The following is a 60,948-nucleotide window of genomic DNA, read 5'->3' as shown; positions in this document are numbered from 1 at the left end:
CTCTGAATTGACGATGCCAGATATGTCCTCTATGAAGTTTGCAGCTTTAATGTACATACTTGACTTCATGCAGACTGACAGAGTGAAACTATAAAATAAAGACAAAATAAATCAATTAGTTATGTCCATTAATGATATGCATATTCACAGAGAATGCATAGATGTAATTATTATGAACTTAAATTGACTGCTAATAGAACAATCACATCATAAATAAGTAAAGGTTAGTTCAAAGGCTGGTATATTAAACACAACCAATGAATTTACATAAACTTAACATGAACCTGCATAAAGAATTAGCAACCCATCTGCAACTGCTAGCATAAACGAATTAGCTTAAACATGTTAATAACACATTGTAATAAACACATCCAAAATAACGTCATAAACATGTTTCTAACGGCACGTTTGCATGTGAAATTATTTAGCAAACGACAGAATGATTGATACATACAGGCGTAGCTTCTGCAGGAGTTAAACAAAGTTTGATTCAGCATTACTCGGAAAGTTCGCTCACTTTTCTCCTCTCAGCTACACCAGCACCGGCGCTCGGTGCGTATGGAGCACCAAAATGAAGGCATGAGTTTCAAAATAAAAGTCCATATGTATAAATGAACTAAGACTTGCCTGAAAGGCAGAATGGCATTAACGGGAGATTTAAAAAATTGTAGGCGTTATTTAATGAATGCGTTAACGCGATAACGCGTTGACTTGCCCAGCCCTAATCACAATACATAAAAGACATGACAAACTCTGAAGCTGAAACTGAAGCACTGTGGTTCTGTTTGTCTGTCAAATGTTCATTTTGGTCAGTTTCAGATGCTGCAGCTATTTCATAATTCAAAGTTTGAGTTCTTGTTTGTTCAGTATTACTATGCAGCTTTTGGACTGACTGTACATATCCTGACCAAGGAAAAAAAAAAGTTCTCCCTTTGAGCAGTAATCTACACCTGGCTTTTCTGCCTCCGTTCATAATAATATACATTATATAGACTAAATGTCATCTAAAATTAATGTTTATTTGCAACATAATATAGCAAAATATTACATGATCAAAAACAAATTAATTTTAGCAACAAAAAAAAAAGTCTCTGTTTTGAATGTCTGGAGTCACCAGAAATTTGTGATGTTAAAATGGGGTCACAAGCCAAAAAAGGCTGGGAACCACTGAACTAAACTCAAAAAGAAACAAACAATAATAATGTGGTTCAGTCCGTCCATCCTGGTGGAGTGGTGCATTGTGGGTGTTAGTAGCAGTAGATGAGTTCCTTCAACCACTATGTTTCCATTCACACTCACATGTGACTAGAACTCAACATTAGACAGTTTGATTTTTAAATTTAAACCTTTTTGTAAATGATTGAATCATTCTGTCCAGAAAACAGCGGTTGGATCAACAGTGGAATATTCCTGTCCAAATATGTGAAGGCATGTGACGCAGAAGCCCAACCACAGCAGAGGAGATAAGAATGGGGAGGAGCTTATCAAAGACAGAGACAGTGAAGAAGACGACTGAGAGAAGAGACAAGCATGAGACTGGACATGGACATCACACTGCTGATCATCTCTATGTCCTTCTGGATGCAAGGTATGAGGAATGGTGGACACCAGGGGCATTTTTAGCCCATTTTTGGGGGCGCTGAAGCACCCCTAAATTTATTCCCAGCACCCCTAAAATATTTTAAGGTTGCTGAAATTATTCTTTTTTCTTGTTTACTTTATGTCCATTCTTAACATGCTAGAAAAATGTCAAAACCATATACAGTACATGGTTGAAACGTAATATTTTAACAACAAAAATACAGCACCCCACATCCCATCTTGTCTCGAAAATGGTTTAATCCACTCCACACTGAGAGAAGCTGCTGTTGTGTCTGTGATTGTGTTCAGATTAAAGACAAGGAGAGACGGACTTTATCTGACTGAAGAATTAAGTGGATGTCCATTAACTCCTATTGTGTGTGTGTGTGTGTGTGTGTGTGTGTGTGTGTGTGTGTGTGTGTGTGTGTGTGTGTTTGTGTGTGCAGACAGGAACATACGATTGTTTTTTTGTTTTTTTTTTCTAAAAAAAAAACAGAAAAAAACCCCCCAAAGAGCCAGATTCAGGTAAAAGTGTTAGATCAACATGTGTAACCTCATTTTCCACAGCAACCAAATATTCTGTTACAATGATGTTGTCAGTTGAATAAATGTACCAGTTTATATTTCTTATTAGATATAAAACACATTGTTTGGTTATTTGCATTTTGGTTAAAGCACAAAGACAGAGAGGGGAGCAGAGAGACTGAACATATACACTGGTCTATAGTTTATTAGAAATTATCTGCCTCAGATTAAATGTGTTAAATGTTACATACTTTAATCAGATTAATTGGAAAACAAATGACAAAAGTGCTGGTTTGCTGATGTGTTGACGGTGTATATTAAAGTGTTATTCCACATACCGTATATATTGGTTTATCAGATTTTATCAGATTTGATAGTTTAGTCACAGAGTTTCTCATACCCAAAAAATGTTATGCTTTTCTCTCACAAATGTGGGAACGATGGTCTGAAATTGCATTAAAATGTACAAAACAGTGAAATTTCTCTTGTCTGGCTAGCTCTGGGTGCTCAGCCCCCCTAAACCTCTTATCCTAGAATCGCCCCTGGAGGACACACAGGTTACAGACGTGTCATGTGTGTTTGATGTCAATCATAGTGTGTGCTGATGGTCATGTGACTGTCATGATGATAAATGAGGGTCAAACTGAGTTTATTTAGTTTATGTTTTATTCCAGGGACCATGGACAGAAAACATTAAACCCAGAGTAGAGTTGGACCAGAGCAGATTAGAATGTCCATGTTCATGTCCATGTGTCGTCCCTGTAGCAGGAAAGAAGGACATTAAAAAGGGACACAGTAGCAGAGAATTCAAAAGAACAGCAGTCACATCCAGTCAAGGTGTGGAATAAGGGAAGAGTCAGTGCAGGCTTAAATCTGTCGTATGTGTGGTGTCCTTCAGTTCAGTGGGAGTTTGTTGTGTTCTGTTTGGACTTTGGATGAGTAAAGCTGACCGTCCAAAGGCAGTTTAGTGTAAGGGCTGCACCACTGCCATGTAGTAGAAGTCCTGGTTCTGCAGTTGGTTCAGATTCAGGTGAACAAACGCCTTCAGAGGTGGAGGAGCACAACCATGAACCATGAAAAAATCAAACACACATTTGCACATGATCATGTTCCAAAGCTTCAGATCTTCTGCTTAGTGAGGATATGACAGTGGTGAGACTGGTGTGTCTTCACATCCAGGATTTGAACCCTTTCATGCACGAACAGTGAAAAAAAGCATTTAAATTTTTTTTTTTTTTTTTTTAGAATGATGTTATTACTCAAAATTAGGCTAAAGTTGAAATGCTTTTTGATTTTTTTTTTTTGATTTTTTTTTATCTGGTTTTATTAAAACATTTAACCTCCTGAGACCCAGGGAAGTACAAGATTGATCTTTTTTAAATTAAATAATTGCCTATATTGAAAACATCATGATGCAAAAGTTTTTCAGATGCTTTTTTAAATTATTATTTTCATGGAATGTCCTTTGCGGTGCACCGTTTTTTTTTTTTTGTTTGTTTGGGGTTTTTTTGTATTAAGCTGTGAAACTCTTGTCCACAAACATGGACAGTAAACCCACAGCTGGCTCTTAGGAGGTCAACTTTATGAGATCCCAGATCAGTCCAAACTCTAAAACTCAGATGATCCTTTTGTTCATTGTATGTCTGAGGGTCTGTACAGACTGCCTCCATGTGCTTTGGAGAATATTACCTTTAGAACCCTTTGGAAAGTGAGTTCAAGTATGTGTCCACAAATGTGGACGTCAGGCATGAAAGGGTTAACGGCTGCTTTATACCACAGATGGGTCGGTCATGAACGATTCGGCTCCAAGAGTCGACTCTTTTAAGTGAACGAATGGAGCTGTTGATTGGGAGCCAGTTTTTCCCCCACGTCTTTACTTTATTTGAAACAGTTTGTGATTGGTCAAGATGTGTGGTGACGTTTGTGTGTCCACGCTGTGCAGAAGGGGGAGGGGCTACAGACACACAGTAGAGTCAACACACGAACAGGAGTGAAGGAGACGAGTTAGAGCAGGGGTGTCCAAATCCAGTCCTCCAGGTCCAGTGTCCTGCATGTTTTAGATGTGTCCCTCTTCCAGCCAAACCTGCTTCAGTGAATGATCAGCTCATCATCAAACTGTGCAGAAGCCTGAGAACCACAGAATGGCTTACAGGTGTGATGGAAGAAGAAGATGTACTGTAAAAAAAATCTGTAATTTAACAGAATTTTCACTTTTTACGTTATAGATTTTTCCTGTATTTTTAAGATACAGGAAAATATCAATGAAATGACAAAAATAGACTGTGATTTTACATGTCAAATGTAAAATACAACGATAAAACTGTAACTGTGAATAACCAAAAAATTTTAATTTTTTAAAAGAATTTTTTTCTTTTTTCACATAAAAATACAGTTAAAATACATTTGCAAATGTATCATAATTTCACAAATATTTCTTTTCTATTTATGAGATTAAACTGTTAATTTAAAGTTTAATACTGTAAAAACAAATAATAAAATGAGATAAAATTACTGACAATTAACCGTAAAAGAAGTATTTGTTCTGTCAGTTTAACCAGACTTGTTTGTTAATTGACAAATATCTTGTGTAATTAGGAGGTTTCACAACAAAAATGTTGAATAAATGTATTTTTGTGAATGTATAACATGTATAAGCACTGATAAACTGTCCAAATACAGTTTTTATCAGTGGATTGTACAACTGAGTCTCATTAAAAATTATTTATATATACATTTATAAGTAATTTGATTGTTTTAATACATGTAAATATTCTTTATTAAATATTGAATAATAATTAAAAAAAAGCAAAATCTCATGTAAAGTTAGGGCAAAAAAACTGTATTTTGATTATGGAAAATTACTGTATTTTTATCAGATGGTTATTTTCTGTTATTTTACAATATTTTTTCGGCACCCCATACCGTTTTGTTTTGTTTTGGTTTTTTTTATACTGTTTTTTTTTTTTTTTTTACAGTGTATCTAAAACATGCAGGACACTGGCCTTCGAGGACCAGATTTGGACACCCCTGAGTTAGTGACACATTCAGTGGATTCATTTTCATGTAGTATTACCCTGCAGTCATGTTTGGAGATGTTGCTGTTGGAATATTCTGTCTGTCTGTCTGTCTGTCTGTCTGTCTGTGGTGCACTGAGTGTGTGTGGCCATGAGGGGCGGGTGATTGGATGACAGAGGTATGGGGGCGGAGCCAGTGAACTGGTGTGTGTGCATGGTGACACATGAGCGTGGGCTGAGTGAACGGAGCGACAGATAAGTTTTCCATGTTTTGGGCCGACACGAACTGTTTTGTGTTCTATCAATAAAACGATCAGTGCGGAATAACTGTCGTCCGTCCTGTAGACATCCAGGCAGACGCTGCAATATCACAGACAGTTCAAGAGCAGAGTGTAGACTGTGCAAAGATTTTATACCGAGCAGGTTCCACAAACACCCTGCACAGACACATGGGAACTGTTGATCCATCAGTGCAGTTGGAAAATACCAAGTAAGGCTGAATGAAGGTCCCAGTGGGTCTACTGAGACTGGATCTGCTCCTGGTAGTGGATTTCAGGATTTATTTGTGTACTGTGTTTAGAGGGGGATAAATAAAGCCACAGAAATAATAAACATTTGATATAATATATGGTTCTATATTCCATACATTATTTTACACATAATTTGGTAATAAATTAATCTAAGGGATAAAAACATCAGGGGAGCCGAAAGAGCCGACTGTTTTTAGTGAACTGTAAAACAGATTTATTGGTTTATTTTGCACATACATAACATCGATCAAAGACATAATAAAACAGTAAAGGTGCAGTTAGAGATAGAAAGCCTAAGATGGTGCCTCCACCTTATAAATACATAAACATTCTAAAAGTTTCAAGATTTCCATAGTCCATACACGTTATATATACACACACACATACACACACACACACACACACACACACATACATATATATACATATACATACATATATATATATATATATATATATATATATATATATATATATATAATTGATTTCCTTTATATTATTATCATTATTATATCAGTATTAGCATTATAATATTATGATATTTCTTAAAGGATATCTCTGATGTGCTATTTCCAAGAACATGTGAACATTGGCTCCACAGTTGAAACCCTCTGTACCTGATTCACTGCTGGTTGGCTGGTTTATGTATGTTTCTATCTGATTTATTTCTGTTTCTTTGTGGTTTACTGTTGGCTGCTTTGTGCATCTGCTCTCATGCTTCATGTATCTCCTCTTTGTGCCCCCCCGTGTGTGTGTGTTTGTGTGTGTTTTTAAAGGGGGGGGGCAAATTCATATCTCGCCTAAGGCGCCAAAATGGCTAGAACTGGCCCTGTGTGCGAGTGTGCTTGGTAATTAGGATTTGAAGAATGTAAAACAAAAGAAAACTAGACAGAAGACCCTTCTGTAGGAGTCAAAATGTAAGTTAGTTCAAGGGTCTAGAACTGTAGAGGCCTTAACAACACAGATACTGAATGAAAGACACTATTTAATACCAAACAGATACACTTTTTAAAGTTATTTTTACTTATTTTCATATATTTGTATGGAAAACAAAGGAAAATTTGTGGGGAAAATACAACAAAACCTCAGATTCTAGATGCTCATGTGATTTTATCCATATTTTTGGGGAATAAATTACAATAATAATAATAATTGAAAGTAAAAGCCGTTTTTGCTCAGGCAGTAACTGGACCATCAAACTGTATGATCATTGTATTCATAATCTGTTCATATGTCATGCATCAACATATTTATGTCAGGTGACAGAGAGTAGAGAGGAGGAGGAGGTAGAGAAGGAGAAGGAGGAGGTAGAGGAGGAGAGGCTGGAAATTCCCAGGTGAGGTTCAATAATGATGGATATTTTAGTCATGACAATAACTTTGCAGAATGCATTAAATTCTTGTATTGTCTTTAGATATTCAGATATGCATTATAAACATGTCAATTACTGAATTTTTTTTTCTGACTATGATTGTTTGCTTGTTTGATCAGCTCTACATGATGTGAAATTATGATCGCAAATGCAAAAAAACATCAACTTTCAGGAGTACTGCTTTGGAGCACTTTAGTGTCCACACCAATGTCAGAATCAGACCTACTCCCTTGTATACAGAGAGTCCACCAGTTTCAGAGTCATCACAAGCAGGCGCATAATTTCCACAGGGATTACAGGGGTCAGGACCCTTCCCAAAAATCAGATCCAGCCAATACCCCCCCACTCCATAATCCCATCATTGCAATGCATACAAAAAAATTATCTTGCATGAATAAAGTGTTGATTTTTTTTAATTTATCTCATTTGCCAGCAAAATAGTAGCATGTTTAATCATCTGATAATGCCAACACTCTCTGCCGCTCAGTGCTATGTACTGGCATTTACCACTGTACTGGACAGAAGTCTTATCCTATTGAAGTGGAAGCATCTCCTCCCTCCCTCCCTCAATAGCTGGTTGAAAGATGTCCTACTCCACACTAGATTAGAAAAGATTGGATTCACTTTGAGGAATAATAATTGTTTTAGACAACCTTTCTAAAAGTCAAACTACAAACAGTTAAGTTGTATTTAGATCCAATCTGATCATCATCAGTTTCCTGTTTATTTGTGAATGAAAACACGTTTTATTTCTAATCAGAATATTGACGTATTTTCATGGATGTCCTTTGTGTTTTTCCTGCAGGACTCTTGGCTGAAAAGAACAACACTTCAGCAGGTAAGAAGTGCATAAAGGAGGGATCTGAAATGGATTTAGATTCAGATTCAGAAAACTCTATTGATCCCTGAGGGTCATTCATTCACAGCATTTCTCAAGCAGTTCTCACACACATACACATACATACACACACACACACACACACACACACACACACACACACACACACACACACACACACACACACACACATATACAGTGTGTCAGTCCATTACAGTATAAGTAGAACTCATCTAGTTGACCCAGCCGACAAAACAAAACAACATATTTGATACAAATACTTCAGAATACGCCACCAACTGAATTCAACAATTTTACAGCAGAGGGCACAAAAGAATTGGAAAAGCGGTTTGTTTTCCATAAAAATGATGCCCTGAAGGCGTCATGACAAACTCTGGGGTCAGAGGGTGGTGGGACTGACCCTGGACGCTTTAGGTTTTCTTCAGCACCTGCTCCTCCCACAAAGAGTGTAGGTCTGAGTTTGACGCCTGTGAATTTAGAGCAGGTTTGAACAATGCTCTGCAGTTTGTTTTTATCCTTCAAAGACAGGTATGAAACCAGCAAATAAAAGAAGACGTAAGAAGACTTTCAATAAAAGAACAATAAAAGTTGTTAAGGTTTGTTTTGTTTACATTAAAAGAGTTCAATTTCCTCAACGGGTCGATTCTCTGCTGCCCCCGTTTAACAGTGGTGTCACTACTCAGGTCAAACCTCCAGTTATTGTCAATCACAGTGCTGAGATATTTACAACTCTCAACAATTTCCACTTCCTCACCATGAATGACACTAACACCATGTGAAACAGCACGTCTAGAATCAATTGCCTTGTCTTTGGTTTTTAAAATATTTAAATCAAGATAATTGTCCTCACACCACTGAGCAAACTGTGCCAGCGCAGGGCCATGGTTGGCCTCAGATCCTGAAAGCAGCGACACCAGGACCATGTCATGGTAAAATTTAATCAGGAACCTGTTCTCCTCTGAGGATCTGCAGCTGTCCATGTACAGAATAAAACGGAGAGGCAGCAGAACACAACCCTGAGGACATCTGGTGTTCCACATGGAGGGAGGAGACATTCGTCCATGAACAAAAACACGCTGGACACGGTCCAGGGGAGACTTTCATGACCAATTTTTCATCAGATCAGTCAAACCTCGGTCATATCCTCAGTATCATGAATCTGTAAGTCTGTCTGTGATTACTCACCTGAATCTCTTGCATTACGGTGAAAAATTTCTTAGTGCCATCCACCAGAAACAAAATGTGCGTTTACAAACAGAGCCGGGAGGGAACTCGGGCATCTTCAGAATTTTGTTGCGACGTGCATTGTGGGAAAGGGAAGTTCCATATGATATTATATGGATGAAGCAAACACGTGGAAACGTCTGAAATGTGGAAATGGCTGGAGGAATATGCATGGAGGGAGGGGAGCTCCTGCCGATTCTGCGTTGTGTCTTTAGCAGCTGCTGCTGTCAGGTTGCTCCGCGGGCCTGTTTCCCACAATGCACGTCTCGACAAAATTCCAAATATGCCCGAGTTCCCTCCGGCTCTGAATGTAAACACGTGGTTTGTTTATGGTGGATGGAACTAAGAAATTGTTCACCATGATGCAAGAGATTCAGGTGAGTAATCACAGACAGACTTACAGATTCGTGATACTGAGGATATGACTGAGGTTTTACAGATTTGATGAAAAATTGGTCACGAAAGTCTCCCGCACCTTTAAATCAATTAAAGAAGCTGGTCTGGGAGGTTCAAATCAGAAGCCAATCTTTGGCTCAGGATATGAGGCTGCATTTTATTAAAAGCCCAGAAAAAGTCTGCAAATCAAAGTCTCACATGGGCTCCAGTGTTTTCAAGGTGCTTGTAGACCATGTTCAATCAAAAAAGTTTTGCATTTTCCACTCCCAAAAATGAGAGTGGAGGATGCAAGTTTTCCTTCAGTTAAAAACAAAATACGTGTCTCTAAAATTTGTTCAAAGCTCTTCATGACTAGTGGAGTGAGTGCTACCGCTCTGAACTCACTCAATTCCTTTGAGTTATTTGATTTTGGAAGAGGTATCACCATCAATATCTTCCACAGAGAAGGAATGTGACTAAGATCAACACATTTTTGAAACAATCACCCAAAACAACAGTGAGCTGGGTGGCACAGTGGTGCGAGGTGCACTCACAGATAGCATCAGGACCCTTAGTCTTCTCTACCTTTACCTTCTGAAATAAGGCAGTGACCTGATTTTGTAAAGTCACAATTTCATTAGAAGGCTTAAGAGAATTCCTACAGTCAGACACATTTTCCAAAACATCAGACCTTTCAAAACGAGACAAAAAAGAATTCAAAGCACTTGCCAACTCAAAGTCAGACCCCCCATTCACAGTCACAGGTTTTCTGTCCTCTTTTTGGTGGCTACTGGAGCTCATGTTCTGAATATCCCACCAAGCTGCTCTAAGGTCTCCACTGCTGTACTGGGCTTCAACTCTGTCCGTATATTTTCTATTGGTGCCAATTATAAAGCAGCAGATGAGGACTTCTCCCCAATGCTTTATTCTGCTGAACAGAACTTTTTACACCAGGGTTACTGTTTTGGCCCAAACCCACGCCAACATTAACTTTTGCTTTTTGGACAACAACACTCTGAGCACTGTCACAGCTCTCGGTCACATGCCAAACTTCTCTTTTTACTACCTGACGCACACACATAACACGTCATCACTTAAAGCTATACCTACCGATGTGGCATTTCTCACAGCACTTAGTAAAAATTTGAACATGAACAACCCGCCTCCCTCCAAAGCCCCGCCCACTTCCCCCTGCCTGAGCTCTGATGCTCGCCTTCTCTCACCTTATGCGCGCAGAGGAAGCAGAGGTGCAGATCTGGTCCACTTCGGCGTGTCCGCGGACCCCCCCCTCAGTAATCAGATGCATCATCCACCTGCCGCGGGCCCGCGGCCCCTGTTCCATCAGTAGACCCTGTATTTAAGGGTGTGGTCTGTGCGGTACTGGGTCAGTGTCTTCACTGCACCACAGAGATGAGGTGCGACGGGCGCGCGCACTGTGAACGCGCGGCCTCCGCAAATTTTCCGTGGACATATGAGGTTTCATAGTCCATACATTTACCATCCACATAATCCTACGTTGTGTGACACCAAGTACATGTACCTGTATGAGTCCCATGGTCATAAAAGCTGAGCTTTATGCAGACCTGTTCAGTCCAGTACATCCGACTTGCGGACTTTTATCTCCATCCTTCATTCATCAGACTCCCGTTTGTTCCCCTTAGTTGTTTCTGTTCATAAATCCGTTTTTTTCCCTTCCACATGTGCATTTGAGTTCTATCCATACACATCCTAGACAGTAGACTGTGGTCAGTGACAGGAGCAGCGTGAGTGAAGCGTCAGATTCAGAGAGACATATCGGATGCGGAGACAGCGATAATGGATCGGATGCTGGACGGCCGTAATGGATGACTGACAGGAGGCTCAGCCAGGTTCGGCCAATTATTTTATTCGGACCGACTAAAATGATTGGTCAGACTTTTATCAGAAATATATGAGAATTAAACATTTTTGAGTTTCAATACCTGGTGGATTTCTTTTACATTTTAGTTTGACATACGCTTATTAGGAGCATTTTAAGATGACAAAAGAAAAGTGTAAAAATGCCACATCATACGGTATAGCTTTAAAGGAACAGTACAAAACTAAACACTAACAACACCTTAACAATAGTTAGAATATTTAAAGCTGAACATCCTGGTTCAGGTGGTTTTCATCTGAACAAACTGGAGCCAATGCAGAGGATTCAGGAAGGATGGGTTTACAGAAGCTCCACTGAGCACGCTCAGCTCCTGTTCCTGACATTTGGACAAGTGTGGCTTTAAAGATCCACAAGTGAAGGAAACACTGACAAACAGGAGCAGACTGAGCCATTCAATTCACTGACTGAATGAATGAGGGATGAACTGAGTCCGTTTGGACACAAAATCTGTCAGTGGGACTGAAAACACTGTTCACACATGGAAACCATATGTGCTCAATAATCCAGTCTATGTGGTCCAGATGGTGTGTTGTGGTTCTGGACTGGACTCTGACTGGTCTGTCTTATTTCTACAGAGTCTGTCCACTTCAGGTTGGTGGGAGGAGCCAGTCGTTGTCATGGTGACCTGGAGATGAAACAACAGGACGGAAACTGGAAACCAGTGGAAGGGTTATTCTGGTCCAGGAAGTTAGGAAACAGAGTTTGTGCAGAACTGGACTGTGGATCTGCAGTTTCAGTGAGACGCAGACAAACTGGTTCAAGTATAGATAATTGGTGGATCAGATCAGAATGGGATGGATCTGAACTGAGGGACTGTTTTGAATCTAGTCTAATTCTCTTTTCATCCCTGGAGCTGAATTGTTCAGGTAAGAGCATTAACATTGAACTCTAACCCTTCCACTGTCACTGTGGGCTCCAGACTCTGGACTCTCAGATCCTGGTCGGTCCAAGACTTCAAGTCAGATTTAATGTGAACTCACACAAACTGATCAATACAATCAATAATATCCATGTGCACAAACAAACAGCTGATGAACATCATGTCACACAGAAGAAACAAACACTAACACATATGAATGTGAGTCCACTACAGTCCAATAAAATCTACTATATAGTCCAAGCCCCAGACCCTGGTCTACCCCAGTCCACTAGAGTCCCTCTGAGTCCACTTCAGACTCTAGTCCTATTCCAGTCTTCTTCCATCTGTGTCCACAGACTCTGTCAGACTGGTCCATGGGTCCAGTGTGTGTTCAGGCAGACTGGAGGTCCGGTCTAACCAGTCCAGGTCCTGGTCCTCAGTGTGTGAAGGACACTTGGACCTTCATGGTGCCCAGGTGGTCTGTAGGGAGCTGGGCTGTGGGGCTCCTGGGCTCCTCCAGGGGGCGTTCTATGGAGCAGCGGAGGCTCCTGTGGTGCAGACGTTCCAGTGTGAAGGCCATGAGTCTGCTCTGCTGGACTGTGGAAGCTCAGGGTCACAGACCTGCTCATCTGGAACAGCTGTGGACCTTACCTGCACAGGTGGGCGGAGCTTTGACTGACACCAGCTGACATCAGTTCACTCACTTTGAGCTCATTTATCTGTCACTTGTATTTGATCAGATCCTGATGATGTCAGACTGGTGGGAGGAGCCAGTCGCTGTAACGGTACAGTGCAGATCAAACATCATGGAGAATGGAGAGACGTGGAATATAATTTTCTTCTTAATGACACCTGGACCCTGAAGGCAGCAGATGTCATATGTCGTCGACTGGACTGTGGGCCTGATATTTATGCTACAGGATTTTATCTATCTGATCGCATGTGGTCCATCCGCCCCCACTGTCTTCTCTCTACATCTACACTGACCGACTGTGTGAAAATAGATCCTGTCTCCAGTGACTCCGCCCTGACCATCACCTGTTCAGGTAAGTCTTCTGATGATGTTCCTGATTCTGTCAGAGTTCTTCCATGAGTCCATTCAGGTGTGTTTTATCTGAGCTGTGTCAAACCAAACCCAGTCAGACCAGGTCCACACATTGGACAGTTGGACTGAAACATCAAACACATGCAGCTGAATTCAGTTCCAGTCCATGAACGTGGTCACATGACTCTGCTTTCCAACAGGCTGTTGAACAGCTCAGAAGGACTGAGTCCATTTGTTTGAAGTGGACTTTGTGTTGGTCCATGTGCTCTTTTTCCAGCTCTATGTGGGTCTGCTGGACTCTGAGGACACCATGGAAACATGACTGACACTAAACCATCTCCTTAAATGCAGATGTTTGACATGAGCCACATGTTTCCAGTGGTCTGAGATGAACCAGTGCACAGGTCACTGATCAAACACACTGCATTATGGTGCATTCACTGACCACTGGGATTGTGTGTGTGCATCAAACCCACTGCCTTTGAACAGACCCCACTCACACATATTGAATGTTCAGTCTGACTTCAGAATGACTGTGTCTCCACCAGCGCTGACGTTAAACTAACTCTAACCTGTGACTGAGGATCCACACAGTGGACCTGAGGCAGAGCCCTTTGGTGCTTTAGGCCAACTAGGCCAATGCTTAGAGCCCCCAGGCCACCAGGAGGCCCCAAAGCTGCATGTTCAGCCTCATCTGAGGAGAATTCAAATGTCCTGTCTTTATCTGTAGCTGTCTCATGTGTTTATTACATCCCTTATATGTTTAAAAAATAAACGTAGGATATGAATAAAATAAACTGATGATAGGCTGTAGCTGGTGTTTTTGTGGCATTATTAGGTCATATTCGTTGGACCGCACTGTCACACAGTTAGTGACTTGGCGGGCTGCCCACAGGTATGATGGGAATGATTGACAGCTACCCACCTACCATTCCTGTTAGCCAGAGTATTAAACAAAACAAACACCATAATGGCATCAAAAGCCCCTTTTCCACAGCACTTCTGTTGTGGGAATATTTCACCTTTGTTCCAGAACGACGTCTGTGTAAACACAATGTTGGGATCCTTTGGTCCCACCTCTGTCACGGCTCTGTAACGCCTCTGGAGGAAGGAACAGAACCCTGATAAAGGTGGGATCAGGATTGTGGAACGCTGTGGAAGAGGAACACCTCTGGTTCCACAACCAAGGTGTGAAGTTTGGATGACGGCGACCCCCAGCATGGGAGAGACAGCGGTCGCATACGGAGGCACCGGCATGATTCAGCTACGGCACCAGTGTCACGTAGCCGCAGCGGGCAGGACGCCAGGCACGAAGCCATCTGCAGTGGGCCGGCCGCGGTGGCACGGGGCGGCTGCTGCACAATCCATGACAGTTCCTCAGGGATTAAAGCAAAAATTTTTCATCTGACTGAAAATTTTCTTCTGGTCAAAATCATTGGCCACTATTAAAAATGATGCAATACAATACTACTATAGCGTACAAGTTTATATAGTCAAATTTGGCAATACTGTAAAACACACTGAATGGGAGAGTGTACAGGTGTAGAAGATTAGTAACATGGACAGAAAAAATGTCATGAGTGGTATTGGTGGGGGGTCTGGGGGTCCTCCCCCAGAAAATTTTTAAAGCTTCAGGTCAATTTTGGCGCTCTGTGGTTAATTTTAAAGGGTATGAAAACCTTTGAAGCAAGTGAAAAATAATTAGAAGAAAACCTTACTGCAAAAAATGAGTGAAAAACTTTTTATTTAACAATTTAGGAACTCCTAAAACATAACTCCAACTCCTACAGCACATGAATTTTGGGAAAAATGTCTGTGTAAATGTAACCCTAACCAACTCATCTTCAGCTTCTCAGATTGATGGCGGATCAGGACATTTTTTTTTACCATTGGAACCATACAGAATTTTCTTGTGGCAAACTCCGCACATGCACGCACTAGGCTGCTTCATTTTTTTGCACCATGATCTAATTGGAGTTCCATCGTCTCCCTTCTCATCAAGCCACGCCCACCTCCATCTATTTTTCACGCATCTCTCAATAGTTACCACTTCAGCACCTTCCTCTACAAACATGTCCATGATGTCGTATATGCTAGCCAAAATAATCTGTACGTCGTCAAACCTGCGTCCACACCCCCCCCCCCCCCCCCCGCCAATATCATGTTCTCTTTTGATTGGAAGAAATTACATCAACTGAAACAGAAATTATATTCCGTTCCAGATCCTCTCTGAGGGTATTTAAAATACAGTGGCTTTGCAAATACCAAGGGTGTTACTCATTCAATGTTATCTTCGTACTGTACCACACAGATAGAAATAAGATGCTAAACGGGTCAAAATAAAGCACTTATGCAGTCGGGTGTGTAACCGCGTAAGGCTGCGGCGCGCACAGCCGCACGCACGGGAAGGGCACATACACACAAACACAAACACACACACACACACACACACACACACACACACACTAGTCATATACCGGCAAGAGGAGATAAGCTATGAACCCAAACATGAAGGTCCATGTAGATCAGTTCTGTCTTCTTCCCTTTTCGCTGTGGTTCTTTCATAATGAAAGCTACCTGTTAGCACTAAACTAAAGTTAGCGTCTGGAGGCTGAACTTCGGTAAAGCTGAACTTGTCCATGTGTTTCTGAGGCACAGAATGAGCAGCGTTTCCTTCCAAACATAAATAGTCATCAATCTCTCCTCCCGACATAAAAATAAAGAAGTCATCTTATTATCATCACTGTTAAACCTATCAGCCCCCTGTGCGTGTGTTAAACACCTTCAGATTCAGGACAGCAGACCCAGAACAGGATCGCGGTGCCGACTGGACTCCGTGAAACACGTGGGGAAGTTACTTCAATATGACTTTTTCCCCCCTCAATTTTTCCATTTGACGGAAATCCGTCGTGGTGACGGAGAACTTTAATCCCTGCAGTTCCTCCATATGCGTCCACTGTCTCTCCCGTGCCGGGGGTGTTTAAAAATGAGCGCTGCGTCCCCGCCCCTTTGGTTCTGGAACACAGGTCCGCTGTGTAAAAGTCCAGTCTGTCTCACCTGTTCCACCTTTGTCTTGGCTGTGGAAATCAGACAATAGTGGAAAAAAGGTGGATCACCATCTGACCTTTTTTCTGTGTTTTTTCTGTGTGTAAAAGTGGCTAAAAAGAAGTTATCTGAGCAGTTGTTGTGTTTTCTTATTTAAAACAAACATTTTTTATAAACACTCCAAATCTGACTGTTTTCTTTGAGGACGTTGTGTCTCTGGTTGAACTGGTCCATGAGTCCTATTTAGTTCCTTTGTCACTAATGACTGACAGGAGGCTTTGACAGAGTCCACCCTCACACCCCGTCTGTCCAGGGGCTTTTGTGTCTTTAAACATGTGTGTGTGTTGTTGTGGGTCCACAGACTCTGTCAGACTGGTCCATGGTTCCAGTCGGTGTTCAGGCAGACTGGAGGTCCGGTCCAACCAGTCCTGGTTCTCGGTGTGTGAAGAGGATTTGGACCTTAATGATACCCAGGTGGTCTGTAGGGAGCTGGGCTGTGGGCCTCCTGGGCTCCTCCAGGGGGTGCTCTATGGAGAGGGGGAGGCTCCAGTCTGGACCAGTGAGCTCCAGTGTGAAGGAAATGAGTCTGCTGTCCTGGACTGTAGAAGGTCCAGCTCAGCTGGGAAGACCTGCTCACCTAGAACAGCTGCTGGACTCACCTGTTCAGGTACCAAGGGGGCGTGGCTTTCATATGTCTGACTTTTACACGTCCATTGAGAGAATGAGGGATAGCACAGGTCATTCCTTCCCAAAGCCATCAGAATACAGAACAGTTCACAGTAACACCCCCCCCCCATATCACACCATGTGCATGTGCAAATATAATGTCAATATGAATATAATAGTTACATTTAAATCTAAATTTATATAAAAACTTATAAAAATGGAAGATATTTCATTTTTCATGCTTCTTACCTTACCTTACCTTTCCTTTCTTGGACTCCTTTCTTTGTCTGTGTAGGTTCTCATTTGTCCAGGTCATGGTTCTTCTCGGTTCAGCTGGACTGGTTCAGCTCTTCTGAAAACGTTTCGTCTCTCTTCGTCTTTTCAGAAGAAAAGAACTGAAGAAGTCTCTTGGATGAGAGTCCAAACATTTTCTAAACAGCTGAACCAGTCCTCCTGTCTTTGTGTCTCTGCTCAAATCCAGGTGATGTCAGGTTAGTGGGACAGCCGAGCCGCTGTGCTGGTACTTTGGAGATGCAACACCAGGGACAGTGGAAACCAGTAGGAGACTTCTATAAACGCTGGGACCTGAAGTCTGGATCTGCTGTGTGTCAGTATCTGGACTGTGGATCAGCTGTTTCAGTCAACAACACAGATGATTCTCCACGCAGACCTGTGTGGTGGATCTCAGTTCCTTGTGTAAAGCTGACACGTAGACCAGTGGACTGTGTTCGACTAATTCTGTCGACCATTAATCTCTCATCTGGTGTGGATGTGGTGTGTTCAGGTACAAATGGACACAAACTGTGTCTGAACTGAATTCTCAGTGACCAGATGGTTCTGACGCTGACGTTTAAAGTTCCATCTAATGAATCTTTTCATTTCATCAGTTGATTATTTTGTCTCAGTTTATTGTTTTTTCTTTAAAATGTGTCAAATATTGACCTTTGTAATGTCCAGATCCCAAATGAACGTCTTCATTTGGACCAGATGAGGCTGAAAACACAAACATATTTCCCATTAGTCTCATTTAGGACAAAAGGACCAAATGTTGACATGTGAGACTCTAAAACCACCACTTTTATCATTTTTTTTTACCCATAATGCCTTTGAAGGTCAGCTGTGCTCTAAATGACCCATTCCTCATGTTTTCATTGGTCAGTGTTCATCCCATCCCAAACTCCTGTGGATCAGATCCATCTGTGTCTCTGAGGAGGATGGATTCTCTGACTGCTTGTTTGTGCTCATGTGTGCTGCTTGGTCCAATCATGTCTCTGTGTGTGGACAGATCTGCTGCCTCAGCCCAACATCTCCCTGTCTGACGGGGTCTTTGAGGTCTACCAGCAGGGGTTCCGGGTGCTGGTTGGCTTCACCATCACATGCTCCGTCCGACCACAGTACCCAGGAGGCTCCTTCCAGCTGATCTCCGACACCAAGAAGCCGCTGAACCTCACCCTGCCGGCTGTCAATCACTACGCCCACTTCCTGTTGTCTGCCATGGGCTACGCCCACCGAGGGAACTACACATGTGTTTATCACGTGGACGTTTATAACCACAGCTTCTCGTCATCTCAGAGCCCCGCCCTCTATCTCACTGTCGGAGGTAACGTCAGTCACATGACAGTCACATGACCATGTTCCACAACATTCCCAGTGAGCAGAGTGAACAGGTGTGAGCAGAACCATGATGGTAGAACTGAGATCAGGTAAAGCCGGTCCAGTTGAACCTGTCAGAGACTGGGCTGAACCAACAAACACTCCTTTAATCTGAGCTCAGTTCAAAGCACAGTTGAGTTTAAACCCAGGTTTAAACCCAGTCCATCCAAGTTGAATGTAGAGCTCATTCACATAAACACTAATGTCTCTGTAACTATTACTCAGGTCTGACGTACGACGCTCACATCCAGGTCCTGTTATTTCCATACAGAAGCTCTAAAGTGTTTATGTCGAAGCACTTTCACGGATCTGACATCCAAAGGAGCACAAATCATTATATTCAGGTCTTGGGTTCCACTAACAGACTGGTAACAGCAACTCAGCATAAGAGCCGACAAGACCTCCGACACACACAGTAAACACACACTTACACAGGATTCCAAACAGTCCAGATGGACTTGAACAATATTTAGGAATGAATCAGAAAACTGTCCCGATGCTCTCCCTAACAATAGTCCAACACTGGTTGAACACAAAACATATGGAAGGAAATGAGCCTTTCCAGTAAAGTGGAGCTCACAGCTGTTTCCTGTTGGAATGTGTCCTCAGTGCATGTCCTCATGTCTCAGTTGGACAACTCACTGCTGATGGAGTTAACACTGTCCTCTTCAGTTTAAGGTTCACCTTTAATGTTCATGAGTTCAGTGTGTCTCAGGGTCTGACATTCAGCTTGAAAGTTACAAAACTTACATTTATACCCTTCAGTTTGATATGTTGGGCCCAAATTAAACCTCTGAGAAAAAGGACAAAATAAAAATAGATCCTCAAAAACTTCAGTTCCACTGATCAACATCCTGCCATCCTCCATGGAACACATGGACATCCTGGTATGTCCTCATGACGGCGTCCCAGAGGAAGACAACAGTTCTGTCCATAGAGGGGAATTAAAGTTAAACATGTATTTTTCTAAAGTTGATGGTTCAATAGTGAAGCTCGAAGTTGAAATGAACCTCATTGACTGAATCAAACAGTAAAATAATAGATTTATGGAAACATTTCAGAGAACTTCAGCTGAATCGTTGAGGAGTTTGATTGTTTGAATGGATCCATTGAACTAAATCAGCCTTTATTAAAGTTGAATATGTCCGATAAAAGCAGCTGTTGGATGATTTGTGTATTTTTTTCATCAGTTTCTTCTTGGATGTGAATGTGTTCCAGTTGTTTCCAGGTCATTATTCATCTGATCAGTTCTTTTCTCATTGTCATCAGCAGAATAATGACCGACATGTGTCCATGGACGTTGGTTTAAAGGTTGTTTCTATTGTGTTTCAGACTCGGTGACAAATCTGATCATCAGGGTGGTGCTCATCATCTCAGCTCTGCTCATATTTGATGTCTGCCTCTTCTTCTTCTATAAGGTTGGTTCACATCTTTCCTCCGTGGATTCATTGGACTGTAGACGCAGTCACACACACATCAGTCTGAACTGGACATGTCTGCTGCCATGTTTGTTCCAGGTCTCCGTGAAGCGGATCCGAATGAAGGAGGACACAACCACAATGAAAGTTCAGGAACAAACATCCCATAATAGTCCCAGTGGTTCAGAGTGAGTCCAGCGGATATTTGGATCTGATCAACAGTTTCACAGCTGAACCAATAAACACCTTCATTCTGTTCTGATGTTTCATGATCTATCAGCGTCTGAGCTTCTGTTCAGAGTTTATACACATGAAACACCACTTTATTCTGATCATGTTCTGACTTGGTTTGGAAAATACTTCTTTATCAGAATAGTCCAAAGAGTTCTTCACTCTGTGTATGATGCTTTTATTAATACAGTAGAACAACATTTATACTGAAATATGACTTTTTATGTGTAAAAATGAGCCTTTGATTCTCTGGTGGTGATCCTAAACCTCCATCCATAGTTGACTGAACAGTTGAATTGTGGGTAAAACCTGGAAGATCTCCAAAGCCACATCCAGATGAGCTTCCATCTCATCACGTCCAACATGAACTAGAGTTTCTTGTGCTTTGAGTCGACCACAGTTTTCTGTCCTACGTTCACTGGACAGTCTGAACCCTTTAAACATTTGTATCATATTTGCTACACCAGGTTCTGAAAGCTTTATCTAATCAACAGGAGCCATACTTTCCTTAAAAATGTGTTGTATATGACCCGGTACATGTTTTCTGCCCCCTGGTGGATTATCATCCCACTGCAGCCAGTGGAAAGGCTTTTTTTTCTCCCTTTTCAAAATGGCCGCTAATCATCCAACACATGTTTTGTAGGAAAGTCTTTGGTAATTTTCAAAAAGTTACATTAAGAAGAACACTTGTATATTTATTCAGCTGAAAATTTTAAATATCGAAAAATATTGAAATTATGTTGCTATTCAAGGGAAATAAAGGAGGCCGTAAAAAGTTTTATGCAAAAAAAAAAAAAAAACTACCTGGAATGTTGTATATTTTCAGAATGTTACTGGTAAAGTTATTTTTTTTTTTTATCTAAAGTTAATATTGTTGTGAGCAAAAAGTTCCCAAAAACACCCAATGTATTGAATGTGATACAAAAGCAATAATAAACAAAATGATGTGTTCAAGTGTTTTGTTTGGATTCTGTTACAAAAGCTAATAAACATTTGAATTTCCAAACTGTAGAATTGAGTTTCTTGTTTTGAATGGCTCTGCTTTTACAGGGTTCATGTTCACTGGGTTCTGTTGGTGTGGTGGATATTAACGCTGCCGTCTTTGTACAAACTCCTGGTTTTTCCACTCGGTTGATGCTTCCTGTGTAAATTGTTGTGTTTGTCCAGTTGTGGACTGAATGTCCGTATGTGCTGAGGTCTGATACGTCCATGTCCACTGTCCAAACTCAAATGCTCTTTTGGATCAAGATTGTGTGTGTGCATGCGTGCGTGTTTGTTTGTTTGTTAGCAAGATAACTTGGAAATTTAAGGACAGGTTTTCATGAAATTTTGAGGAAATTTTGATACTGGCCCAAGGAACAAATGATTAAATTTTGGTGGTGATCGGGCCTAGAGGGCTGGGATAAACCAGGACCTGGCTTCTCCACCACGTAAGGGGATCTGCGTTTTTCGGGAGAAGATGCTCCTCCAGTTAATCCCACATCTGCATTTTTTTCAGTCATTAATATTTCCTCCTCCCTGATACAGCAATAAATGTGGATCCAGTCAGTCAGTCAGTCAGTCCCCTAAAGTAGCTGATAACTCCTTCCCTAAGGTAGCTGATAACCAGAGGTGGGTAGTAATGCATTACATTTACTTCGTTACATTTACTTAAGTAACTTTTTACATAAATTGTACTTTTAGGAGTACTTTTAATACAACATACTTTTCAGTTTCACTCGAGTACATTTGTGAAGATGAAACTCTACTTCTACTCTGTCACAATGGCGTACATTCTGCTCATTCCTTTTATTTTTGGTCATTTGTTAAAGCACGAACCATTTGTTTTGTTTTGTTTTGTTAGACAGACTTCCACCAAAAACTCACATGACCGTTTTTCACCAATCAAACGTAGCTAGTGGTTCCGTTGAACGTAGTCAGTAACTATGTTTGACTCCGTACCACCGATCAGATGTAACCAGGCAGTCACATGACAGTTTGGTTCTGGTTTCACACAGGAGCAGAGTGAACACACGGAGCACAAACACAGGAGTCGACGTCAGCAACGGATGAAGCAACAGCTGGTGATTCAGATTTAGACGAGACAGAAGAGGTGGAACAGCCCTCAGAGCCGGCTGGTGGCATAGAGCACATAGACGGTTCCCTGTTCCAGAGCCGGTACCTACTGAGCATGTGCATGAGTGACAGAGACAGACAGGTGTAGAACTAAGCATCCAGGTAAAGACTGGAGGATTTATCAGCATGAAAAGGCCTTCCAAGAGCTTAGCTGCACAGTTTAGAAGAGCAGAGAAGAGGAGGCAGAAAAGTAATCCAATTACAGAGGTATGGAACCTTTTACAATGTCATAAAATGTTTGATGTTACTAGAAAAAGCTAGCTGAACTGAAATGAAGCAAAGTTGGTTACTAATGGAACTGTAGATGATTAAGATATGAGAGATCTGCTAAGGTGTGTGGGTTACTGCTGATGAACTGGGTTATATATGTTTATATGTGGTTTATATACATATACATGTACATATACGATAGAATGGGTTGAAGTCCAGATGAATATTAGTGTCAGATCTACTTCAAACACTGTCTGCACATGACAACACATGGACTGCACAGGTTCTATCAGTGGAACATTTATACATCTGGTGGATAAATGGACATAAACCACTATATACAGGGGTTGGACAAAATAATGGAAACACCTTCACCTCAAGATGATAATGCCCCAATCCATACTGCTAGAATTGTTAAAGAATGGCATGAGGAACATTCTAATGAAGTTGAGCATCTCGTATGGCCGGCACAGTCCCCAGACCTCAACATTATTGAGCATTTATGGCCAGTTTTAGAGATTCAAGTAAGACGTCGATTTCCACCGCCATCGTCTCTAAAAGAGTTGGAGGGTATTCTAACTGAAGAATGGCTTAAAATTCCTTTGGAAACAATTCACAAGTTGTATGAATCAATACCTCGGAGAATTGAGGCTGTAATTGCCGCAAAAGGCGGACCTACACCATATTAAATTATATTTTGTTGATTTTTTAAGGTGTTTCCATTATTTTGTCCAACCCCTGTATGTGTGGAAGAACACTTAATCATACACCGTCAAAACATCAGCAAACCAGCACTATTGTCATTTGTTTTCCAGTTAATCTGATTAAAATACGTAACATTTAACACATTTAATCTGAGGCAGATCATTTCTATAATCTGTAGACCAGTGTGTATGTTCAGTGTCTCTGCTCCCCTCTCTCTCTTTGTGTTTTAACCAAAAGGCAAATAACTAAACAATGTGTTTTATATCTAATAACAGATACAAACTGGTACATTTATTTAACTGACAACATCAGTGTAATAGAATATTTGGTTGCTGTGGAAAATGAGGTTAAATGAGTTGATCTGTTACCTGAATCTGGTTCTTTTTTTTTTTTTTTTTTTTTTTGAAAAAACCCCCCAAAAACAATTGTATGTTCATGATGAGGCTGGTTGCCTGCACACACACGCACGTACGCACGCACGCACACACACACACACACACACACACACAATAGGAGTTAATGATCATCTAGTCATTTCTCCAGTCAGATAAAGTCCGTCTCTCCTTGTCTTTAATGTGAACACATGCACAGACTCAACAGCAGCTTCTCTAACTCCACTTCAAACACAGGTTGGACTGAACCACACGGAACATTTCCTCGACAGAAAAAACATCAGCTGACTCCCACCTAACAGCAGAAACAGGGATCTACGTTTCAATCATGCCCTCAGATGGCACTGGGGACGGGATTTATAGTGACCTGACCCCCCCTCCAGGTAATCCTGGGTTCATAAACTGCACAGCTGATCCATGAACATCCCTGTGTTTGTGCTGCCTTACATGACTACAAGTAACGATGCGTTCAGTTGCACTCGTAAACAAGAATTTTGAAGTAGGAAAAGCATTGAAATCTAGCATCTACAAGTATAAACGTATGGTTTAACGAAGATGGAGGCTCTGAGTTTGATGCCAAACCTCCACGGTGTTAGAACAGATGTGTGAAAATGCACTAAATGTGTTTCCATGACACTTGTGTGCTATACTTCTATATCAAAACATCTTTAAAACCACCTCATGATAGTGGACAGACTGTTTTGTTTCCGTTACCTGTTTCCTATTGTGCAATTTACATGTTGTGCATTTGTGAGGGGGATGGAAACCCAGTTAATGATCTGAATGAAAACAGGTCTCGTGTTGGTCTACATGACAGACTGGAGATGAAAACCCCTCAGACTGTCCTGGTCTCACAAACCCATGGGTGGAGGACTTCCAGACTATTAGGACCCAGCGTCAGAGGTGGGGGATATGGAGGGGTGGGATGGGGGGTCAACATCTCACAGCAGAGGTGTGAATGGCCCTAATTTACATTTCAATGTTTCTGGCAGACGCCATGTCTGGCCTCAGAGACACCTATTGGATTTTTTTTTATTTTTTTTTTATAACAACCCATTGGATGTTACCACAGACATTTCAAAGGACATGTGATTGGACCATACTGGTCATCTGTGCGGCATTATAATATACCCCACCCATTAAAAGTAATAATATTATGAGGTTCTACAGTGCCACCTCTGTCGTCTAACTCCACCAGACGTGGACACAGGAGACACTGAACATACAGTGGAACCACAGACGGTTCTGTTTGGTTCTGTTTCCACAGTGTTCAGTTCACAGGGACAGTGTGTCCTGGTTTCTGTCGGTCGATGAGGATGGAGGCCCGTGGTCCTCTAGGTGCTGAAGTCCTGGTCCGGGACAGGTGGGGTCAGAGGTCACCTGTCCAACAGGTGTCCTAAGGTGACCTCAGGAGGAGGAGACACGTCTTCTATTGTTCAACACTGACCAACAGTTGAGCACCGGGTCTGTGGATCCTAATGGTCTGGAAGTCCTCCACCCATGGGTTTGTGAGACCAGGACAGTCTGAGGGGTTTTCATCTCTACAGTCTGTCATGAAGACCAACACATAAGACCTGTTTTCATTCAGATCATTAACTGGGTTTCCATCACCCTCACAAATGCACAACATGTAAATTGCGCAATAGGAAACAGGTAACGGAAACAAAACTGTTTTCCGTTCTCATGAGGTGGTTTTTGAGATGTTTTGATATAGAATCTATCTTCCTTCATCCAGTGACTTGCAAGAACTATACAGTATTATACAAGAATTACGACATGTTGCTGGATGGGACTTGACTAGAACCACACATCAGAAGCCAAACACTCTTTTGTGGAAACACCTGCAAGTAGCGCTTTGTTGAAATTGTAGAAATATCACTTTTATGTTGTGGAAAACTGTAAAAAAAAAAACAAAAAAAACAAAGCTATTAAAAGTAAAGTTAAGAATAAACAAACTCGCTAAACACAAGATAGACCCGAGAAACTTCTGAACTGCCACAAAAACTAATGGAAACCACATGTTCAGGTCATTTGCTGCAGGTTGGTTTTTGTCTTATTGTTGAATATTCCAACTTCAGGTTCATCTTCTTTGACCAAAACTGAATCACTTCAACCTTGGGCTGAATCAGAGAAGCATCCCTGAAGGCAGACTGAGATCACCTTTGACCTTTAGTTACCAAAATATATTCAGTTCATCTGTAATATGACGTATTAATGTTCCAAACTCTGACCAGCAGGGCTCAGTCTGGTACCAGAACATGGATGAATGGATGGATGGATAGATGATTAAACCTGTTACTGTTGCCATGACAACCCTGTTTTTGACTCCATGAATCCAACAGTAACATCCAACAGTCTGACCAATGAGCCAAATGTGGTGTTTGACCTTTGACCAGTTCCTGTGGTCTGATGGTCTGGGCTCAGTGGAACAGAGCACTGACACGTTCAACACTGAACAGAGTCACTCACAGATGGTGACACTGACACGTTCAACACTGAACAGAGTCACTCACAGATGGTGACACTGACATTTTGGATCAGACACCTGGAAAGTCCCCAGATGTGAATGTGATGTGTGATGGACAGAGCCTCAAAAACAGACCCACTGTAATAATGGGATTCAGGTGGTCTGTCCTGGTGAAGTGGTGCATTGTGGGTGTTGTCTGCAGCTGGACTGAGCACAGTTGAACTTAGTAGCAGTCAGTGTTAGGAATAACGGCATTAAAAATCGCGGCGTTACTAATGGCATTATTGTTTTCCAGTAACGGGTGATCTAATGAATTGCTTTTTGAAACGTTACAACACCGTTACCGTTACCGGCAGTGAAATGTGGTGCGTTACTCTGCACTGATATCTAACAGCTGTTATCTGTCCTGGCTCGCTCAGCCAGGCAGAGGTGTGATGTTCACGGACGAGTCGAGTCTTTAGAATGGCTCTTTTCAGTGAACGATAAGAACCATTTCGTTGCGAGCTGTTCATTTACGAGGCGTTTTTCTATTTAAATTATCCACACGCCTTCATGTTTCACCTGTGTGTCCACGAGTCTGAGCTGTCCACACTGCCTTCACCTGAACGACTAATGACATCTAAGTTTGAGTTGTCCGCAGCACATCCCATTCAATTGAACTATGCAGCTACGTGCGCAGCTAATATAGGGGAGGAGTTATCAGTGAGTCCAACTGACTGGACTGAAGACATTTACAGCTGTATCAGGGAGGAGCCGCTGAAAAAAGTGGAAATGTGGGATTAACCGGAGGAGCATCTTCTTCCTATAAATGCAGATATGCACTTATGTGGTGGAAAAGATGGGCCCACGTGGACCCCAGCCAGGCCCATGTGGACCCCAGCCAGGTCCTGGTGGACCCCAGCCTCACCACAGTTATAGTCTGAAGTACCTGTCTGCTGTTCTACTCTATTTTTTTATTTTTTATTTATTTATTTTTTTTGGTGATATTTGTGAGGTTTTGGAACTTCCGCTCTGGGGAGGACGCTGGCATTGTGCTGTTTGCCGCTTCCCCTTTTTTTAGATTTTCTTTAAACTTTATAGTTTTCTTGTGCTTCTTTTGCTTAACATTTCGCTCTATTCATAGCCCATATCAGAACCTTTGCTTCTGCACCTGTCTGGACCTTGGATACCACTATTTTTTACATCATGTTTACCGGTGGAGTAGGCGCTTACCTGCAAGGCGACCCTTAACTGTCAACCTCACCCACCGTGAAAAGGGCTCTGGAACCCATCACCATTGCCGGGTTGCCGACTGAAACATCACTCTGGTCACAAACTGTTTCTGTCATCCTGTCATGGTTTGGATTGTCTTCATCTGCCTCTCTACTCTCCATCTCTGGGACATCTGCCCGAGATTCGCTGGTGGCTCTAAACCCACTGGCTGCTAGCCAGCCAGTTGACGGCTAGTCAGCTGCTACCTGTCCGTGTTTTTGCTGCCAGCTGTCCGGGACTCCCTTCCAGCAGCGTTGAGCCAACAGCTAGCTGGCTGCCGGGTGGCCGGCTACAAGCTAGTGGGTCAATGGCTAGCCGGCTGCTGCCTAGTGCTAGCACTGCTTGGCTAGCAGTCATAGGGGCTTGTAAACAGCCATCCGTGGCCAGCACGTTCAGTTACAACATCCTGCAACCCTGTCGACTCAAACCAGCTATTACCGCTGGTGTTAACGCCCTCAACAAACCCAGAACTCCATCATCCAACTCCGGCACAGTCACGGCCCCAGCCATGGCGCTATGCTACACATCCTTGCAACTCCACCAGTTAAACCACCAGACGCCTCCTTCCATGGAACTCATCGCCTCATTAAAAAGCTCCAAACTTCCTCTCCGTCCCTGTTACATCCATGGAAGCTCACCCCGCAAGTTTAGTTGCCATTTCACCACGATAAACAGAATTCCCTCTCTCTGGTCCGACCACAACATCGACACCAGCTTCCGCACTTCTGCATTATGTCATCAGAACAACCCCAGCGTGAACTCTTTCAACCTCTGCCCAATCCCTACTTCAGCATCATCAGTTTCAAAACAAAAGCACCTGAAACTTGCCCTCTTCAACACACGATCTCTCAACAATAAAAGCCTCATTCTTAACGAATTCATCACTGACAATAAGCTGGATGTCCTCTGTCTCACTGAAACCTGGCAAAACCCCCTGGATTACTTTGCACTAAACCAAACCACCCCCGCTGGATATTCATACCTGGACAACCCACGCCCCGAGAGCCGTGGAGGAGGTATTGCTGCTATTTACCATAATGACCTCAATCCACGACCCCTCTCCATACCCACTGCTTCTTCCTTTGAACACCTGGCTTTGGCTTTTAAACTGCCTGGCCCTAAACCTCTCCTCATCGCCATCATCTACCACCGCCCCCAAACCTAACTCATCCTTCTTATCTGATCTTTCAGAATTTATCACAGTACTTTGATTAACTTCACCATCTGTCCTACTGCTTGACGATTTCAACCTCCACATTGAGTCCCCTGACTGTAAAAATGCAAATGATTTCCTGGATTTACTCAAATGCCTCAACTTCACCCAACACATAACTTTCCCCACCCACAGCCGCGGACATATCCTCAACCTGGTTTACTCCACTGGCCTCCGCATCCATAACATCTCCAGCACCGACCTCACCATATCCGATCATCTGGCCATCACACTGGATATCAACATACCCGTCCCCCAGCCCAAACAAGACCACACAATAACCTCCCGTAATCTTAAATCCATCTGCTCAGCCTCTCTCTCCACCTGCATATCTAACACTCTTTCTGACCTTATCCTCCCAGTTAACCCAACCCCCACAGACCTCCTCAACATCTATAATAACACACTGTCCACCTCCCTCAACCAACTGGCCCCCATGAAAACAAAAACTGTTACCTTCACTCACTCAGCCCCCTGGTACACCCCGGAACTTTATAAACTCAAAAAAACAACTCAGACAACTTGAACGCCTACACAACAAAACAGGACTAACCGTTCACACCCTCGCCTACAAAGAACACATACACATACACCTGTACCAAACCTCACTTAAAGCTATACCGTATGATGTGGCATTTTTACACTTTTCTTTTGTCATCTTTAAATGCTCCTAATAAGTGTGTGTCAAACTAAAATGTAAAAGAAATCCACCAGGTATTGAAACTCAAAAATGTTTAATTCTCATATATTTCTAATAAAAGTCTGACCAATCATTTTAGTCGGTCCGAATGAAATAATTGGCCGAACCTGACTGAGCCTCCTGTCAATCATCCATTACGGCCGTCCAGCATCCGATCCATTATCGCCGTCGCACATCCGATATGTGTACCACTGAATCTGACACTTCACTGGCGCTGCTTCTCCTGTCACTGACCACAGTCTACTGTCTAGGATGTGTTTGGATAGAACTGACATGCACATGTGGAAGGGATTAAATGGATTTATGAACAGAAATGACAACTGAGGGGAAGAAACGGGAGTCTGATGAATGAAGGATGGAGATAAAAGTCTGGAAGTCAGCTGTACTGGACTGAACAGGTCTGCATAAAGCTCAGCTTTTATGACGGTGGGACTCATACAGGTACATGTACATGGTGTCACACATGTAAGATGATGTAGGATGATAACTGTATGGACAATGAAACCTCAAATGTCCACGGAAAATTCGCGGAGGCCGCGCGTTCACAGTGCGCGCGCCCATCCCCTGGGCACTGCAGTGAAGACACTGACCCAGTACTGCACAGACCAGGTCTACTGATGGAACAGGAGCCGTGGGCCCGCGGCAGGTGGATGATGCATCTGATTACTGAGGGAGGGGTCCGCGGACACACCAAAACGGACCGGACCTCCACCTCTGCTTCCTCCTCCGTTTCCATCGTGCATCAGGAGAGGAGGAGAGAGGAGGAGGAGCCTCAGAGCTCAGGCAGAGGGAAGGGGGCGGGGCTTTGGAGGGAGGCGGGTTGTTCATGTTCAAACATTTACTAAGTGCTGTGAGAAATGCCACATCGGTAGGTAGAGCTTTAACAAAGCCCGCTCCGCCTATTACTCCGGCATCATTCACACTGGATCCTCCAACCCCCGCTCTCTGTTCACCACCATCAACAAACTCCTCAAACCCCAGGACAACATCCCATCATCTTTCACCCCTGAAAAATGTAACAACTTTCTATCATTTTTTCACTCCAAAATCGACAACATTCACAACCAGCTTGCCTCCTCCTCTGCCATTACCTCTGACCTGGAACCCATTCTTCCTCCCCCCACAGACAAACAGCTCTCCCTCTTCTCAACCATTACCACTGAAGAAATCTCCGAAATACTCTCCAGCATGAAATCACCCACTTGCCCTCTGGATCCCATCCCCTCTCCCCTTATCAAAGCCTGTCTCACCCCTCTTGCCCCCTCATTACTGATACCATCAACTCTTCCCTAACCACTGGCACAGTCCCCCTACCTCTCAAGACTGCTGCCATCACCCCCCTCCTTAAGAAACCTGGCCTAGATTCCAATGACCCCAATAACTTCAGACCAATCTCCAACCTCCCATTTCTGTCAAAAATACCAGAACAAGTTGTCGCAACCCAACTCAAGCAATATCTCCTCTCCAACAACCTGTACGAAACATTTCAATCTGGATTCCGTTCACACCACAGCACTGAAACCACCCTTCTCAAAGTCACCAATGACATCCTGCTCTCCTCTGACTCCGGCTCCCTCACCATTCTCCTTCTCCTCGACCTCAGTGCAGCTTTCGATACCATCAATCACTCAATCCTCCTCCGTCATCTGCACTTCATTGGAATCACTGACTCTGCCCTCTCCTGGTTCACCTCTTACCTGTCCGACAGATTTCACTATGTCTCCATCAATAACCACAAATCACACACCACCTCTGTATCACATGGTGTCCCTCAAGGGTCTGTGCTTGGCCCCATTCTGTTCATCTTGTACATACTTCCACTCGGTCATATCATCTGTCACCATGGTCTCCACTTTCACTGTTATGCCGACGACACCCAGCTATACATCTCCACTAAAGCCATCACCCCCGCCATTCTCTCCACCATCACCAACTGCCTCACCGACATAAAAACCTGGATGAACAACAACATTGTCAAACTCAACAGCAATAAAACTGAAATCATCATTTTTGGACCAAAATCTCTTCTCCCCTCCTATCAGAACTTTTCACTCTCCATTGATGGTCACTCAGCCACCCCCTCTCCCCTGGCCAGAAACCTCGGCATCATCATGGACTCCACCCTCTCCTTCAAATCACACTTCAGTCATGTCACCAAAACATCCTTCTTTCATTTTTGCAACATCGCACGCCTCCGCCCCACCCTCTCCCCCTCAGCTGTCGAAACACTCATCCACTCCTTCATCACTTCCAGACTAGATTATTGTAATAGCATTCTTTATGGCCTTCCTTCCACTGCCCTCCAAAAATTACAGTATGTTCAGAACTCAGCCGCCCGGTTACTCCCCCACTCTCACTCCAGAGATCACATCACACCCATCCTCCGTCAGCTTCACTGGCTTCCCGTTCAACAACGCATTAACTTCCAGATCCTCCTCATCACCTACAAAGCCCTGCGTAACCTTGCCCCCTCTTACCTGACTGATCTACTACACCGCCACTCCCCCACTCGCCGCCTCTGCTCTGCAGATGCTAACCTTCTCACCCCTATCACCAAGACTAAGTTCCGTACCCTGGGTGACAGAGCTTTTGCCATCGCTGCCCCAACCCTCTGGAACTCCCTACCCATTCACATCCGGAACTCCGACACACTCACCTCATTCAAAAGCCAACTCAAATCCCACATCTTCAGATCATCATTCGAAAACTGACTGCCTGTTCAATCTCATCCACTCTCATCTACCTTCTCTTGTGTGCTTTCTTTTGTCCATATTTGTCTCTGTATTTGTTCTTTGATTACCATTTAGTATTAATCCTGTATATGTCTACCGGTTTGATATATGTTTGTCCCTTGGATGTTAATTGTAAAGCATCTTTGAGTACTTAGAAAAGCGCTATATAAAACCGATGTATTACACTGGGTTACAAAAAAATGTTTTTTGCAAGTTGTCTAGATTTTTTCAACTGAATTAGGACCATTTTGCACCGCTAAATACAAAAGTGACATCTGTTTTTCTCTATCAGGTCAGGTTTTTTTGCTAATTTGATTTTGAAAAATTTGATCTTCTCACAAGTTGATTACATTTTTATGACTTTATCAGTTGATTTTTTTTATATAGTTCTCACCCAAAGTAGGTTTTAAGAGAAAAAAAATCATTTTCTTACAGGATTCCTGTTAGGTACAATGGTGTATTCACTGCAGATGTAGCAGAATACGTCAGGCTTATTTTTGCCAGATCTTCTAGTCAAAGCCTTTTCATTCACCTGTAATATTAAAAAAAACATTAATCATAAATTGGCAAAAGTAAAATCTTCAGAACTCATTTATTGCAAGAAATATGAAAGAATTTTGTATCATATGATGTGAAAATGCCCATAAATGTAAGCAAAAATGTTAAAAAGCCAATATGTAGCATAGTTCAGAAAGCTGACCTGATTGAGCAAAATTAATGTGATTTTTGGATTCAGCACCAAAATGATCCTAAATCAGCTCACAAAACTTAAACAATAAATTTGTTGTTGACCAGTGTTATTATTATCCATCCATCCATTTCCTTCCGCTTATCCGGGGCCGGGTCGCGGGGGTAACAGTCTTGCCAGGGATGCCCAGACTTCCCTCTCCCCAGACACCTCCTCCAGCTCTTCCGGGGGGACCCCGAGGCGTTCCCAGGCCAGCCGAGAGACATAGTCTCTCCAACGTGTCCTGGGTCTTCCCCGAGGTCTCCTCCCGGTGGGACATGCCCGGAACACCTCCCCAGGGAGGCGTCCAGGAGGCATCCGAAACAGATGCCCGAGCCACCTCAGCTGGTTCCTCTCAACGCGGAGGAGCAGCGGCTCTACTCCGAGCTCCTCCCTGGTGACTGAGCTCCTCACCCTATCCCTAAGGGTGCGCCCAGCCACCCTGCGGAGGAAACTCATTTCGACCGCTTGTATCCGGGATCTTGTCCTTTCGGTCATGACCCAAAGCTCATGACCATAGGTGAGGGTAGGAACGTAGATTGATTATTATTATTATTATTATTATTATTATTATTATTATTATTATTATTATTATTATTATGAAACTGGCCCATGAAACACGCTCAAAAATCAGTTCCCTTTTACATATTTGAAGGTTTTTTAAATAAAATAACGCAGTAATTAATTTCCGTGGTAAGTAATTACATATATGAAGGAGTAATTCTGTTACAAATTCAATTAATTTTTTGGGAAAGTAACTAGTAACTGTAACTAATTACTTTTTCAAGCAATTTGCCCAACACTGGTAGCAGTAGATGAGTTCCTTCAACCACTACATTTCCATTCACACTCACATGGGACTAGAACTCCACATTAGACCTTTAGATTTTCTACATTCAACCTTTTTGTAATCGACAGTGGAATATTACTGCTGAAATGTGTGAAGGCATGTGACGCAGACCACTAACCACAGCAGAGGAGATGAGGAGATAAGAATGAGTAGGAAATGAGTGGAGTTCTGTTCAAAGACAGAGACGGTGAAGAAGACACTGAGAGAAGAGATGAGCATGAGACTGGACATGGACATCACACTGCTGATCATCTCTATGTCCTTCTGGATGCAAGGTATGAGGGAGGATGGACACACACAGAGATGAAAGGGCTCATCTCCATGGTTACTCACCTGTCATGTGTGTTTGATATCAGTCATAGCGTGTGCTGATGGTCATGTGACTGTCATGATGGGAAATGAGGCTCAAACTGACTTTAGTTTGTGAGTTTATTCCCTCCGCCAAGGAAGAGTGGAGGTCATGTTTTCAGTGGGGTTTGTTAGTCTGTTAGCAAGATAGCTCAAAAAGTTATGATTTGGGGGGGGGCACTGATCTGCCTTGGTGGAGGTCTGTGCTCTCCGAGTGCTTTTCTAGTTTAGTTGTGTTATATTACCAAAGTAGTTGTTAAATGTGTTGCCAATATTTCCCCTATTTTCTTCTTTTTTGTCCATTTTCTAGAAGGTAATATGGCAGATGTTCTCCCCACTATCCTTTCTAATAACACTATTTCATTTACTCCAGACCTTCCATTTCTTCTGAGTTTTTTTTTTTTTTTTTTTTTTTTTTACAATTTCTTATTGTATTAGGGCGTGGTCCAGGGTGTCCCAGATGGACTGCCCACTAATGTTTGATTCATAACTGCTAAACCAGACCAGTTTTACACAAATATTCCACAGAATTGTAAAGGTCTAAATGCCATCTGAAACAGATTGAAAGGGAAACATTTAGTTTAAATATTTTTACATGAAAAATATCTAAAACTACTGCATCACAGATGGACTAAAAATGTATGTCTATTTTTTATTTTTTTTTTCCAGAATTCCAAAGTTCTCCGAAATGAAGTTTCTCTGACATTTTCATCCTCAAATGTATTCAGTGTAAACCTTAAAGCTTCTATTTTACAACCCAATAATTAGTTATAGAGGAAAAAAAATATCAGATCAAACGTAAAGAGTTTAGAAGGAGTTTAGACAAATGTCAGCGTCACAGATGGGCAAAAAAGAAAATATTAAATTAAACATTTTTATTTCAATTGTCATTATCATATACATTTATTTACAATATTTACAACATACAAATAATATTAACATTATATTCAAATGTATTTTGCACAGATATATGCATTTATTAATGTTAAACACTGTGTGTTTAAAATATGTCATAAATAATATAATAGTCAAATATCAGTGTATTTGAATAAATGTAGTTTAGAGTTTATAAAATGAACCCAGAATGACAGAACTAAACTGGGTCACTGTACAAACATTCACACTCACTAAAATACTCACAATTGTTTTTTTCCACTAATTTGTTCTCATTTCAGAATACATTTTCCTGAAAATATAAGTAATTACTGACCCACAAATGTCAGTTTGGTGCAGATGATTGTCATTGAATTTGTTAGAGCAGATGTGACCCTTCCTTTGACTCTGCTCATTAGTTCCTTTGTTCTTCTCCTTTTTATATTTCCACTCTGCCTCTACAGTTCTTTTTCTTATTCTTTTTTTTCAGGACAGTATTTTTCTTGTTGCACTCATTCATCAGTCCTTCAGTCATCCATGGGCTCCTCTGCTTTGGACAGTTCTTTGGTATGTTTGGATGGGGCGGTGTAAACCAGACACAGCTTTAAATATTTGGGCAAACTGTCTCTATGCAGGGTTTCCATGAACCTGTCCTAGAACTACGGCCCACTTTTGTCTCATACTCTTTGTCATATATATATATATATATATATATATATATATATATATATATATATATATATATATATATATATATATATATACAGGGTGTCCCATATGTGTTTTACTATCACCTATAGATCCCAGTTCATATTATTAGAATGTCCGTCTTCTGTGACCCTCCTCAGACTGCCTCCACGACCAGATGGTCCGGGGCCAGTTCCTCTGCACTGTGTGTGAGTTTGAGGCCGGGAGGACCTCCTGCTCAGGGGTTTTCCCTGGCCTTGGTAGTACCAGGGTTAGGTACTCGGGGTAGGGTACCAGGGTCAGGTACCCGGGTCAGGTACTCAGGGTCAGGAACCCAGGTCAGGTACCCAGGTCAGGTACCCAGGTCAGGTACCTGGCTCAGGTACCTGGCTCAGGTACTCAGGGTCAGGAACCCGGATCAGGTACCCAGGTCAGGTACCCAGGTCAGGTACTGTAATGGAATTTTAACTTCTTTATCTGATTCCCTTCTTTGTTCCCGTCTCCTTTCCTGAATACCCTTCCCAACTGCACGCTAACTTTTCTGAATGTCCCCTACTACATGCTCATTTTCCCATATCCTTGTTTCGGTGGGTGGATGGTCTTTGGGCATTTGGGGCACGTATGGGGCCACGGTGGTGTTGGAGGCTGGGGTGATTGTGGTGGCAGGGGGCTGTGGTGTGGAGTTCTGATGTCATCACATCTGTAGGAGACATGCAGGTGTGTGTATGTGGGCGGGTGTGTGTACATGTGTAGGTGTGTTTGTACATGCAGGTGTGTGTATGTGGGCGGGTGTGTGTACATGTGTAGGTGTGTTTGTACATGCAGGTGTGTGTATGTGGGCGGGTGTGTGTACATGTGTAGGTGTGTTTGTACATGCAGGTGTGTGTATGTGGGCGGGTGTGTGTACATGTGTAGGTGTGTTTGTACATGCAGGTGTGTGTATGTGGGCGGGTGTGTGTACATGTGTAGGTGTGTTTGTACATGCAGGTGTGTGTATGTGGGTGGGTGTGTGTATAGGCATGGGTGGAGGTGTTTGTGCGTGTGGGTGTGTGTGTGTCTGAATGGTCCTTGGAGGGGGTGCGGTTGCTGGTCAATGGGGCCCTCTTTGTTGGCCCCTGGTCCTTGGAGGGGGTGTGGTTTACAGTGTAACAGGTTATTAAAAATAATTAATTTCAATTCATTTTCATAATTGATTAAATTCCACCAAATAAGTGAAGTACCTGGAGTTAGGGAATGGGCTGTGAGCCGATTGTCCGTGAATGCAGCACTGTGACATCACCTACATTACCTATCGTGTATGTTCGTGGGCGTGGCTTCAAGCTGATTCCAACTGTATTAGAGGTAAGACGTGGGAAACGTGTGTTCCAATAAACCTTGCATTTCTGTGGATTCTTTACATGTGAATAGTATGTTGTGTTTTTACTTTTGTATGTATCCTGTTTTCTATGACCTAGTATTGTTACATGTATGTGCTGTATATTTTGGTTTTGTAGGTTGTAGTCGGTCACAGTCAGAGCTAACGTTCACCGTCACTGGTGTTCAAGCTAGCTCCCACGTGCTCTCTTTGTATTGTTAGTAACATACTTTCATTTTCTGCTTTGTAAACGATAAAGGACTGTCCACAGCTAAAGGACTGTCCCACAACTAAAGGACTGTCCACGACTAAAGGACTGTCCACGACTAAAGGACTGTCCCATGACTAAAGGACTGTCCATGACTAAAGGACTGTCCACGACTAAAGGACTGTCCCACAACTAAAGGACTGTCCACGACTAAAGGACTGTCCCACGACTAAAGGACTGTCCCACAACTAAAGGACTGTCCACGACTAAAGGACTGTCCCACGACTAAAGGACTGTCCCACAACTAAAGGACTGTCCCACAACTAAAGGACTGTCCATGACTAAAGGACTGTCCACGACTAAAGGACTGTCCCACGACTAAAGGACTGTCCCAAAACTAAAGGACTGTCCCACGACTAAAGGACTGTCCCAAAACTAAAGGACTGTCCACGACTAAAGGACTGTCCCACAACTAAAGGACTGTCCACAGCTAAAGGACTGTCCACGACTAAAGGACTGTCCACAGCTAAAGGACTGTCCACGACTAAAGGACTGTCCCACGACTAAAGGACTATCCCAAAACTAAAGGACTGTCCACGACTAAAGGACTGTCCCACAAGTAAAGGACTGTCCATGACTAAAGGACTGTCCACGACTAAAGGACTGTCCCACAAGTAAAGGACTGTCCACGACTAAAGGACTGTCCCATGACTAAAGGACTGTCCCAAAACTAAAGGACTGTCCACAGCTAAAGGACTGTCCCACAACTAAAGGACTGTCCATGACTAAAGGACTGTCCACGACTAAAGGACTGTCCCACGACTAAAGGACTGTCCCAAAACTAAAGGACTGTCCACGACTAAAGGACTGTCCCACAAGTAAAGGACTGTCCATGACTAAAGGACTGTCCACGACTAAAGGACTGTCCCACAAGTAAAGGACTGTCCACGACCAAAGGACTGTCCCATGACTAAAGGACTGTCCCAAAACTAAAGGACTGTCCCACGACTAAAGGACTGTCCCACAGCCAAAGGACTGTCCACGACCAAAGGACTGTCCACGACCAAAGGACTGTCCCACGACTAAAGGACTGTCCCAAAACTAAAGGACTGTCCACGACTAAAGGACTGTCCCACAAGTAAAGGACTGTCCATGACTAAAGGACTGTCCCAAAACTAAAGGACTGTCCACGACCAAAGGACTGTCCACAGCTAAAGGACTGTCCCAAAACTAAAGGACTGTCCACGACTAAAGGACTGTCCACGACTAAAGGACTGTCCCACAAGTAAAGGACTGTCCACGACTAAAGGACTGTCCCACAAGTAAAGGACTGTCCACGACTAAAGGACTGTCCATGACTAAAGGACTGTCCACGACTAAAGGACTGTCCACGACTAAAGGACTGTCCCAAAACTAAAGGACTGTCCACGACTAAAGGACTGTCCCAAAACTAAAGGACTGTCCACGACTAAAGGACTGTCCCACAACTCAGGAATCACACCATTGTTACATTTTGTCATCTGAGGTCTTATTTTATTTTATCGTAATTTTCTTTCTTTCTTTCTTTCTTTCTTTCTTTCTTTCTTTCTTTCTTTCTTTCTTTCTTTCTTTCTTTCTCTCTTTCTTTCCTGTTCAGTTCTGGTTCTAGTTATTGTTTCCATTATAATTATCAGCATGGTTGGTATTGTTGAGATTTTCATGTGAGGGTCTTCACCTCCTTTTTCTTCCTTGTTCTCCCCCTTCACCCCTCCACCTTTAACCTTTAAAGGTGGACGTTTGGGTCTTTAAGGGTTAACCCTTTAAACACAAATGTCCACCTTTAACCCTTAGAGACCCAAACGTCCACCTTTAACCCTTAGAAAACCCAAACGTTCACCTTTAACCCTTAGAAACCCAAACGTCCACCTTTAACCCTTAGAAACCCAGACGTCCACCTTTAACCCTTACAGACCCAAACGTCCTCCTTTAACCCTTACAGACCCAAACGTCCACCTTTAACCCTTAGAGACCCAAACGTCCACCTTTAACCCTTAGAGACCCAAAGGTCCTCCTTTAACACTTACAGACCCAAACGTCCACCTTTAACCCTTACAGACCCAAACGTCCACCTTTAACCCTTAGAGACCCAAACGTCCACCTTTAACCCTTACAGACCCAAATGTCCACCTTTAACCCTTAAAGACCCAAATGTCCTCCTTTAACACTTACAGACCCAAACGTCCTCCTTTAACCCTTAGAGACCCAAACGTCCTCCTTTAACACTTACAGACCCAAACGTCCACCTTTAACCCTTAGAGACCCAAATGTCCACCTTTAACCCTTACAGACCCAAACGTCCTCCTTTAACACTTACAGACCCAAACGTCCTCCTTTAACACTTACAGACCCAAACGTCCTCCTTTAACACTTACAGACCCAAACGTCCACCTTTAACCCTTAGAGACCCAAACGTCCACCTTTAACCCTTAGAGACCCAAACGTCCTCCTTTAACACTTACAGACCCAAACGTCCACCTTTAACCCTTAGAGACCCAAACGTCCACCTTTAACCCTTAAAGACCCAAACGTCCTCCTTTAACCCTTACAGACCCAAACGTCCTCCTTTAACCCTTAGAGACCCAAACGTCCACCTTTAACCCTTAGAGACCCAAACGTCCTCCTTTAACACTTACAGACCCAAACGTCCACCTTTAACCCTTAGAGACCCAAACGTCCACCTTTAACCCTTACAGACCCAAATGTCCACCTTTAACACTTACAGACCCAAACGTCCTCCTTTAACCCTTAGAGACCCAAACGTCCTCCTTTAACACTTACAGACCCAAACGTCCACCTTTAACCCTTAAAGACCCAAACGTCCACCTTTAACCCTTACAGACCCAAATGTCCACCTTTAACACTTACAGACCCAAACGTCCTCCTTTAACCCTTAGAGACCCAAACGTCCTCCTTTAACACTTACAGACCCAAACGTCCACCTTTAACCCTTAGAGACCCAAATGTCCACCTTTAACCCTTACAGACCCAAACGTCCTCCTTTAACACTTACAGACCCAAACGTCCACCTTTAACCCTTAGAGACCCAAAGGTCCTCCTTTAACACTTACAGACCCAAACGTCCACCTTTAACCCTTAGAGACCCAAACATCCTCCTTTAACACTTACAGACCCAAATGTCCACCTTTAACCCTTAGAGACCCAAACGTCCACCTTTAACCCTTACAGACCCAAACGTCCACCTTTAACCCTTAAAGACCCAAACGTCCTCCTTTAACCCTTAGAGACCCAAACGTCCACCTTTAACCCTTAGAGACCCAAACGTCCTCCTTTAACACTTACAGACCCAAACGTCCACCTTTAACCCTTAGAGACCCAAATGTCCACCTTTAACCCTTACAGACCCAAACGTCCTCCTTTAACACTTACAGACCCAAACGTCCACCTTTAACCCTTAGAGACCCAAAGGTCCTCCTTTAACACTTACAGACCCAAACGTCCACCTTTAACCCTTAGAGACCCAAACATCCTCCTTTAACACTTACAGACCCAAATGTCCACCTTTAACCCTTAGAGACCCAAACGTCCACCTTTAACCCTTACAGACCCAAACGTCCACCTTTAACCCTTACAGACCCAAACGTCCACCTTTAACCCTTAGAGACCCAAACGTCCACCTTTAACCCTTAGAGACCCAAACGTCCTCCTTTAACACTTACAGACCCAAACGTCCACCTTTAACCCTTAGAGACCCAAACGTCCACCTTTAACCCTTACAGACCCAAACGTCCTCCTTTAACACTTACAGACCCAAACGTCCACCTTTAACCCTTAGAGACCCAAACATCCTCCTTTAACACTTACAGACCCAAATGTCCACCTTTAACCCTTAGAGACCCAAACGTCCACCTTTAACCCTTAGAGACCCAAACGTCCACCTGTAACCCTTACAGACCCAAACGTCCTCCTTTAACACTTACAGACCCAAATGTCCACCTTTAACCCTTAAAAACCCAAACGTCCACCTTTAACCTAAACCATCTACTGATCTAAACTGTTTAATTCCTGTTGATCCACTAATCCTATCAATCCATGTCAATAATTGGTGTCAAATACAGTTCTTCATCTTTTCATGGTCATCAGATACGACCATATTTGGACGTTCAGAGCCTCCGTAGTTACTGTGGAAACACCATCATCTTCTACAACATTGATTCTCCAGTCAAACCTATGCAGTTGGATCAATGCCAGTGGATGGACACACTGGGTTTATGATCAGTTAATGACAGATTGGACTGAAAAAGACACTGTTTATTCAGTTTGATCTGTCTCTAATAGAATAACCTTTGAATTTATTTCAAGTTTTCATGAACATTTAAATGAAATATATCAAAATACAGAGGATAATATTCTAATAAATGGTGGTAAATTGCTTTGGAAACACAACAGTATTTGTGTGTAACTGATGCTGCTCCACCTAAAGGTGTCAGATTCATCTTGTTGTTGTTCATCTCCTGCTGTTCAATCATGTCATATACTTGTATTTGAACCTTCATCTGTGTCTCATGTGCTGCTTTGGTATTTAGACGACATTTGCCAAAGTCAAAGCACAAACACAGTTCAGACAGATTTAGATCCAACCTGATCAGCCTCAGTTTCCTGTTTGGTTCATAATGTGAACATGTTTTATTTCTAATCAGAATATTGTCCTATTTTCATGGCTGTCCTTTGTGTTTTTCCTGCAGGGCTCCTGTCTGAAAACAACAGCACTTCAACAGGTAAGAAATGCAGAAAGGAGGGATGTGAAATGGGTTGAAGCTGAACAAGGTCAAGGTTACTTTATTTACACCCGTAGGTAGATTTGTTTTGCAGTCTAGGTGATTGCCTTGACGTTATAACAACACATACATTGAACATTCAAGACAGGCACTTACAGACAGGACAAAAATAACATCCTAGTTCAGGTGGTTTTCATCTGAACAAACTGGAGCCAATGCAGAGGATTCAGGAAGGATGGGTTTACAGAAGCTCCACTGAGCACGCTCAGCTCCTGTTCCTGACATTTGGACAAGTGTGGCTTTAAAGATCCACAAGTGAAGGAAACACTGACAAACAGGAGCAGACTGAGCCATTCAATTCACTGACTGAATGAATGAGGGATGAACTGAGTCCGTTTGGACAGAAAATCTGTCAGTGGGACTGAAAACACTGTTCACACATGGAAACCATATGTGGTCAATAATCCAGTCCATGTGGTCCAGATGGTGTGTTGTGGTTCTGGACTGGACTCTGACTGGTCTGTCTTATTTCTACAGAGTCTGTCCACTTCAGGTTGGTGGGAGGAGCCAGTCATTGCCATGGTGACCTGGAGATGAAACGACAGGATGGAGACTGGAAACCAGTGGATGGGGATTTCTGGTACAGGAAGTTAGGAAACAGAGTTTGTGCAGAACTGGACTGTGGATCTGCTGTTTCACTGAGAGGCAGAAATCAGTATTCAGATGTAGATAGTTGGAGGATCAGTCAAGAATGTTATGAATCTGAACTGAGTGACTGTTTTAGATCTGCGACATATCTCTCTTCCTTCCTGGAGCTGAATTGTTCAGGTAAGAGCATGAACACTGAACCCTAACCCTTCCACTGTCACTGTGGGCTCCAGACTCTGTGGACTCTCAGATCCTGGTCGGTCCAAGACTTCAAGTCAGATTTAATGTGAACTCACACAAACTGATCAATACAATCAATAATATCTGTGTCCACAAACAAACAGCTGATGAACATCATGTCACACAGAAGAAACAAACACTAACACATATGAATGTGAGTCCACTACAGTCCAATAAAATCCACTATATAGTCCAAGCCCCAGACCCCGGTCTACTCTAGTCCACTAGAGTCCCTCTGAGTCCACTTCAGACTCTAGTCTTATTCCAGTCTTCTTCCATCTGTGTCCACAGACTCTGTCAGACTGGTCCATGGGTCCAGTCTGTGTTCAGGCAGACTGGAGGTCCGGTCTAACCAGTCCAGGTCCTGGTCCTCAGTGTGTGAAGGACACTTGGACCTTCATGGTGCCCAGGTGGTCTGTAGGGAGCTGGGCTGTGGGGCTCCTGGGCTCCTCCAGGGGGCGCTCTATGGAGCAGCGGAGGCTCCTGTGGTGCAGACGTTCCAGTGTGAAGGCCATGAGTCTGCTCTGCTGGACTGTGGAAGCTCAGGGTCACAGACCTGCTCATCTGGAACAGCTGTGGACCTTACCTGCACAGGTGGGCGGAGCTTTGACTGACACCAGCTGACATCAGTTCACTCACTTTGATCTCATTTATCTGTCACTTGTATTTGATCAGATCCTGATGATATCAGACTGGTGGGAGGAGCCAGTCGCTGTAACGGTGAAGTAGAGATGAAATATCATGGAGAATGGAGAGACATGGATAATTATTATCCCGATGACCCCTGGACCCTGAAGGCAGCAGATGTCATATGTCGTCGACTGGACTGTGGATCTGCTGTTTCTGCGACAGATATTTTACCTGATTCATCTAGTCCTCTGTGGGTCATCAGCCCCACCTGTCTTCTCTCTACATCTACACTGACAGACTGTGTGAGAAAAGATTCTAGGTCCTTTGGCTACACCCTGTCCCTCACCTGTTCAGGTAAGTCTACTGATGATGTTCCTGATTCTGTCAGAGTTCTTCCATGAGTCCATTCAGGTGTGTTTTATCTGAGCTGGGTCAAACCAAACCCAGTCAGACCAGGTCCACACATTGGACAGTTGGACTGAAACATCAAACACATGCAGCTGAATTCAGTTCCAGTCCATGAACGTGGTCACATGACTCTGCTTTCCAACAGGCTGTTGAACAGCTCAGAAGGACTGAGTCCATTTGTTTGAAGTGGACTTTGTGTTGGTCCATGTGCTCTTTTTCCAGCTCTATGTGGGTCTGCTGGACTCTGAGGACACCATGGAAACATCACTGACACTAAACCATCTCCTTAAATGCAGATGTTTGACATGAGCCACATGTTTCCAGTTGTCTGAGATGAACCAGTGCACAGGTCACTGATCAAACCCACTGCATTATGGTGCATTCACTGACCACTGGGATTGTGTGTGTGCATCAAACCCACTGCCTTTGAACAGACCCCACTCACACATATTGAATGTTCAGTCTGACTTCAGAATGACTGTGTCTCCACCAGCGCTGACGTTAAACTAACTCTAACCTGTGACTGAGGATCCACACAGTGGACCTGAGGCAGAGCCCTTTGGTGCTTTAGGCCAACTAGGCCAATGCTTAGAGCCCCCAGGCCACCAGGAGGCCCCAAAGCTGCATGTTCAGCCTCATCTGAGGAGAATTCAAATGTCCTGTCTTTATCTGTAGCTGTCTCATGTGTTTATTACATCCCTTATATGTTTAAAAAGTAAACGTAGGATATGAATAAAATAAACTGATGATAGGCTGTAGCTGGTGTTTTTGTGGCATTATTAGGTCATATTCGTTGGACCGCACTGTCACACAGTTAGTGACGTGCCGGGCCGCCGACGGGTATGATGGGAATGATTGACAGCTACCCACCTACCATTCCTGTTAGCCAGAGTATTAAACAAAACAAACACCATAATGGCATCAAAAGCCCCTTTTCCACAGCACTTCTGTTGTGGGAATATTTCACCTTTGTTCCAGAACGACGTCTGTGTAAACACAATGTTGGGATCCTTTGGTCCCACCTCTGTCACGGCTCTGTAACGCCTCTGGAGGAAGGAACAGAACCCTGATAAAGGTGGGATCAGGATTGTGGAACGCTGTGGAAAAGGAACACCTCTGGTTCCACAACCAAGGTGTGAAGTTTGGATGACGGTGACCCCCAGTGTGGGAGAGACAGCGGTCGCATACGGAGGCACCGGCATGATTCAGCTACGGCACCAGTGTCACATAGCCGCAGCGGGCAGGACACCAGGCACGAAGCCGTCTGCAGCGGGCCGGCCGCGGTGGCACGGGGCGGCTGCGGCACAATCCATGCCGGTGCCTCCATATGCGTCCACTGTCTCTCCCGTGCCGGGGGTGTTTAAAAATGAGCGCTGCGTCCCCGCCCCTTTGGTTCTGGAACACAGGTCCGCTGTGTAAAAGTCCAGTCTGTCTCACCTGTTCCACCTTTGTCTTGGCTGTGGAAATCAGACAATAGTGGAAAAAAGGTGGGATCACCATCTGACTTTTTTTCTGGGATCTGTGTGTAAAAGTGGCTAAAAAGAAGTTATCTCAGCAGTTGTAGTATTTTCTTATTTAAAATACACATTTTTAATAAACACTTCAAATCTGACTGTTTTCTTTGAGGACGTTGTGTCTCTGGTTGAACTGGTCCATGAGTCCTATTTAGTTCCTTTGTCACTAATGACTGACAGGAGGCTTTGACAGAGTCCACCCTCACACCCCGTCTGTCCAGGGGCTTTTGTGTCTTTAAACATGTGTGTGTGTTGTTGTGGGTCCACAGACTCTGTCAGACTGGTCCATGGTTCCAGTCGGTGTTCAGGCAGACTGGAGGTCCGGTCCAACCAGTCCTGGTCCTCAGTGTGTGAAGAGGATTTGGACCTTAATGATACCCAGGTGGTCTGTAGGGAGCTGGGCTGTGGGGCTCCTGGGCTCCTCCAGGGGGGGCTCTATGGAGAGGGGGAGGCTCCAGTCTGGACCAGTGAGCTCCAGTGTGAAGGAAATGAGTCTGCTGTCCTGGACTGTAGAAGGTCCAGCTCAACTGGGAAGACCTGCTCACCTAGAACAGCTGCTGGACTCACCTGTTCAGGTACCAAGGGGTGTGGCTTTCATATGACAATGTGTTTCTTTGACTCATGTCTTTGTGTCTCTGCTCAGATCCACGTGGTGTCAGGTTGGTGGGACAGCTGAGCCGCTGTGCTGGTACTTTGGAGATGCAACACCAGGGACAGTGGAGACCAGTAGTAGACATCTATAAACGCTGGGACCTGAAGTCTGGATCTGCTGTGTGTCAACATCTGGACTGTGGATCAGCTGTTTCAGTCAACACAACATATGATTCTACATCCAGACCTGTGTGGAGGGTCTCAGTTCCTTGTGTAAAGCTGACATCTGGACCGAGGGACTGTGTTAGACTAGAGTATTCCTATACTCTCTCATCTACTCTGGACGTGGTGTGTTCAGGTACAAATGGACACAAACTGTGTCTGAACTGAATTCTCAGTGACCAGATGGTTCTGACTCTGACGTTTAAAGTTACATCTAATGAATCTTTTCATTTCATCAGTTGATTATTTTGTCTCAGTTCATTGTTTTTTCTGTCAAATGTGTCAAATATTGACCTTTGACCTTTGGAACGTCCAGGTCCCAAATGAACGTCTTCATTTGGACCAGATGAGGCTGACAACACAAACATATTTCCCATTAGTCTCATTTAGGACAAAAGGACCAAATGTTGACATGTGAGACTCTAAAACCACCACATGTGTCATTTTTTACCCATAATGCCTTTGAAGGTCAGCTGTGCTCTAAATGACCCATTCCTCCATGTTTTCATTGGTCAGTGTTCATCCCATCCCAAACTCCTGTGGATCAGATCCATCTGTGTCTCTGAGGAGGATGGATTCTCTGACTGCTTGTTTGTGCTCATGTGTGCTGCTTGGTCCAATCATGTCTCTGTGTGTGGACAGATCTGCTGCCTCAGCCCAACATCTCCCTGTCTGACGGGGTCTTTGAGGTCTACCAGCAGGGGTTCCGGGTGCTGGTGGGCTCTGACTTCACCATCTCATGCTTCGTCCAACCACAGTACCCAGGAGGCTCCTTCCAGCTGATATCCGACACCAAGAAGCCGCTGAACCTCACCCTTCCGGCTGTCAATCACTCCGCCCACTTCCTGTTGTCTGCCATGGGCCACGCCCACCGAGGGAACTACACATGTGTTTATCACGCAGACGTTTATAACCACAGCTTCTCGTCATCTCAGAGCCCCGCCCTCTATCTCACTATCGGAGGTAACGTCGGGACAAATACACACAAAACACCCACAATGCATCAGTAACAGTCACATGACCATGTTCCACAACATTCCCAGTGAGCAGAGTGAACAGGTGTGAGCAGAACCACGTTGGTAGAACTGAGATCAGGTAAAGCCGGTCCAGTTGAACCTGTCAGAGACTGGGCTGAACCAACAAACACTCCTTTAATCTGAGCTCAGTTCAAAGCACAGTTGAGTTTAAACCCAGGTTTAAACCCAGTCCATCCAAGTTGAATGTAGAGCTCATTCACATAAACACTAATGTCTCTGTAACTATTACTCAGGTCTGACGTACGACACTCACATCCAGGTCCTGTTATTTCCATACAGAAGCTCTAAAGTGTTTATGTCGAAGCACTTTCACGGATCTGACATCCAAAGGAGCACAAATCATTATATTCAGGTCTTGGGTTCCACTAACAGACTGGTAACAGCAACTCAGCATAAGAGCCGACAAGACCTCCGACACACACAGTAAACACACACTTACACAGGATTCCAAACAGTCCAGATGGACTTGAACAATATTTAGGAATGAATCAGAAAACTGTCCCGATGCTCTCCCTAACAATAGTCCAACACTGGTTGAACACAAAACATATGGAAGGAAATGAGCCTTTCCAGTAAAGTGGAGCTCACAGCTGTTTCCTGTTGGAATGTGTCCTCAGTGCATGTCCACATGTCTCAGTTGGACAACTCACTGCTGATGGAGTTAACACTGTCCTCTTCAGTTTAAGGTTCACCTTTAATGTTCATGAGTTCAGTGTGTCCCAGGGTCTGATGCTCAGCTTGAAAGTCACAAAACTTACATTTATACCCTTCAGTTTGATATGTTGGGCCCAAATTAAACCTCTGAAAAAAAGGACAAAATAAAAATAGATCCTCAAAAACTTCAGTTCCACTGATCAACATCCTACCATCCTCCATGGAACACATGGACATCCTGGTATGTCCTCATGACGGCGTCCCAGAGGAAGACAACAGTTCTGTCCATAGAGGGGAATTAAAGTTAAACATGTATTTTTCTAAAGTTGATGGTTCAACAGTGAAGCTCGAGGTTGAAACGAACCTCACTGACTGAATCAAACAGTAAAATAATAGATTTATGGAAACATTTCAGAGAACTTCAGCTGAATCGTTGAGGAGTTTGATTGTTTGAATGGATCCATTGAACTAAATCAGCCTTTATTAAAGTTGAATATGTCCAATAAAAGCAGCTGTTGGATGATTTGTGTATTTTTTTCATCAGTTTCTTCTTGGATGTGAATGTGCTCCAGTTGTTTCCAGGTCATTATTGATCTGATCAGTTCTTTTCTCATTGTCATCAGCAGAATAATCACCGACACGTGTTCCATGGACGTTGGTTTAAAGGTTGTTTCTATTGTGTTTCAGACTTGGTGACAAATCTGATCATCAGGGTGGTGCTGATCGTCCTGGCTCTGCTCATATTTGATGTCTGCCTCTTCTTCTTCTATAAGGTTGGTTCACATCTTTCCTCAGTGGATTCATTGGACTGTAGACGCAGTCACACACACATCAGTCTGAACTGGACATGTCTGCTGCCATGTTTGTTCCAGGTCTCCGTGAAGCGGATCCGAATGAAGGAGGACACAACCACAATGAGAGTTCAGGAACAAACATCCCATAATAGTCCCAGTGGTTCAGAGTGAGTCCAGCTGATATTTGGATCTGATCAACAGTTTCACAGCTGAACCAATAAACACCTTCATTCTGTTCTGATGTTTCATGATCTCTCAGCATCTGAGCTTCTGTTCAGTTTATACACATGAAACACCACTTTATTCTGATCATGTTCTGACTTGGTTTGGAAAATTTTTCTTTATCAGAATAGTCCAAAGAGTTCTTCACTCTGTGTATGATGCTTTTATTAATACAGTAGAACAACATTTATACTGAAATATGACTTTTTATGTGTAAAAATGAGCCTTTGATTCTCTGGTGGTGATCCTAAACCTCCATCCATAGTTGACTGAACAGTTGAATTGTGGGTAAAACCTGGAAGATCTCCAAAGCCACATCCAGATGAGCTTCCATCTCATCACGTCCAACATGAACTAGAGTTTCTTGTGCTTTGAGTCGACCACAGTTTTCTGTCCTATGTTCACTGGACAGTCTGAACCCTTTCAAACCATTTGTATCATATTTGCTACACCAGGTTCTGAAAGCTTTATCTAATCAACAGGATCCATACTTTCCTTAAAAATGTGTTGTATATGACCCGGTACATGTTTTCTGCCCCCTGGTGGATTATCATCCCACTGCAGCCAGTGGAAAGGCTTTTTTTTCTCCCTTTTCAAAATGGCCGCTAATCATCCAACACATGTTTTGTAGGAAAATCTTTGGTAATTTTCAAAAAGTTACATTAAGAAGAACACTTGTATATTCATTTGGCTGAAATTTTAAAATATCAAAAAATATTGAAATTGTGTTGTTATTCAAGGGAAATAAAGGAGGCTGTAAAAAGTTTGATGTAAAAAAAAAAAAAACTACCTGGAATGTTGCATATTTTCAGAATGTTACTGGTAAAGTTATTTTTATTTTTGTATATTTTTTTTATTGTTTTTTTATTTATTTATTTATTTTTTTCTAAAGTTAATATTGTCGTGAGCAAAAAGTTCCCAAAAACACCCAATGTATTGAATGTGATACAAAAGCCATCATAATCAAAATGATGTGTTCAAGTGTTTTGTTTGGATTCTGTTACAAAAGCTAATAAACATTTGAATTTCCAAACTGTAGAATTGAGTTTCTTGTTTTGAATGGCTCTGCTTTTACAGGGTTCATGTTCACTGGGTTTTGTTGGTGTGGTGGATATTAACGCTGCCGTCTTTGTACAAACTCCTGGTTTTTCCACTCGGTTGATGCTTCCTTTATAAATTGTTGTGTTTGTCCAGTTGTGGACTGAATGTCCGTATGTGCTGAGGTCTGATACGTCCAAGTCCACTGTCCACCCTCTGGTCCAAGAATAAATTAAAACCAAATACCACTCCAAATAAATAACGTAACATCAAAGGTAGAACAGCTTCTCTGGCCTTATGTGCTGTTTTTCCTCTGTTTCCCTCAAATAAGCAAAGAACTAACACCTCTGGGAAAGAAATGACTAGAAATGAGCATATGCGCCATACAGTCTGCCATGCTGGTTTGTTTACATCTAGCTCCCACAATTCCTTGTGCTCAGGCAGTTTGACATAACTTGCCTGGAATGCTGCAAAGTCATGAGTTGTGGCTTGAAGTCATAACTTACAGACTCAAAAACCTGCTTTGAACGCAGCATCACACCCAGTTATGGGTTTACGGTCCATGATTGGACAAGAGTTTCACAGCTGTATACAAAACAAACCCCCCAAAAAAGTGTCCACCACAAAGGACTTTCCATAAAAATATGGAAAAAAAATGCATCTGAAAACACTGTTACATCATGATGTTTCCAATATTGGCAGTTATTGTATCCATATAATAATAATAATAATAATAATAATAATAATAATAATAATAATAATAATAATTATAATAATAAAAAAAAGCATTAGAACTTTAACCTAATTTTGAGAAATAAAATCAACTTTTTTTTTTGTCATAACTGATGCATGAAAGGGTTAAACTCAGTAACTGAGCTGAATCTAGACCCAGAACCATGAATTCAAGTTGAGCTGATTTTTATCATGACACACTTCCTGTCTCTCTGTTCCCCCAAGCATCATGAGACACGATAACAGCATCAGCCAATCAGGTATCTGCAAGTTTACATCTCTGACTGTGGTCACCATAGCAACCAGGAACCACAGGAACCACAGGAAGCCACTGTGGGATGGGTTCAAGGCTTTCCATCTTGTGATACGGATCAGAGAAGTGATGAGTGTGGGTCAAACAACACATCCATTTGGGAGAGTTGTTATTGTTGTTTTTGTTTGTTGTTTTTGTTTTGTTCCTGATCAGCAGCTCAGAGGTCCAAAGGGAGGTTGAATCCAGACACAAGTTCAGCAGGTGAAAGTTCTATCAACTGCACCGACTCCTGGGACTGAGGTCCAACTCATACGGCCCAGGACAACGTGTCCCACAATGCACTGCAGCTAAAGCCCAGGAAACCACAGAAGCAGTAGCAGCGGCGGCCTGTGGACGAGGCTGAAGTCACGTACGCAGTGAAAACGCTGAGAAACAGAAGTGATGAGTGAGATGGAGCGGCTGATTGTCCATTTGTGCATCAGTGGTGGTTTTCCAGAGGTCAAAGGTTCTCATTCTTTCAAAGACACTGATGACGGGAACAGTATCTGTGTCTGCGCTGACACTTTAGAGCAACTCACACACATTCACCATGAACTCATTAACACACACACGAGTCATTCTAAAACACTCATGGAAGCCTTCTGGTGGATGAACATGTTGTACAATGAGCCTGCTTTAAACTCACCCATGCTGAGCTCCACCACGTCCATCATCTGTTTTCTCCACTGAACTCTCAGCTGCTCAAACACTCATCCACGCTTTCATCATTTCCACACTTGATTATTGCACCAGCATTCTTTATGGCCTGTATTCTATTTGTACAGACACACATTTATGAAAATAATGTGAACTGTCCAGAACAGCTGATTGGAGCCAGTTTGGTCAAATGGACATGTGACCACATGTCCTTGAGACATTCAGTGTCCTCACTGGTCCACATCTGTCCTCGGCTCATGGTTCCTGCTGTTAGCTCTGACTACCCATGAGGCTCGGCTCCTTCCAGAGGCTACGGTGGCTCATCAAGAACATAAAGGCTGATGGCTCCTTGGTTTGTTTGGGCTAGAGGATGGTTCTATTCACAGCAGAACTGAACTGGAACAGAGTCCGTTTGGAAACGATGGTCTGGGTCCGCTTGTTTGGTTCGAATCAGAGTTCGCATGCTTGTATTCCTGAAAAAAGTCTGGACTTTCCGGGGAAACAAACTCTGGTCTTTTCTAAATGGACCAAAGGCAGTAGGTGTGAATCCATCCATACACTGACTGAAGACCTGTGGTTTATGTGTGGGTCTGGTCTACCCTGGACTACATGTTTGGATGTGAGGACCATGTGTGTGCTTATGTTCAGTCACAGTAACTATAGTATGAATCAGACAGATTTAGGCTGGTCCAGGTCTGGTCCACACTGACTGGTCTTTACAGGAGATCTGGTCCTATCGTCCTCTCACATCACACTGATTCACACTGAAATCAACTGGAAACCACTCGTCCATAAACATCTTGGTCATTGAGGTTGTTAGGACTTGAAAATAGCATTTGCGATGGGGGGTGAATAGTTCATAAGACCAGGGGGAAGGGTGTAGGGGGGTGTACATGCAATGGGAGACTACTGTGACACTGACCCCCTTAGGATGGTGGAGATCAGTTACAGTATGACATATTCTCCAAAACACCATAAAAGTCACCAGTAGCACCAGAAAAAGTCACTAGATTTGTTGCTAGTTGTTTTAAAAAAAAAGAGAGTGCCCCCCCCACCCCCACCCCCACCCCCACCCTGGTCTGTGACCCATCCATCTCTCTCTCTCTCTCTTTCTCTCTCTCTCTCTCAAATTTAACTCAGTGCACACTAGGGGTGTAATGGTGCACGTGTTGGTTCTGAACCGTTTGGGTTCAGGGTCTTCAGTCCCAACGAATACATGTAGTCTGTGTGAAGAACGCAAACACTGACCTTAAGTTTACACATGAACCTTCAAGTGGAACACACACAGTATGAGCAGGGTGGACACAAACAGAACCCATGTGTCAAATCTGATGTCCTAGACAGACATCTAAGTGGTCCAACCCCGTCCACATGCTGAAGGTGAACCATGGCAGCTCAGAGCAGATCCAGGTCCAAAGACAGAGGTGGAGACCCTCTGTCTGCTCTCAGGTGTACGATTTAGGAGCATTTGGGATTCCCTGTCAGTTATGTCAATGGAGATCAATTATATTTCTGATAAGACGTCAAATTTCATAACGTATTTAAAACGACACCATCCAACCGTTAATGTTAGCGCTACCAAGAGAAAAACTGTCACCCGACTACAGATCCCAGCAGCGTTGAAACACCCTCAGCCAGCGGTTCTGATCCAGAAAATGACAGAACAAATGCTACTGGCATGTTTACAGCTTCACATTTAAGGTCAAATGTAAGGTCAATGTAAGGGCAGAATTTGAGCTGTCTAGGATTCAGTTCATTATTTATTTCAATATATATTTACACAGTCACAGACCCACAGTCGTATACAAACGTCAGCTGGAGTGAGACTTAATTGTTCAGAATATGTTGCATTTTTACTTCAGTAAAGTTTTTTTTCCAAATGAAATTGGTCTCCTTCCCTGTACCAACAACATATGGAAAATGTATCAAACCGAAGACCCCTGTACCCAAAATGGACCAAAGTGAACTTTTCCTGTCCTGTTCCACCCCTAGTATTCAGTCAGTAGGCACAGGCCGTACGGCTGCAGGTGCCAATGATGGAGGGAACATGGATTTACTCATATGCTTGTTTTAAAAAAAACAAAAAACAAATAAGTGTCTCAGAGATCCAGAGCTTCTGCCCAAACATCCAGGGCTTGAGCCCCGAGTGCCCAGGTCTAAGGATGCCCATGATCCTGGTGACTGATTAAAGCAGGGGTCTCAAACTCTTTTTTTTCAGGGGCCACATTTGGCCTGATTTGATCTGCAGTGGGCCGGACCAGGAAAATAATAACATAATAATCTATAAGTAATGACAACTCCAAATTTTTGTCTATGTTTTAGTGCAAAAAAAAATCCCCATTAAATTATGAAAATGCTTACTTTTATAAACTATCCAAACAAAAAAGATATGAATAACCGAAAAAAACCTAAAATTTCTTAAGAAAAATAATTGCCATTTTAACATTATTCTGCCTCAATTTATCATTTCTACATGTGCACTAGGGATCAGATGTACAAAGACACTAAACACTGAGGAACAGGCAGAAAATAGTTCAAACTGGGCTGAATTTTCTTTAGACATTTCAGGTTATTCATATTTGTTCAGGTTATTCACATTTTATTGTTACAAGATAGTTTGTAAATGGAACTTTTTTCATAATTTAATTAAATTTTTTGGACTTAAACAAAGACAAAATTTGAAGTTGTCATTACTTATAGGTATAATGTAATCTTTTTTTTCACATCAAACCAAGAAGAAAATCTGGAGTCATTCTTTTTTGTCGGTTATTCTGCTGTTATTATTTGACTGTAGATCATATTGTTCTGTATGTGGAACCTGAACTAAAATGAGTTCCACAGCCTTGACTGTGGAATTTTTGCACTTTGCAAATTCACTCCACAGGGTGGATTGGAACCTTTGGCGGCCACATTTGGCCCCCAGGCTGCATGTTTGAGGCCCCTGGTTTGAAGTGACAGCTCATTGATCCTTTGGTTTCATTGGTTTCCCTGGTGTCGAACACAGGTTGGCTGTCATTCACAGACTCCACATTTAGTGGATTAGACTGTGATTGGACAACAGCAGAGTTCAAAGCTGCTGCTGCTGCTGTTGGTGCTTCGTCCTGTTGCATGATTCCTTTGGAACTAACTTGCTGTGGCTCAGTTGGTAGAGCGGGTCGTCTAATGACCAAAGGGTCGGCGGTTTGAATCCTGGCTCCGACTGTCCACATGTCGAAGTGTCCTTGGGCAAGACACTGAACCCTAAATTGCTCCCAGTAGGGCCAGGCAGCGCCTTGCATGGCAGCAGTCGCCCGCTGGTGTATGAGTGTGTGTGTGAATGTGAGGAATTGTAAAGCGCTTTGGGCACCATGAAGGTGTAGAAAATGCTCTATATAAGTTCAGTCCATTTACCATTTCTTACCATTTAAAATGTCAGTGACTGGTTGTGGTGTTAGAGCTGTGTCACATTCATCGGGACAGTTTTTGGGTTGAACTCTGAACACATCAGATGTGATGAAATATTTGAGGTCGACTTTGACACTGAGCAGCGGAAGCATCGATGAGGAGATAAGAACGAAGGACGAGACGGGAGTCCTGATAAAAGACAGAGAAAGTAAAGAGGACGACTCTGAGAAGAGAAGACCATCTGACTGGACATGGACCACAGCGTCTACATCCTGGTGTTCCTTTCCATGAACATTCCAGGTAGGAACAGGATGGATGAGACTGAAGTCTGGGACACAAACAGAGTGTGTGTGTGCTTTGATGGATGACAGGCTTTGAATGCACCACACTGTGGACACACTGATGCATTCCAGCGTCCACTCTGGACACAGTGGGACTGCTGCTGGACACCCAGTCTGTTTCATGTGTTTGTCACATTAGACAGAAAGATGATGGGATGTTGTTTTGAGTGGTGATGAACCCCAGCAGCTCATGTTCAGATGTGGGATGTTTAACGGTGACTGTGTGTTATTGATGCCTGTTCAGCATTTGTCAGTGTTTGATTGGACGTTTGGTTTGTGTTTGTCCTCCAGTTACTGTCGCAGTTCCAATACAGTTGTGTTTGTTGGATGTAGACTCAGTGAAAAGTACCGGTGTTTGGTACCTGATCGCTGGTTCAGACCTGTTACGTGCACCGTGTGTACACTCTGGCCCCGTTCTCTCTCATTAACTATTGTGTCTCTTCAGGCTCTGATTGGCTGGACCCGACGGTGCGAGTTCTTAAAAGCTGGGGGCGGGCCCCTCGCTCTCTCTCTCTTGCTCGCTCTCGTCTGCTCGCTCTCCGACCTGCCACAGCCCGGTTCAGTTGACACTTGGACATGTCACTGTCTGTTTAGTTGCATTTATAGCAGTGGTTCCCAACCTATTTTGGTTCATGACCCCATTTTAACATCACAAATTTCCCCAGACATTCAAAACTGAGACATTTTTTGCTAAAATTAATTTGTTTTTGATCATGTAATAGTTTGCTATAAATAAACATTCATTTTAGATGACATTTAGTCTCTATAATGTATATTATTATGGACGGAGGCAGAAAAGCCAGGTGTAGATTACTGCGCAAAGTGAGAATTTTATTTTCCTCGGTCAGGATATGTACAGTCAGTCCAGCTTTTGAAACCAACCACAATGAACATTTGGAAGATAAACAGAACCACAGTGCTTCAGTTTCAGACTCACAGTTTGTCATGTCTTCTATGGATTGTGATTGTCTCTCTCAACTCACCATATATTTTTTATTAGTAAGTTTTTATTTTTATCAATTACTAGAAGTTTCAGGCAACCCCATTTGAATTCCAGGTGACCCCATGTGGGGTCCTGACCCCAGGGTTGAAAAACACTGATTTCTAGTTTAGAGCTGGGTGACCCAGCTTGTCTGGTTTTAGTTTAGTTATTGTCCCCCTTGTGTTGCTGGGCACCCTGACTCTCTGTTGGTGTTATTTTGGGAGTTCTATTTGTCGGTCGCCTTTTTATGTTTTGGTCTCCTTAACCCCTAGACCAGGGGTCAGCAACCCTGGTCCTAGAGAGCCACTATCCTGCATGTTTTAGATGTAGCCCTATTCCAACACGCCAGATTCAAATGATAAGCCCATCGTCAAGTTCTGCAGAAGCCTGATAATGACCATCAGGTGGACTGGAAGAGGGAAACATCTAAAACATGCAGGACAGTGGCTCTCTAGGACCAGGGTTGCTGACCTCTGCCCTAGACAGACCCTAAAAGGAGCTGTTTCTGACTGATGAACCAGATACGTTCATGTGAAAAGTGGCTTCAGTGAACAGGAAATCACACCTAGATTCTTAGATTCTGTTTCTGAGAAATGATATAAATGTACAAACACAGGCTCATTTCCATGGTTACAGACACGTCATGTGTGCGTGTGATATAAGTCATAGTGTGTGCTGATGGTCATGTGACTCATGATGATAAATGAGTGTCAAACTCAGATCAGTGTGAATCCAGTCAAATATTGATGGTTTGTTGAATCCTGTCTGTTCCAACAGTGACATCAGACCTTATTTAGAAGGAGGAGCTGCAGACTGTGTCCATTATTGCCTTCTTTCATAGATACCATGTGATAAACCAGTGGAAATGTGTGTTGTGCTTTCATCAGCCTCAGGTTCTGTCTTTAACTTGTCTGTGTTGGATTTATGGATCAGGATCAAACACATGGATGTTGGGATTTCGTTCTGTGAAAATATGATATGGAATTATGTGCAGTCCATGGCATGGAGGAAGGTACTTCATGACTCAATACATATTCAATCCCATTTAGAAGGAATAGGCTTTTAGAAATAGGACGAAAATAACCTCCAGTCCAATATGTCTTTTATCCCTTAATATGCCAAAAAAGCTGAGACACAATAGAATAGACAGCTGTGGTCAGATGAGCCACATTTACATTCACTAATTTTAGAGAAAAGCTGATCATTGTTCATCCTTAATCATTAATATTATAAATCATAGATTTAAGATGATATTAACCTTTCATCTGGTCAAATGGCTGATATAGAGGTGGGACTGGATCAGTGGAACTTATACACAGATCATGGTTGGATTATCACACATTCTTGTTACCTCCACCAGGAGGTATTGTGATCACTTTGCTTTGTGGGTTTGTTTGTCGTTAGCAACTTTACGGGAAAACATTACAACCATCTTTACCAAATCTTCCCCACAGATAGGCCTAGGCCCTGGGACCAACCCATTAAATTTTGGGCAAAGAAGGCCAAAGTTCAAGGTCACAGCAAGGTCACAAAATCTCAAATTTTCCGACCTCTCATCATTGAGCAATTTTTGAAAATTCATAAAAAATTCCAAACGACTCCGGTTAGCCTCCAATTCGGTACACCCATAGCTTATAACAGTATCTTGCTTTCACTGGTGAAGGTGGGTTGGTCTGTCAGTCTGTGTGTCTGTTTGGTTTTTTTGTTTGTTTGTTTGTTTGTGTGTTTGTTTGTTTGTCTGTTTGCAAGATAACTCAAAAAGTTATGGATGGATTTTCATGAAATTTTCAGGAAACACTGACACTGGTACAAGGAACAAATGATTAAATTTTGGTGGTGATCGGGGGGGCACTGATCTGCCTTGGCAGAGGTCTGCGCTCTCCGAGTGCTTTTCTTGTTCTCTATGCTTTTATGAAAACCCTAGGGGTGTTCTGGGGGGGGGTGTGCTGGTCCCCTGCCCCCGCTGTCTAACACCTGGCTGTGCTGAGGACAGGATGTCTCCAACTGTACGAAGGAACAAAGAGGCAGAAAACTTTAGGTGGCGTTCAGCTGCTCTGCCTCTGGGTTCTGTTCCTCAGCTGGGCTATGCTCCATCACGCTGCCCCCTGTACGGGGGGGCTCTGAGTGGGCAGGGTTTTTACTGTCCAGGTTTATATTTGTCCAACAGGGAGCGCTTGGTTCATGGGACTTTCTGCTGTTGGCTGGGGGTGCTAACTGTTAGCACTGATGAATACTTACTGTCTTGAAACCCTTTGGTAGATCCATTCCTGTTCTTCTCCTCATGCTACTGTAGTCGACTCTGTGTGCTATAAAGGTAAGCCAGGTTGTAGGGAAAACGTGGACTGGATTTTCAGTGATGTGGGAGTACTCTATATGGACAAGTGGAATGGACTGGATAAGGACGCACTGAAGGGGCTCTGTACCTTCAACTATGAAGTGAAGGGAAACGGACAGATGTATGATCATATTTAAATGAATAATGACAGGTTATAGGATTATTGATTTAACTCATATTCTGGACACAGTATATTGAATTTGTAGGAACTTTTTTGTATAAATGAATAAATAAATAAATAAATCCATAAATTAATTAAAAAAAAATTTTTTAAAAAGCACCAAATTATTTAGGGGGGTTTCAAAATATTTTAGGGTGGCTTCAGCCTGTCCTATTTTCATGGCTGTCCTTTGTGTTTTTCCTGCAGGGCTCCTGTCTGAAAACAACAGCACTTCAACAGGTAAGAAATGCAGAAAGGAGGGATGTGAACTGGGCTGAAGCTGAACATCCTGGTTCAGGTGGTTTTCATCTGAACAAACTGGAGCCAATGCAGAGGATTCAGGAAGGATGGGTTTACAGAAGCTCCACTGAGCACGCTCAGCTCCTGTTCCTGACATTTGGACAAGTGTGGCTTTAAAGATCCACAAGTGAAGGAAACACTGACAAACAGGAGCAGACTGAGCCATTCAATTCACTGACTGAATGAATGAGGGATGAACTGAGTCCGTTTGGACAGAAAATCTGTCAGTGGGACTGAAAACACTGTTCACACATGGAAACCATATGTGGTCAATAATCCAGTCCATGTGGTCCAGATGGTGTGTTGTGGTTCTGGACTGGACTCTGACTGGTCTGTCTTATTTCTACAGAGTCTGTCCACTTCAGGTTGGTGGGAGGAGCCAGTCGTTGTCATGGTGACCTGGAGATGAAACGACAGGGTGGAAACTGGAAACCAGTGGAAGGGTTATACTGGTACAGGAAGTTAGGAAACAGAGTTTGTGCAGAACTGGACTGTGGATCTGCAGTTTCAGTGAGAGGCAGATGGACTCGTTCATTTATAGACAGTTGGTCGGTCAGATCAGTCTGTGATGAATCTGAACTGAGGGACTGTTTCACATCTAGTCTAGTTCTCTCTTCCTTCCTGGAGCTGAATTGTTCAGGTAAGATCATTAACACTGAACCCTAACCGTTCCACTGTCACTGTGGGCTCCAGACTCTGGACTCTCAGATCCTGGTCGGTCCAAGACTTCAAGTCAGATTTAATGTGAACTCACACAAACTGATCAATACAATCAATAATATCCATGTGCACAAACAAACAGCTGATGGACATCATGTCACAAAGAAGAAACAAACACTAACACATATGAATGTGAGTCCACTACAGTCCAGTAAAATCCACTATATAGTCCAAGCCCCCATACCCCGGTCTATTCCAGTCCACTACAGTCCCTTAGAGTCCACTTCAGACTCTAGTTTGATCCCAGTCTTCTTCCATCTGTGTCCACAGACTCTGTCAGACTGGTCCATGGGTCCAGTCTGTGTTCAGGCAGACTGAAGGTCCGGTCTAACCAGTCCAGGTCCTGGTCCTCAGTGTGTGAAGGACACTTGGACCTTCATGGTGCCCAGGTGGTCTGTAGGGAGCTGGGCTGTGGGGCTCCTGGGCTCCTCCAGGGGGCGTTCTATGGAGCAGCGGAGGCTCCTGTGGTGCAGACGTTCACCTGTGAAGGCCATGAGTCTGCTCTGCTGGACTGTGGAAGCTCAGGGGCACAGACCTGCTCATCTGGAACAGCTGTGGACCTTACCTGCACAGGTGGGCGGAGCTTTGACTGACACCAATTCAATTCAATTTCAATTTTCAATTCAACTTTATTTGTATAGCCCAATATCACAACAAGGTTATCTCAAAGGGCTTTACAGAGTCAGTTAGAGTAAACAACAGTCAAATGAACAGCAAGAAAATGAGTAGTGTCCAGGGCATCCCCCGTCCTTAGACCCTCCTTCTCGGCAAGGAAAAACTCAAAACCCAGTGGGAAAAGGGAGAAACCTCGGGGAGAACCACAGTGAAGGAGAGATCCACTCCCATGGACGGACAGGCTATAGATGCACCAGGACTGATGGACGTCCATTTGCAGATGTAGTTCTAGTCTACAAGGATGCAGTAGGGTGGACACATGGGGGGTCCATCCCGCTGGATGAGACAGGCAGGGGCGAGGAGGCCCATCCACAGTGGTGAGGCCGAGGACGTCTATCCAGACAGGTGGGGGAGGGGGTCAGGACACAGGACAGGGCAGGACACAGATGGGTCAGCGCAGATCCTGCTATCATTGGCTCCCAAGTGGTTACAACTGAAAAAGTAGCCACT

The 60,948-nt window shown here is 43.1% G+C and overlaps 1 protein-coding gene and 1 long non-coding RNA gene across 2 annotated transcripts; both read left to right on the top strand.

Moving 5' to 3' along the window:
- Positions 1-1,530: 1,530 nt before the first annotated feature.
- LOC115418030 (scavenger receptor cysteine-rich type 1 protein M160-like) lies at positions 1,531-19,343 on the top strand. The gene is made up of 9 exons (XM_030132328.1): positions 1,531-1,588; positions 2,872-2,943; positions 7,828-7,860; positions 12,881-12,916; positions 12,998-13,129; positions 16,706-17,014; positions 17,495-17,797; positions 18,299-18,334; positions 19,276-19,343. The coding sequence occupies exons 1-9, from the start codon at positions 1,531-1,533 to the stop codon at positions 19,341-19,343; spliced, it is 1,047 nt and encodes a 348-aa protein (XP_029988188.1).
- A 708-nt stretch (positions 19,344-20,051) lies between these two features.
- Positions 20,052-21,321, top strand: LOC115420722 (uncharacterized). Its single transcript, XR_003935588.1, has 2 exons — positions 20,052-20,084; positions 20,184-21,321. It is a non-coding gene; the product is annotated as an uncharacterized LOC115420722 (long non-coding RNA).
- Positions 21,322-60,948: the final 39,627 nt, after the last annotated feature.

This window comes from Sphaeramia orbicularis, chromosome 1, assembly GCF_902148855.1.
Source record: "Sphaeramia orbicularis chromosome 1, fSphaOr1.1, whole genome shotgun sequence".
Lineage (NCBI taxonomy): Eukaryota > Metazoa > Chordata > Actinopteri > Kurtiformes > Apogonidae > Sphaeramia > Sphaeramia orbicularis.
Note: the sequence above shows the minus strand (reverse complement) of the source record. Positions and strands in the feature narration are given on the sequence as shown.

Bases quoted from the DNA above. Each gene is read 5' to 3' on its own strand.
- LOC115418030 (XM_030132328.1), top strand. From the start codon at position 1,531: ATGAGACTGGACATGGACATCACACTGCTGATCATCTCTATGTCCTTC. The intron at 7,861-12,880 runs GTAAGAAGTGCA...GGTCACAGACCT, and splicing joins AAAGAACAACACTTCAGCAG to GCTCATCTGGAACAGCTGTG. The intron at 18,335-19,275 runs GGGTCTTTGAGG...ATGTGTCCTCAG, and splicing joins CAACATCTCCCTGTCTGACG to TGCATGTCCTCATGTCTCAG.